The following is a 60,948-nucleotide window of genomic DNA, read 5'->3' as shown; positions in this document are numbered from 1 at the left end:
AGAGGAAAGAGAAAAGGAGTGGACCCCTCACACTAACTGCACCCTAAGAACTTCACTCTAAGAAACATGGACAAATGGCTACCGCCCGTTAGCCAGATAACTTACTCCATCTCAGGATGGGAACAAGGACTGGACAAAAGGCCAGTAATGTTTTGGAGAAAGTCCTTCACAGAAGCAGAGGAGTGGGGAGGAGGCATCCCCCTCTGACAATGTCACAGCCAGAAACCTTAGAGTCATTTTGTTGTCTCCCACTTTCGCATCCAATAGGGAGCAAGTCCAGTCCTCTTCACTCGCTCTTACTGTGTAATTGAGGCTTTACAATCTCTCAGCTGGGTGACCACAAGTTTCTGACTGTACTTCCATCTCCAGCCCTCCACACTGCAATCAAACGATCTTTTGAAAATGAAAAACTGATCATGTCACACACATGCTTAAAATTCTTCAGTGGTGCTCTATTCCCAATAGGTGCTTAAAATTTGTTGTTGTTGTTTTTAAAGATTATGAGGCCAAAGAGCAAGTAATGAATGGAAGGTTTTCTGACGGCCAAATGTGGAGTCTAGACTGTGGGGCATGAGGTTGGAGAGGAACAATGAGGTAGGGCTTGGAAAACTAAAAGTCCTTGAAGAGTCTCTCCTCCACAAGAGGAAAGCGAAGTCTGAGTAGTGTTGACGCTGGGGATATCTGGGCTCAGGGATGAGAAGAGCACTGGCCTAGATGGGGTGATCCATGCTACAAATGTGGAGTGCCATCTTGGAATGATGGCGTCCAAATGCCTCATCTGGATTTTAGCACCCAGTTGCTATTTAAGCAGAAGTGGGGTCAGTACCACTGCCGATGAGCTGAGGGGTCAGGACCAGCTTTGTCATGGGGTAAAAACTGATTTCCTTTACAGGACACTGGCGGTCTATATGAAGTGTCTCTCATCTACCTTACCATCCTCATGTCTCATGACACCTCCCAACCATCTGCCCCTTTGCCCCTCTACTCTTAGAACCTGAAGTTGGCCGAAGCTGCCTGGCTGTTTAACACCTCCAAGCCTTGGTTCATGCTGTTCCATCTACTGGAAAGCCTGTCCTTCCCCATCTGTGCCTGCCTGGCAATCTCCTATAGAGATACACTCTGTGACACTTCCAGTCACGCCCCAGGCAAATAGACCACCTCCTCTGCTGAGGCCTTGCTGCACCCCGTGGAGGCCTCTTACAGAACCTGCAATGTATTGTACTATTAATTGTGTGTCTCCCCACCCCCACCCCCCGGCCATTAGTCTGAAAGCAACCTTAGGGAAAAGACTTTGGCTTATTCTGTTCTATCCTCAGTGCCTAAACCTGGATTGGTACTTAATCTTATTTAAAAAAAAATTTTTTTTATACAGCAGGTTCTTTTTAGTTATTCATTTTATACACATCAGTGTATACATGTCAATCCCAATCTCCCAATTCATCACACCCCCACCCCCACCCCCTGCCGCTTTCCCCCTTTCGTGTCCATACGTTTGTTCCCTACATCTGTGTCTCAATTTGTGCCCTATAAACTGGTTCATCTGTAACATTTTTCTAGGTTCCATATATATGCATTAATATGCGATAATTATTTTTCTTTTCTGACTTACTTCACTCTGTATGACAGTCTCTAGATTCATCCACGTCTCTACAAATAACCCAGTTTCATTCCTTTTTATGGCTGAGTAATATTCCATTGTATATATGTACCACATCTTCTTTATCCATTTGTCTCTCGATGGGCCTTTAGGTTGCTTCCATGACCTGGCTAATGTAAATAGTGCTGCAATGAACATTGGGGTGCGTGTGTCTTTTTGAATTATGGTTTTCTCTGGGTATATGCCCAGTAGTGGGATTGCTGGGTCATATGGTAATTCTATTTTTAGTTCTTTAAGGAACCTCCATACTGTTCTCCATAGTGGCTGTATCAATTTACATTCCCACCAACAGTGCAAGAGGGTTCCCTTTTCTCCACACCCTCTCCAGCATTTGTTGTATGTAGATTTTCTGATGAAGCCCATTCTTTTTTTTTTTTTTTTTCGGTATGTGGGCCTCACACTGTTGTGGCCTCTCCCATTGCGGAGCACAGGCTCCGGAAGCACAGGCTCAGTGGCCATGGCTCATGGCCTTCAAAGTCTGATTCTCTAGGAATTCCTCCTCCCATTGCCAGACCCCCAGATTGGGAAGACTGATGTGGGGCTCAGAACCTTCACTCCAGTGGGTGGACTTCTGTGGTATAAGTGTTCTCCAGTTTGTGAGTCACCCACCCAGCAGTTATGGGATTTGAGTTTATTGTGATTGCGCCCCTCATACCATCTCATTGTGGCTTCTCCTTTTTCTTTGGATGTGGGGTATCATTTTGGTGAGTTCCAGTGTCTTCCTGTCAATGGTTGTTCAGCAGTTAGTTGTGATTCTGGTGTTCTTGCAAGAGAGAGTGAGAGCACGTCCTTCTACTCTGCCATCTTGAACCAATCTGAGTAATCTCGGTATTTAATCTTGTTTGACTAAATATTCTCTAAGCCCCAATGCAAAGCTAATTTAACAACTATTAGCACCATTAAGAATGTGCTCTTGATTCTCAAAGGTCTATCTTATCCCAAGAAGTTTTTGGCAACACGGTGTCATCTGTTCAGATTTGCTGAGGATAGCCAATTGCTGAAGAAATAGGAAGACTATCTCTTTGGCTCAGTAAGAAGGTTTCCAATGGGGGATGTTCTCTTTCCTCAGGTTAGCAAAGTCCCCCAGCAATATAGCCATCATAATGGGAAGCAAAGCAGCATGGGGATGATAGCAGAGGTCCCAGGCCCCATTCTCTGGGCATGGAATGACCACAGCCACCTAAGTGTCCATGCATTTATTTTAATGCACCTGCAGAGCTAAATGGTTACAAGGTGAATTAAGGACCTTTTTCAAATTAACCCGGTATTTCATCAGTCAGAACTCTTTGGAGCAGTGATGACCAGAATTCTTAATGATCACCCTAGTCACAGATGATTAGGTTATACCCAGTAGTTTTAGCATTGAGTGCACTGCCATGTTCTCATTCATTCATTCACTCATTCCAATATTCAGTCAATGGACGCATAAAGCTGCTTACCACATGTGGATCACAGAAGGCAAAACTGAGTGGGTAAGATGGGAGAGTTGAGCAAGGAAACATGTTTAAAGCCCCCGTGTCAGTTCTACAAATGCATCATCATTTCGTCTGAGACATTATGAATTCTCAGAACCGCAGAAACACGTTCAGATGTAAATATAGAGAACACATCCAGAAGGCAAATACAGTTTTGATTTTCCACGTCAGCATTAGCCTGCATAGCTAGAAGATGCTGCATGATACCAATAGGGAATTACCAAGTCTCTCTTTTGCAGAGATACTGCCCTTTCCCACACTACTACTGGTGGGTCTTGTCTCTGATACTGGGCAAGCAGGCAGTGGCTGTAGCTGATGCCATCCTGATATCCCTCACTCCACTTCCATAATCTCATAGTTTATCATCTGACATTCTCGAAACTCTTCCAAAATTCTATATCTGTATTATGGGTAATGAATGAAAAAGAGAAGTCTTTGGTTTATATTTGAATACACTTTTAATCTTTTTTTAAGTAGGTTTTGCTTGTGCAGGTGTAAATTGTGCCCATCTTGGCCCAGAGAAACAGAGTTTATCAATAATCTATACAATGAATATCATCAAATCAATTACTTTCTCTGATCTTTATCCATGCAACAGGTAAGAATCTGACTGTGTGGTACCAGCATTCAGTAAGGATAGCTGGGAGTAGCAGAAAACAAGCTCCAATATTTCTTTGTCAAATAATCAAGTTCCCTTTAAATAGACCTATCGAAAATAAGTCAATAATTTAAATTGAATTAGCAAGCCATTTGCAAAAACAATCCAACATTCATTCACCCTCCTCACAATTCCAGGGTCTGACATTTTCCTCCCTCCTTATTTGACTCAAATATCTTTTTTCACTTGCTGATTTCCTCAAAAGGCTTGTTTCACCTCCAAGTTTTAGAGCCTAAGAATTTAATTTTCCCATTCAATCTATCTTTACAATTATCTTGATTTTCAGAGAAACTTGACAGGTTATATTTAAGAGGGTATCAAAATTATTCAAGAGTGAAAATGTTCCTTAAAAAGTAGAAAACACTTGTGATTACCAAAGGGGAAGGGGGGAGGGATAAATTAGGAGTTTGGGATTAACATATATACACTACTATATATGAAATATATAGATAGCCAACAGGACCTACTGTATAGCACAGGGCACTATACTCAGTATTATGTAATAACCTATAAGGGAAAATAACCTGAAAAAAATATATATGTATAACTGAATCACTTTGCTGTATACCTGAAACTAACACAACATTGTACATCAACTATACCTCAATAAAAAAGTAAATAAAATAAAAAGTAAAACTTTTTAGATTGAAGTAATCACATGAAAAAAAAAAGTAACAAAATGTAATTTGGGATTTCAGTTTATTTTCCAAGTTTTACAGTATAAAAAATGTAACATGTAAAATGTTTTACAATTAATTGGAACGGGGGACCCAAAAGAGAACAAAATAACTTGGATTCCAGGTACACTATGCCCCTCATAGACTCTAACATTGTTACTGATGTTACAATGAAAAGAGGCTTCACTGCATACATCTTATGAATATATGTAAATGTACTTGGGAAGATGGTTGCTGGTAGTGTAATTCATTCACTCACGTTTGCAATGTCTCAGTAAAGCCCACCACCCAGTTTATGCAGGAAGTCACACCCAGACTTTGTCATACGTATCTAGTGATTGTGCATTTTGCTAACCAGCAAAACTTCCCCTTCTGGTTACAAAGTGCAGTATTAACTAATAAGGGAGAATGAAAAAGACCCCTGGCCACATCTCTGCACAAACAGTTATGGTCCCATCAGATAGACAGATGGTTTTGTCACTGAAGTTGCTGGGTTGATACTGGATTCAAAATCCAGAAAGGTAAAGTTCTTTCAACACAAAAGCGATGGTCAAATAAACTTCCCTTGAATAAGACCTGGCCCCAGCCTCTCTGGTCTTCTCCCAAGCATCTTTGTTGAGGAAGTGGTCATCACAACACGAGTTAATTCACCACCCCAGTGAGCCAGTATCCACCACTGCCCTCTTCCTGGCTGGTGTCCTGCACTCTATGCAATAGTTGTCATAAACAACTGCTTGGAAATCAAATTTTGTTAAATATGTCATAATTTAGGAGTCCCAGAGGACTTTGCTTTTTAGTTAAAGCCTACTGTGAATCCATTATAAAAATAAGGACTTATCAGCAAAGTTTGGATTCTTTTTTAAAAGGATGATCAACACTAAGTGAATATTCCATTATTTCTATAACTGAGGGGCGCTGGCAAATGGAAAGCGACCGCCACCTCTCTCCACCTGGCCCCTGGAATGGTGATGGTGTATAACTGTTTAAATTCCCTACAACATGAATTGAACTAGACTTGACACCCGCAGATCAGATGCCCGGGTCTTCCTACTAATTCCCTGAGCAAGAGTCTCTGGCCTCAGACATGAAGCTTTCCCAAGGTGAGGGCTTTTGGGGGTTTAAAAACTCCTAAAGGATGACCTCCTTCAGAATGAAAGCTCATGTGCACAAGGGAAAGCTCAGATAAATACAAGCAAATACAAAACCAGACACTGCACATTCAAATATTTTTATCCAAGTATTATTTCAGTGCCAAAAGAAGTGCCAAAGACACTCAAGATAAAAGCCTGGGAATTGGTCACAGTTGTCCCCAAGGCTTAAGAGTGTTTTTATCCCACTAAAACAAGGACAAAACACTGATGTTTTCAAGCTGAGAGACATATCCATTGTAGATTCCTGGCGCCATATTGGGAGTAATATTTCACTGTGCTGCTTCAGGTGTCAGAGATCTGTTGTTGTGTCGGGGAGACTCTAAAACAACCCATTGAAGAGATTTATGTTACAGGTGAAACAAAACAAATTGGTTTACCTAAGTAGAAATGGGACAGGCCTGGCAAAAGGGACACAGAGTGAGTACTAAAATCTAATTTTATTCAGCAGTTACACATTCCCTATTTACCCTCTGAAAATGTGTCCTACTCGTTCCTAATAAGCAGCCATGCTGAGAGGTGTGTCATCTTTCCTTTCCTATCCTCTACTGAAAGCAAACAGCAGGAGAGAAGGTAGTTTATGCACAACTAAACCAAAACCTCAAGACACTGGAAGAGAGAAAAACAGTGTGCTCTGAGTCCTGTTTTATGTCTAGTGATTAAAACCCTAGAGGGCAAATGTGGGGAAAATAGTGGGATGCAAAGTGCTTGCTGAGAACATGAAGTCAAGGATGGAGGCCAGGGGCTCTAGTCCCAAACCTCCCTAGGCTGGGCTGCAGGCAGTCCCTCTCTCACCCCAACCAGTGGAAGCTGTTGGAGCATAATGTTGACAAAGCACCAGGAAGAGGCCTCCTCAGGTCAGAAGGAGGCCAGGTGAGCCCCTGCACACCTCCCCAAGGTGCACACCTGCCCAAGCCAGCAGGGTGGGAGTGGAGGGGGAGAGGGGCAGAAGCAAAGGGTGGCTGCCAGGACAATAGCACCTGAGTCCTACAGCAGGTGCAGCGATAGCAGGGCTGGTTTTTCCTAAGGGAAGGACGATTCTCAAGTTCTTTCCATCAAAATTCCTGAGAAATCTGCCAGCACGGCAGAGCAGCTTTCCCTGGAGCCACAGCTCTGGTGCAGACCCGAGGTCAAAGAACAGATGTGATTCCACCTCCAACGAACCCCCAATCCCAGGTTTTGATTCAAGGTTAAGTATCCTCAGGTCTTCTCCTCCACATCCAGAAAATGCCAAATTATTTAGGTAATACTTCAATGTACAGTGACTGTGGGACTGGAATCAAACATTAGATTTGAAATTTCATTTATTAGCCATGAGATTTTAAGCAAGTCCTCCCTCTCTGATCAACCCTTTTCTTACCTGTAAAATTCAGATAACGCCTACTTTAAAGGAATTCACATTCTAAGACAACACCTAACATACGATACCTGATAGATACACCTTATTTATTACCCTTCTCTTCCTTCTTTGACCAAAATATATTTTGTCAAAAATGTGACCCCAAATCTAATTTTCTGGGCATCCACTTGGTTAAAGCTCAATATGGAGATTTCAATGTAATGTCTAAGGTACCTTATTCACTACTGCACTGAATACCATTCAAAAACTGTGCTATGGGCTTAAGAATAACTCATATTTTATTTATAATGGATTATGACCACAAGGTTACGTAGCAATAAATTCACAGTAGTGATTTATTTTTTGTAAAACAAGGCTCACAGAGCACAAACACTACCCAGAAATACTTACATCACTATAATTGCAGGGTCTCTGCTGGACTATTTGAATATTATGGCACCATTTCTGTGCTTTTAGTAATCAATCTTTTTTAAAAAATGAAGCTCAACTTTTAAGTTATATTGAGAAATCTGTGGTAAGGCTTCCGGGGTAGTGAAGTTGGAGCAGTCATTATCATGGAGCTTGACCTTTCTTTGTTTCTTGCTGTTTTCAGGTCATAAAGTTCTGAGGTAAGAAAGTCTAATGGACTTGCCTACAGGACAGCAGGCTCTCCAGAAGACACTGCTGTGCTAAAGCCATTTACTCCTGGGGAGAAGCCAGTGTAACCTAGGAGAAGGGGTAAAGGAGGGGAGGGAGAAGTATCTGGCTTTAGAGTAACCTCCCAGAAGATGGGTGCTGTTAGGATATCTCTCAAACACAGGGCACATGTAGAAACACATGGACTTTCACACACTCATCTATATAAACATATCCACAAGTTATTTGCTGAGATACACGCCCATCTGTTACAGATAACACAGATGTTCCGATGGCTAACATAAACATGCCGCCCATCTGGTAATTACACTCAGAGAAATGCTCACATATATAGAAACACACACCCACAAACAAATATGAGTCCCAGTGTAGGGAGTCTTCCATAGCAGGGTTCACATAGATGAGAGTAAACCAAGGACTTGATTTTGCTGATTTCACTGAGCGGCTGCTACACTCACTCTCCCGGGAGAAAGTAAGGAGGGGCAGGGTCATCAGTTTCCGTCAGCCTAACAGGCTCGTGGCTTCCCACAGGGCTACAGCCTTATCTATACACATACACACCAAAGTGACCAGGAGACACAAGAGAGTACTCGACTACCACCAACTATGGTGAAGACAGCGGAGCACCTCATGCCCACCCAACACACACATGAACAGCCACAGTCTCCTCACTGCAAAGAAGGGACACACACACACACACACACACACACACTACAGCCACTTTCCTCTATCCATTGGCTGTACAGAATTTGTCCTGTGCGTAGACAGAGGACAGAGAGGGAGGAAGGGAGATGACGACAGCTGGGCAAAAAATGGTCAAGCATTTTCTCTAGGGCTTACTTTAAAAACTTTCGCAAAACTATTACACGTTTTGACTTAACTGATAATGCAAAGGATGGATCAATCACAAAACCTTAAAATCCCTTCCAGCTCTAAGAATGCAGACTTCAATGTTTAGTTCATGGATGATTAAAAATTGCCATTATCTTCAAAAGTACACCCTTAAGAACAGAAACTATCTACTGGTTAAAACATCACCAGGGAAGAGAACGACCTCAGACATATACTCCTCATCAAGTTTTTCCACTCCTTACTGTTTAACGTTCACATTTTAATAACAGGTTGAAAGTTATAGAAAATCTATAAACATTTCAGGCAAACAAAATCTTGTATCCTCTAATGTGAACTTATCTTCTAATTCTACTAGCCCAGTGCACAGTTTACTCCTTTTCAAAAGAAGCGCTTATTGACTGCAAGAACTGAAAAGGACTGTGTTCAATTGTATGATACAGCTTTTCTGAAAACTTATATTTAAAAAAAATGCCATTTACATTGTTCCCACTGCACCAGTAACTCAAGCTATTAAGAGTTTGCAAGTGCAAAGGCTTGATACAAAGATCCTGCATTTTATTACGTTGTTCTTTCGAAAAGGACTCAATACAAAGTCAGTGTAAAAAAATCAATATTCAATTTAAAACAGAAACAATAATTTCACAAAGTCTGACATTCTCCTATGCAAAGAGTGGGAGAGAGAGAAAAGAAATTCTTTAATTTAAACCTTTCTTCACCCTGCTGGGAAGGCAGGCACCAAAGCCATGAATCCAACTTAACCCCTTCTGGACTGGTAATTGAAGACAGGGTTGTAAGCGCAGTTTTTTAGAATGTTGATGGATAGTGTCATTATTAGGCATATGAATATACATGTATGGCACTTCTATTGCTGGGTTTCTGATGCAGCAGCCTCTGATACATTTAGTCTGGGACAGTATAACCTTTATGCAGCCAAAGTCTCTTATACATTCACCATCCCTTGCCCAGTCTCTCAAAATATATTCCTGAGAAAGACATTATCAAAAGGAATGTCCGGCTTGAAGGGACCTAAAGGCAAAACTAAGAAGAACAAAAGCACCATGGTTACATGGTATGTGTTTTTCATAAACGGAAACCATGTAGTTAAATAGTATGTCTTGGCTCCACACCATACCGACTGGTTTCTCCTTCCTGCTTTTCCAACACATCTTCTTGTTGACCTGAAGGCTGTGGATTCAAGAACACTGTTTACTTTTTCAGGTACAGGTGTGTGACAAGTATCGAAAGCCAATTTTGGTTTAAGACAGTAATAACAAACACTGCACCACTTATGGAATGCATAAACCAGAAAGGGTACATGCGAACACATACACAAAGAGCATCTGACAGTGTCATCCTTGGCTATAGCAAGGTGACTGGTTACCCTAAACACTGGGGAAAAGCGAGAGTGAACACTTTGCAAAGGTTTGCTGTGGATACAGGAAGGCAGATGGAGGAACTGAAGGCCGCTGCAGGGCTCTGCCCGTTGGCGCCTCCACTCGCCCGGCCCGGCTGCTCCCCTGGGCCTGGGCCCAGGCAAGCCCACTGAAACCATCTAAGAAACAGACCAGGCCGGTATCATTCTGGATCACAAGCTCAGCTCCCTACTTTCCTTTCCCCAAATGCTGCAGCTTGCCCATTCCCTCTCCTCACTCTACTGCCAACTACAAGTGATTTAGCACCAGGGCCTAAAGGAGCCTGTGCCCGGGTAGTAAGGGGCGGAGGTGATGAGTGCACAGTGGTCAGAAGTCAGGGGCTGGACGTTGCAGCTGTCCCTTGGCAGGGCAGCTTGCTATGGAGCTTTGTGAGGACGTATCTCCCGGGAAATGGAGGCTCCGAGCTGAACTTGCCAGTCCCTGAGTCACAGCGTGGGTCTCCCCCTGGTGGGTGTAGAGCAGTGGGAGGAGGATGGGGGCGGAGGGGCTCCTGCCGCAGCCTGAAAGGGACATCCCAGCTGGCATGCCCTCCCTGGGACCTACCTGGGGCGGTACCTCACCCTTCCCTACGTAAACAAACAATCCGTGGGGCGGACCTGAGGCTGTGCATGGAGCCTGAGGGCACAGGTGAAGAGCCAGGTCCTGGGTGGCTCTGAAGGCTGGTCTCCCTGGCTGGGGGATGCCAGCCAGGTAGGGTGTGGTGTGTTTTTGGGGGGTGGGGGTGGGATGGAGCGGGGACAGGTAGGCCATCACTGGGTTAGGAAAGGGCTACCTGCTCAAGCTGGTAGTCAAGCAGGTCAAAACCGGGGCAGGCAGATTCTCTCTTTGGGGAAAAAAATAAAATCATGAAGATCTGTAAACTGACAGTGCACATTTGTCGTTGTGATCTTTCTCTGCAGAACCTAAGGCAACAGAGAACAAAGATGAAGGCAGGCGTTTCGTGAACAGCCCGTGGCTCCCGTGGTGCCGGATGTTTACATATACAAACACGTGTGGACATGTCCTGTCTGGTTCCCTGAAACAGGACAAAGACGTGTCCCCAGAGGCCCATGAGTGGGATGGCCAGAAGCCAGGGCAGGGCTGGGTGCTGGACAAAAGGCAGGGACGAGTGGTAAGGCGAGGTTCCCAAGAACCTCCAGCTCCGCTTTGGTTTGCAGCTGTCACAGAAACGCCAGGGAACGGCTTCTCGAGACGTCCCATCCCCAAGTCAGATGTCATCAGTCACTTTTTTCCAGGACGGACATCTTCTGCTTCCTTCCAAATAAAGTGCAGATGGTCAAAGGACCCTGGTCTCTCATCTGCCAGTTCAGTCAGCAATGAAGAATAATAAAAACAAAGATGCCCCTCTGGTATACATATATATCTCTATATATATTCTTTTTTTTTTTTTTAATAAAGCCACAAATATAGAACTTTTAAACCGACGTCTCGGACTGTAAGCGAAGGACAAATTTGTGAGACTTGGGGTCTATGAACTCTTCCGAGAGCATGATGAACGGAATTTTCTTCACATTGACTACGAGGCTGAAGTCCAAGCATTTGAGGACAAAAACGAGTCCATCCCGCAGCCCGCTGGTCACGGCCTCATCACTGACGAGCCGCCACTGCATGGCGAGCCAGCGCTCCCGGTCGTACTGGAGCGTGGGACCCGTGCTGAGGTACCGCTCGAGGAAGGCCTGCAAGGACAAGCGGAGATGCTATTAGGGAGGGAGCACCCGTTCCGGGCCGTGCTCCTGGGGGCCGCCTGCTCTCACTCCTGGGAAAACATGTCCTCCCAACAGACCAGGATGGCCCTGCAGATCACACCCAATTCCATCGGGCCTGCCCAACGGAGTCCTTGCTGGGGAGGGAAGGCTCCCCTACTTTCTCACTCTCCAACCAGCGGGTGCCAACGGTGGTAAGCACAGAGGCGAGGAAGGTAGGGTGGCTGGTACCCACGTCTGCCCAGAAGCCGTGGCCGAGGCACCAGCCGCCTCTAAGGGCCTCGGTCCCGCGGCCCGGGCCACGGCTTGTACCTGTTCATAGGTCGGCCTCCTCCCATCCTGAGAGCTCCTCGGGGCAAGCGCCAGGCACGGAGAAGCACTCTGGGAATGTGAGCTGTAGAAATACAGGGATATACCTGCACACACAACAACGCATGCTCTGCCCTTACTGCTGTGAGCCTTTGGATGAGCCGTTTAACCTCTCTGTGGGTGGAGGAGATGACAGCGCTGACGCACAGGGCTGCTGTGAGGACGAGGCCGTCGACCCCAACCACCGCACGGTGCACGGTTGTTTTATGGCGGATGGAGTGTGCGCGTGGCAAGTCCAGGGGGTGGCCGGGCCCCACGTCCACCTCCCCCTCTCTCGGCTCTAGCAGGGCTGAGCTCCGTGGGTTCCTCGACATTCCCCTCGATATGTGCTGTTCCTCCTGCTGAATGTCGTCCTTCAGCAAACTCCTCCTGGCCCTTTAAATCTTCTCACACCACTCCCTGAACCTCTCAGGCGAACATGTCCTCCTTTAAGTGCCTACAATCACGGGCATGACTCCCGTGTGACATTTTACTTTCTGAACAATTACTGACAACTTGCTTGTCTGAGGCCTACACTAAACTATACTCTCCTGGAAGGCAGGAACTATTTGTTAAATTTGGATTTTCCATGTGCCTGGCATATGCTGGGGGGCTCAACAGCGTGTGTGTTACATCAATAAATACATCGATTTAGCCTTGAGAAAGAAGAAGAAAGAATGAACCAGGGATCCAGACAGAAAATATTAGGATAAAACATTCTGGTCCTAAACACAGGACACAGATGGTTTCTAAGTGTATCCTCTTCCAACCACACCTCACTGCTGCTGCCAGGTACATTATTTCTGATCTATAAGCATATATTCTAAGGCAGAAGGGAGAGTTGTGCCTCTATCACAACACACACTCATATAAAAATAACTCCTATGTGGGAATTTCCTGGCTGCCCAATGGTTAGGACTCAGTGCTTTCACTGCTGGGGCCCAGGTTCAATCCCTGGTCAGGGAATTAAGACCCTGCAAGCCACGAGGCACGGCCAAAAAAGAAAAAAAATCAACTCTCATGAATCATAAGGAAAAGAAACAGCTCAACAGTTAGATAAATGAAATTAATAAGACAATTTATAAAAGAATAGAAAATTAAGATATGAAAAGATGTTCTATCATATTAATAGTTAAAGAAATATGACTTCAAATAATAAAAATATATTTCCCTCCTCTTAGATGGGCAATGATCAAAAAGAATGATAACACGCAATGCTGGAAAGGGTAAGGGGGAAATAAACGGTCTCATATCCTAAAGGCAAAAGTGTAAAACAGTAACACCCCTTAGAAGAACAATTTGGCAGGATCTGTACCTTTGATCCAGCTGTTCCTCTACTAGAAATTTATCCTTCAGAAATACTTGCATAAATGCACAAACACATATGTAAAAAAGAGATATTCACTGCAACACTGTTTAGACCAGGGATTAGCAAACTTTTCTTTAAATGTAAATATTTTTGGTGTTGCAAAGGCACACACTGTCACAACTACTCAACTCTGCTGTAGTAGAGAGAAAGCAGCCGTAGACAATCTGTAAACAAAAGGGTGTAGCTGTGTCCCAATAAAACTCGATTAACAAAAATCACCAACCCCTGGTTTACACTAACGAAAGATCTTAATCCAAATGTGCATCAGTAGGCAATCCATTAAACAAACCATGGTTTTCAGTGGAATAAGACGCAGCTATTACAGGGACTGAGTCAGATCTGTATGACGGAGATTGGGAAGTACTGACATGGAAATATAGCCAAGAGACAGCTTTAAGTGAAAAAAGCTAGTTTCCAAACTTTACTTATATGGTATGAGATCCCATTTCTGTTCTTTTTTTTTTTAAATCCATTTCTGCTTTAAAAACACACAACCCCCTGAAAGAATATACCCCTACTCTTTATATCAGTAAGAACTGTCTGGGTTAGGGGAATGATAACTTTTGCTTTGTACATTATACTTTTCTTTAACGTTTGGATTTTTATACAAAGAGTATTAGTTTTAATTCAGAAAAGTATACTTCTTTTAAATGAAAAAGAAAGCAACCAGGAAACTTAAAAAAAATGAAAAAAACCTTGAAAAAAGGAAAACCACCACTTCCATTCTATGTGGTACAAGCTATCACTTTGCACATGCAGACATATTGTCCTCACTTGTAACCACAGTGTTCAAAGCTTTTTGCATTCTGTTTTTTGTAATTTAATATTCTAACAAAGATTCTTCCATGTTTCAACAGGTGAAATACTGTAATATGTAAGCCACTGTTCTATTTTTAAGTTATTTCCAGTTTGGAGTTAATACAGATTATTTTGCAAAAATCACATGCATATATATTCATGAGTATAGCTGACTGTGCTGAGTACTTTTTCTAGGAGAGGGATTAGTGAGTCAAAGAATATGGAGATGTTATGGCTTCTTACTGAGTATTTCCATATTGCTTTTCTAAGGATGGTTACAGGTTAGTGAGAATGCAACCAGCAGTTGTATATTACAAGGCAATGTATGAACACAGGTCCTTATACTAATAACATCACTACCAAGTGTTATATGTGTACTATATGCAAGCTCATTTACTTTCTACCACATGATTTACATGACATGCTGCCATATTATAATTCCCATACAACAATCCTATCAGGTAGATACTATTATTATCCCCATTTTATAAAAGAGGAAACAAGTGAAGAGTAACTTAGGCAAAGTCACAAACCAATTATGTGGTGGAGTCAGGATTTGAACCCACTTCTGTTTGAAGAGAGGTCCTTTGCTGAACCCTTCCTCTATTTTGCCTCCTTGGCCACAGCCCTCTATTAGATGCATGGTTGTTTCTTGTAACAGCCCCAAAAGTGCGCTCATGTCATAATCCAAAAGAGCATTCAGTAAAACTAACCCCCTAAGAGCCAAAACACCAAAGTGATGGCACGTTTTCTATTGTTGATAATAATGGCTATTTATTTGGTCCTTATATTATGACAGATGCTGTTTTAAGCACTTCACAGGAATGGACTCTCTTAGTTCTCATGACAACCCAATGAGGTAGATATTAGCATTATCCCCAATTTACAGACTAGCAAACTGAGGCACAGAGCCATTAGGCTCTTGGCCCAAGGTTTCCCACTAGTTGGTGGAGGTGCCAGGTTACAGTGAGTCAACTTGGCCCCAGAATCCGCAGAGTAACCTGAACTACTACCTGGACTGTCTCTAAGTGAAAGTCTTTCCTCTGCTTGAATTTAGAGGCCTTCAAAGGCACATTTTAAAAACGACTGTACCAAAACAACATAAAATAAGTGAGAATCATTCATTCTTATTAGCTGGTGCTTTAGAGAAGCCTTTGATTTTATCATTCCTGGTAATACCCTAAAATGGGACTTTCCAAGCTCAGTGACAAGTCACACCTTTGGGGTCATGCTGTTGGTGATGCAGAAGGCCAGGTGCTGCAGGATGCTCTCCATGCTGTGGTAGTGCTGCTGCCGGGTGGTGCGCAAGTACTTCTGCAGAGCCCGGGCCATGGAGGGGAAGATGGCCTGGGCGGCCTCCCTGGGGTCCATCACCTCCCCTGGGGCTTTCTGATACTCCTCAGCCTGGAGACGCTGGATGTGGATGAAGGCCTCCTCCACTGCAACCACCAGCCTGCAGGCGATGAAACACAGCAATCAGGACCCTGGTGCAGGGCTTGAGAACAGAGCCATACTGCACGTGGGATGACTCCTCCCAGTCTGCCACCAGCTCACCCAAGGCTCCAGTCCTTAGCTGTCACTCCAGATGGTTGGGAGAGGAGGGAAGGGGAAAGGAAGGCAAAGGCAAAAATAATACATAGAATGGGGGCTCCAGGGTGAGGAGGAAGGAGGCTGGGGGTCGGAGATGACTTCCGTTCTCAATTCTGCCACTAATTTACTTGGGAGACTCACTCCGGTCCCTTTCATCTTTACAGTGAAGGGTTAGATGAAAAGAGTTTTAAGGCCCCCTCAAACTCTGGCTACAAAAGGCTCTGCCTGCACTGAGAGCTGGCTGGTGGTGCAGAAGCAGCCTTACAGAGAGCCAGAGCTGTATCCCCAGATCCAGCCGCCCATACCAGCAGCCCCTGGGAGAAAAGAAGGAAGGGGCCCAGCACACATGATGAAAACCATCTTTGTCCACTTCGGCTAATGTGATCAGATCTTGAAAATCAGCAAGAGCCTAGGGATATAGGGCGGGCTACTCAAAGTGCTGGGCTGAGGGCCAGCAGCTTCATCATCAGTCGGGAATTTTAAAGAAATGCAAATTCTTGGGTGGGCCCCACTCTAGACCTACTGAAAAGTTATAGTATCTGTTGCCGGGTAGGGCCCGGAACCTGAGATCTGTGTTTTAACAAGTCCTCCTGGTGATGCTTTTGAATGCTACAGTTTGAGAAACACTGGAGCAAGATTCCCTCCATAGGCCCAAGCAGGTCATGTTTATAAACTGAAATTTCATTCTGGTTAAAAAAAAACAGTCTTACAGAGAACAGACTGTGGGTTGCCAAGGGGGACGGGGTTGGGGGAGGGAAGGACTGGGAGTTTGGGATTAGCAGATGCAAGCTGTTATACATAGGATGGATAAACAACAAGGTCTTACTGTATAGCACAGGGAACTGTACTCAATATCTGGTGATAAACCATAACGGAAAAGAAAACGAAAAAGAATGTATGTGTGTGTATAACTGAGTCACTTTGCTGTACAGCAGAAATGAACAGAACATTGTAAATCAACTACACTTCAATAAAATAAATTTTTGAAACAGAGAGGTAGTATGCCGTTCAGAAGAAAAGTGTTACAGGCATGCTAGTTTTGGGGGGTGGGCATTGTACCTTGCTCTCCGCTTCTTCACCCGCCGTTCATGTTCCGCCTCCTCATAATACAACTCATTGTGGCTCGAGTCCCTGCGCCGAGCAGCTGCGGCGATCATTGCCCGGGACTGACCAGTGGCGTTATTACTGGGGCCTTTGGGGGAAAGGACGATGGAGGAAGGACAGTTTTAATGCCTTGGGGCTGCGAAACAGAGCAGAAAACTAGTCCACAGTCTGTCAGTACCGTCCGCCCATCCCCTGTGAAGCACATACACAAATCCCAAAAGTAACTTCCCAGAAGGGTGAACAGGACCCCTGCTCTGCGTTCAAGATGCTCACAAGAAGAAGGAAATCTCCCAAAACCCCAACTTGATGAGTGGAAATGGAACAAGAGCTCCGAAGGAGACGAAGAATGCTTGACAATTAAAATGCTGGTCCAAAATAGCACAGACTGTGCTGAAGATGTTACTTACCATCTGTTACATAAAGTTCCATTTTGGCCATAAGGGCAGCTGGAACATTCATTTCAGCGACAAGATAATGGGAGAGAATGAGAGGGATGGGGGGAACAGGACAGAGGAAAAAGAGAGTCAATGGCCACAGAGACATTGACCACACACATGCTGGAGTGTCACGGTAGCCACAACTTTTACAGAAAATACCCATGCTTTGGGGTCTTGCAAAACGTCATGTTTATTAATACACACCTAGAACTCCTGGTCTCGTTCCCCTGACCACAGACTGCCTTAACTTTTCAGAAGGACAAGGCAGATCGTATGCTTTCTTAGGCAGCATCTACTCTATGGCCTGGCTTGCTAGTGGGATTCTGCACTAGGTTTGTGAAATTTACCAATCCTTTAGGATTCACAAGCAAGTGCACATCTCATAGAGCCAAAAACAAAAAAAAGGGGGAGGATATTGTCACTAAAACTGACACCGCCTATAAATCAGTCGACTTGTTAACAATATGATCCTCTTCTAGGCTTTGCAAAGCTCTTGCCCTGACCCAAGGTACCTGGCAAGAAATGACACCGTGTCCTGTTTCTTGCATTTAGCCATCTGATAGCCCGAAACACAGCTCTGATGTCCCCAGCCTGGCCTCCGGCCTCCAGCCACCCACTCAACTCTGGTTCTCAGCCAGGACTGACAAATGCCGGTAAGAATCTCACCAGAGGCCTGAATTATAGTCTTAATGGATTGGGGTAGCTGAATCTTAGGTAATTTATCCAAATTTTGAAAAGCAGCCTTTTCCTATGAGCTTTCAATGTAAAATGTTCACAGCAGAAGGCAGGAAACCCACATCACTACTGTTTCATGTAGTTTTCATAAAATCCTCAAATGAATGAATCTCCCACATATGCAGACTATCAATCAACATTTCTCTAAAAATATCTTTGTCAGGAAAAAAAAAAAAAAGGAAAGGAAAGAAAGGAAGAAAAGGTAAAAGAAAAAGAAAAAAGGAAAATTTGCTCTGAAATGAGAATGTACCATAAAGGCAGACCCTGAGAGGGGTAGAACCAAATGGAACATACAGTTTAACCTAAGTACTGGGTTGGCCAACTGCTGCCTGCACCCACCAGAGACACCACTTCAAGGCACGTACCATCTACGTTGTAGACTTTCAGCCCGGCCATGTGCTTGGCTGCTCGGAATTTGGAGGCTGTTAGGAGGTTGGGGTTATAGATGGTGAAATCTTTATAGTAATTTTCCAGAACCACCAATGCTGCTCGCTGGATACTGAGAAAAGAAGGCAAAATTAATGCAGTTTTTCCAAGCACGTCCTATGTGGAAAAAAAACCCTCTTTTGGAGTCAGGTAAAATAACAGATCACCAAGGATAACCACACATAGAAGGCTCCTGGGTTTCACTACATCTTTTGTCTCCAGGACAAGAATTTAAAGATGAAACTTAAGTCCCATCGTTCAGTGGCTTCTGTGCGTTCTCCCAGGCTACATTATTAGCCGCACCCCATCTAGCCAATAGGCGAGAAAGGAATGTTATACCTTCTAATTTAGATTTGCTTAGGCTACACAGAACGTTCCCCGTTTTCTCAGTTTACAGAAGAGCAAACTGAGGACCCCCAAAAGGTCAAGGACTTACAGATGGCTAGAGAGCTACTGAGTGAAACAACAAAGTGTAGATTCAAGTTTGTCAGGTCCTAGAGCCGTGTTTCTACCTACACCTCATTGCCCCTGATGGAAGGAATGTAGGGTTTTCAGTTTTCTGTAGGTCAAAACAACACCCACACCCACCTTTTCCAGGGCAAAGTGCACTGGAAAAATACTGGCTGCAAACACTAGTTAATCCTGATTCCTACTCTTCATCCCATCCATCCCAGGCCAGCGAGAGCTCCCTCTTTCAGAAGAAACAAGATCCTTTTCCCTGAGCCCCCTGAGGCCTCAGCTGAGACCTCACTTTTTCTTGGTCTACAAGGCCTCCTGCTCCATGGGTTGCTGTTTCCAGTCCTCCGCAGGGGTGTGTGAAGAGGACTCCACTTGCCAGTGTCCTGCGATCTCTAACCTGTCACCAGCTTGGCTCCTCTGAGAGAAGCAGAGAAGAGGGAGCAGGGTGGGTGAAGGGGGCACCCATACTCAGTACCGGTCGCAAAAGAACATGCTCTTGGACACAGATACAGGACACTCACCACTTCAAAGAGTGACCTGTAATAACACAGCCAGAGATTTTACATACCTCATCTCATTTGACCCTCACAATCATTCAAGGGAAGAAAACCAAGGCCCAAGAATCTATGACCTGCAAACAGGACACATCTACCAAACAGCAGAGCTGGAACTCCAATCTGCTCCTTCTCCCAGACGTGTGGCCACTGTAGGACAGTGTACGTATGCACTGACCTCTCCAGGTCTCTTAGATGTTCACCAACAACCAGTGTACTAAACTCCACATAGTTATTTGTATCTTGCCCTTTATATTTTTCTTCCTGTTTCCCTACTAAGTAGGTGAGCTTATAAGGATTATTTACAATAGCCTGGGCACCAGGATAGGGCTGCCTTCAATTCCTGGATGACCACACTGCCTTCTACAGCTCTCCGAGTGGCTCAGGGTTCTTCACACCAAGACAAGACAGCCCCTCACCTATCAGCTTGACACTCTGCCAACCCAGTCCTCAGCTCCCCTTGGGGCTGTGCCCCCAGCGTTTAACATGGAGTCAAAAAACAATCTAGAAGTCAATCAGCTAATCTCCTTGAAAGCAGACTCACGGCAATGCTTTCTTACTTATATCCCCACAGCGCTTCGATCCGTGATCTGCATTCAGTTGGGGCTTGGTATCAATCTAGATATGCACACTCATGCGGGGCTGGGGAAATCTGGGAAGACCAACTTCCAATAACAGAAGTATAAGATTCCTAAGAGCAAATCCACATTCAAAAGCCCTAGTCATTTAGTTTTCCAGTCACCCACTCACCACTCTCACATTTAAGAACCTATGTCAGCCAAGCTCTGGGAATGCCAAGATAGGGTGGGAGGAGCTTCTCCTTGCTGGCGTATGTGGAACAGAAGCTCTGTGACCACCAACTGGAATACACAGGGGCTGAGGAAGCACAGAGGAGGGCTTCTAACCACCTAGGACTTGGGTAGGCATAGGAACGACTTCCTGAGGAAGTGAAGTGGTCCTTGAGTTGAGGTTCGTGTGTCATAGATCTTTGTGCAGAAGTCCTCTTGGCTTCCACAGACACCCCTGCCCAGTGAGTGGATCCCCGGCTCAGCATGGCCAGCCGCCTCTCTGTCCCTGTGTCCGTGACACTCTCCCACGGGCGGGGCACGTGCTGCTTCTCTACCTCCTGCTCCATCCTGAGGCTGACGGCGGCCTCTGCCTGCTCACTGGTCACACACGAACACTCCCTCCTATGCACCTCCACCCGGCTGCCCAGGCACTGCTTTTCCGAAGTCTCTGGGCTTTTTGGAGATGAGGACCCCTCTACACAGAAGTAGGTCTGTTCACGTGCACAGACTTGCCGCATGCAGGCTACTTCATCCCAGGCTCCTGTGCTGACATGGACACATCTCAAGGGGCCTGGATTCCAGCAGAGAAGTATTTCCCTGATCAAGATTGAAAACTTAAAAAGGCAACTCAGAGGTTATTCTCAGGCCCGTCTTCAAAGCAAACCCTCTTGTGGTTGTGGGGTTTGGCTTTTCTGTTCAGCCAGCCCGCAAGGAGAGGCCCAGGGCATCACACTACCTCAGCCGGGGCCTGCAAGGCAGAGAGGGAACAGCTGGACCGGAGCCTGGCGGCCCTGTTTCCCAACCTCTCTACCCCCAAAACCACCATGCTGCCCAGAGAAGGGGTGTCTGTCCACACCCAGCTCTGGCAGGGGCCTTGCTCTCCAAACTGGGCAAGTCCATAATCAGCATTATGCCGGAGGCCTGGGTGGCCTGGGGAGGGCTCAGGGACTGGACAGGAGCCTCCCCGGGCTCAGGAGCCTTTGCTCAGAAAAACAAACAAGGGGCAGAGCTCAGGTGATGTTTTCTTCCTTCAGCCCCGTCTCAACAGAGAGGCACCACAAAGCCCCAGAATCAGCTGTGGACCTGCCCGTCTCCACAGGCTGACAAGCTAACACGGGAGCTAAAAAAAAAAAAAAAAAAAAAGTTGAGATTTGGATTAAAATCCAACCTACCTTTCTTCACCTTTTTTTTTTTTTTTTTTTTTTTTTTTATGGTACGCGGGCCTCTCACTGTTGTGGCCTCTCCCGTTGCGGAGCACAGGCTCCGGACGCGCAGGCCCAGCGGCCATGGCTCACGGGCGCAGCCGCTCTGCGGCATGTGGGATCTTCCCGGACCGGGGCACGAACCCGTGTCCCCTGCATCGGCAGGAGGATTCTCAACCACTGCACCACCAGGGAAGCCCTCTTCACCTTTTTGAAGAGAGCAGACTATGTAATATACGATGTAACTCTGGTTGGTGAGTCAGGGTGATCACCAGCCCGAATTAACGACTGGGCTGTGCCTCGTATGTATCAGAGGGGAGGTGTCAGAGCCCTTAGGAGGCAGGGGCTCCTCCTGGTGCCCATGCTGCAGTCACCTTGAGTACTCACAGCTGTTTTTTCTCATTCTTCACCATGTTCTCCCTCACTACTGGCTACCAAAGTCATTCCTAGCTGCTGTCAACCTAGCTGCCTCAGGTAATGACCCTCTGTTCTTGTACATCTTCCACCTTGGTATAAATAGAGAAAATGGGCTTTGCCGCACCAGAGTGAGGAGTTCTGCTCGGGCTAAGTGATATCTGCTCCAGTACGGCAGTCCGATGTCGATTTCAATCCCAAGTCTAAGGACTTTCTCATTTCTGTTCTGGCTCCTGATTCATGCTCTGCACTGGTTGAGTTTGTTAGATAACTTCAGGATAAAAGAAATATACGACTACTATATCATTTGGCATCTACTGAGGGGACACCCTGCAGGGCACCCTAGTACCAGCCTAAGTTATGGCTCCACAATGCCAGGATGCAGAAGCACCCCTGTCCTCAGCCAGTGTCGGGGTTCAGAAGCCCCCTGCCTCTGCTCCTTGGCATCTTCCAAATATGGCATCCCACAGGGCCAAAGTAGGGCTGATTTCTTTCAGGAAGCCTTTTCCAACCCTCCGGTCCCAACTGCCCGTCAGGGGAGTCCCACGGGCGAGGTTTGCTCTCCAACAAGCCCCGGGAAAGTCCCCGCCACACAGGGACACCTGCGGTGGCTTCCCCATGGTGCACGGTACTCGTTGGCTCAACCTGCACATTTAGGAAACCCTAGTAATTGCCACAGGTATAGGATCAGTTCTGAGCATGTATTTCATAAAACCAGGGAGTTTCAGAGGCAGAAGGGCCTCAGAGATGAACAAAAGCAAACCCTTCAACTAGCCCCAGTCTCCGGACCAGATTGCCTCTGGGGAAGGAGGGAGGCAAGAAAAACTGAGCTGGTGATTTTGCTGCCTCTCTTATGACTACCACAGTCACAGACAAAAGATAGTAACCTGACTAAACGATCCTCATGCAGAAACCCCGTATATAGGCAGGCGGAGCCTGATGTCCAGACTGACTGTGGACATGGCCACACCAAAAACCCATGGCAAGGAGCATTTTCCCAAGATACGGAACTCTGAGCTCAATAATTACTGCGTTCCAATACACCCTCCCAGGGAAATACCCCTTTTCACAGATCACATATATTTGTGGAAAACAGCGCATGGATATGCATAGCTCATAACAGAAATTCACTTGAGACCTGCACATAAAAACACAATATAGGGCTTCCCTGGTGGCGCAGTGGTTGAGAGTCCGCCTGCCGATGCAGGGGACACGGGTTCGTGCCCCGGTCCGGGAAGATCCCACATGCCACGGAGCGGCTGGGCCCGTGAGCCATGACCGCTGAGCCTGTGCGACCGGAGCCTGTGCTCCGCGACGGGAGAGGCCACAACAGTGAGAGGCCCGCGTACTGCAAAACAAACAAACAAAAAAACACACACAAGTATAGGAAGATAGGAATCCCAGATACACCTAGAAAAGGACAACAAGGATGATGGACTAGCCATGATCAGGACCAGAAGAAGTTGATGCTGTTCCCAGTGGGAAAGTAACCCCCTCAACTCTACTTGGTCCAAACTTGAGCTCGTGGATGAGACAGGGCAGCAATGGATCAGCACAAATGTCTGAGGGAATTCAACAGCCACGGCTGAATCTGAAACTCACCCTTGACCATGTTGCCTGACTGGTCTATTTTCTTTTCAGGACAAAGAGGGTGCAATGTGAAATGCTATGTCTAATCAGCTACAAAACATCTTCCAGTGTCAGTGACAACTGTCATACAAAACTGCCATGGCAATGGAGGCGAGGGCTCACCCTCATGCTACATTTCTAAAACACATTTGGAGAGAAGCATCTCCGAACACAGTTCAAATTTTAGTTCATACAACTCTGAAAGACATGTTTTTGAAAAATAAATTCCTAAAAACAAAACCAAACTGATGCCCTACGTATCTGTACCTCCGCAGCCTCTCCACTCTCTCTGAATGTGGGTTTAGGATGCACACTGTAAATGGTGCAGGCTCAGGGCCCAGAGAGCATGACCCTTGACTCTTCCATTTATTCTTTGACCTTGAACGAGTTAACTCATTTCTCCAAAGCTCAGATTCTTCATCTGTAAGATGAGAACATAAAACAACACAGAAAACCCTGCTATAACATGGTAAGTGGGCTCCCAAACAGTCAACTGTATAAACGTATTACTAACAGGTTAATGAAGTGACTTGGGCCAGCCCGGTGCAGGTAGCTGGTCAGAAAATCTAGTGACAGTCTGCAAGACCCAAATATACAGGTTTGGGCTGAGGTCTGGAGTCACCCGTGGTAGTTGTCTCATGAGCTTAAATGTCAATGGGGACAATTCCAAATTCAATGACTTTCTGAGACTTCAACAGTTGGCACTGAGGCCATGAAAATTACTGGAGACTCAGGAGTCCACCCTCCACTTTCCTATTTCCCAAGGAGAAGCTGCCTGCCTGGTTTAGGTTTTTGTTAAAGATTAAATGAGATAATATATTTTAAAGTGCCTGACCCAAAGCAAATGGCTTATGAATGGTAGCACTGTGAGCTTACGCATCTGTGTTTGTTGGGGAGGCCAGTCTGTCCCCTATGTGTACCTGTACTGCCCTCCCCACCAAGGGCTACCATGAGGGCTCTACTACAGAAAATGAGCCAGGACCATTGCTCTCCTTAGGGACTTAGACCATAAAGTCATGCTACTCTCTGTTTTTATGCAGTATTTGCTGCCAACTCTCAGCCTCCTGAAAAATCAAACCTATAGCTACCGAGAGGCATCTGTGGTACAAAAAGTAGAAAAAGCACTGCCTTGGAGTCAAAAGGCCTAGATTCCAGATCCGATCCTGCTACTCTGTAAATCATATAAGTTACTTCCCCTTTCTGGGCCTGTCTCTTGGCTGATGATAGAGAGGGAATACCAACTATTGCATGTGGTTGTTGAGAAGAGCAAATGAAATACTGCCAGTGAAAACATTTATAAACTTACAGGATTATACAAATATAAAATAGTATCATATTACTAACGAGTCTGAGCATTTTGTAGCAAGGGATGGGGTTGGTTGTTGGCTAAAATGTTCACACAGTTCCTGGACATAAAAGCATGACCCAATCTCCACTTTTATATATATATATATATATATATATATATATATATATATATATATATATATATATATATATAGTTTGTTTTTTAACTTATTTATTTTATTTTTGGCTGTGTTGGGTCCTCGTTGCTGCGCATGGGCTCTTCTCTGGTTGCAGCAAGCAGGGGCTACTATTTGTTGCGATGTGCAGGCTTCTCACTGGGTTGCTTCCCTTGTTGCAAAGAATGGGCTCTAGGCACGCAAGCTTCAGTAGTTGTGTCACACAGGCTCAGTAGTTGTGGCACATGGGCTTAGTTGCTTCACGGCATGGGGGGGGGGATCCTCCCGGACCAGGGCTCGAACCCGAGTCCCCTGCATTGGCAGGCGGACTCTTAACCACTGTGCCACCAGGGAAGTCCCTCCACTTATATTAAATTGGGAAATTTTTGAAATGAAGAGAGTTTTAGCGTTCACCCAAGCATAGACTCAAGAATTGAAGAAATCAGAGTCCATCTAGTCCCAACTCGCTATCCAAGCACCAACTCTTTAAAACACCCCAGAAATCATTTAGCCTCTGCTTGAAAAGAAAATATGCTCTCACTCTGTACTGAAATGACCTTATTTTAAGTTTTACCCATTGGTCTACCCACAGCTTCCTTCCGCACCCAAGCCCCTCTTTCTTGTGAAAGCCCATCGTATACTTGAAGAAAATAACTGTGGACATAAACCTCCTCCCTTTTAACCTTCCTATTTTGCAGATAAGGGCCCTGAGGCCTAAAAAAGTATGTGCACACCACCCCGCCCCCCCCCACCCCATACAGAGATGTCTATTTCCTATTCATTCACTTTTCTCGGATTTGATTGTGGCTTCTGCAATTAAACTAGCGCATGCTATTAAAATCAGAAATATTAAGGCTGTAAGAGCTCACCCAGTCAGAGGCCTCACACTCTGCAGCTTTAAGTTCTCCCAGAGCAGGGAGAAAAGGTGAGATAGGGCCAGGTGGGGAAGCCTTGTTCAGGTTTTAGCCACTTCTTTTCAAATGTTAATTTTCCCTTGAGCTCTGTCAACAAAAACAGCTTTCCCACTGTGTGAAAAATGAGCAAGCATTTCCTACATACCAAAGCCCCACATAAACATTAGCTAGCTGCCTTTATTCTGACTGCCTGGGTATGTGCTGACAGGAAAGCTCTGGAGATAGTGTGCTGGTCATAGAGTGAAATCTGCAAAGGCCCCTGTTCAGGGCTAGTGTTCATTATCCTGCCAGTCAACTAAGGATGCTGACATTCAGAAAGATTCTAATGATCAGCCTTGACCACTCCATCCAAAGGCAAGTAGGAATTATGAGCACCTGCTAAGTCCTGCCAAGTCCCAAGTGCTGGGATGGATGTGAACAACACCTCAAGGGGCTCACACTTCCGTCAGAGACAAGCACCCAAACAGGTAAGTACAGCTGAGTGACTTGGGGGCCAAGACAAAGCATGTGAGTTGGGGTGGGGAGTTTCAGGTGAAGATCCACAGAGGAGGCAAAACTGAGTCTCAGAAGATGAATGATGGTCACACCATGTGGACGACAGCCTATAAAGCCAATTCCAGGCAGAGGAAGCAACGTAGGCAGAAACAGGCTGGTGTTCAACAGTTCACCTAAATGGCTACAACAAGAGCAATGGGGTCACAGCGCTGAGTCCGAGGACAGCTCTGAGAAACCTGATGGGGTGGGTTGAAGAGCATCTCCCCCAAATCCACAGCTACCCAGAAACTCAGAATGTGACCTTATTGGTCTTTGCAGATGTAATTACAATTAGTTAATAAGATGAGGTCATACTGGTATCTATAGAAGAAGAAAATAGGACACCCAGAGAAGGCCGTGTGATGACGGAGCTGAGATTGGAGGGATGCAGCTACAAGCCAAGGAGTACCAACGATTGCAGGCAGTGGCCAGAAGCGAGGAGGAGCAAGGGAGGGCTCTTTCCTGGTGCAGAGGGAACGCAGCCCTACCAACACCTAGATTTCGGACTTCTAACCTTCAAAACTCAGAGAGAAAATTGGCTCAAGTCACTGAGTTTGTGGTCCTTTGCCAGCAGCTGTAGGAAGAGAATACACTTGTACTTAGGGAAAGCAGGATGGAGGCAGGTAGAGGGCAGGGCTGAGCTAAGGTTAGGTGGCCGAGGCGCTGCATGAATGGCAAAGGGGAGAGGGTGAGGAGAGAAGATGAGGGAGGGAAAGGTCGGTGGGGGCATGGGGGGGTAGCAGAGAGGGTGAGCCAGCTGAGAAGACCCAGAGGACAACGGCCGTATAGGAGCCTGGGTACCACGGGCACCGCATCTCCTGCTCTTTAAGGCATGCCTACCCGGTAGGTGAATTTTAGGCTGGAACCCAGGTCTTTGAGACAACTCTAAAATGCAGGATCCAAAATGAAAGTTGATTCAGCTTCTTGGGAAAATTCCCACCCTGGGAGACAGCCTGATGCCCTCAGTTTCATCTGACTGCTACTTCTCCCCAGGACAGTCAACAAGGGTTACATCTTCCTGAATGTGTGGGCTTCACTGCTCCCTGGACTTGGAGATAAACTGACTCTGACCAAGAGTCAGGAGCATTTGCAGTAACATTCGTGTGAGTCCCAGAGACACACATATAATTAGCCCCTGAACGTTGCTGCCACCTCCTCTGCTGAGAACCGGACACATGAGTGTTCATACCTCCTGGCCCTCCTGTCCTTCAATTAAAATGTCTGTCTTACAGCTGCACTGGGGGCAGTAGCTTACACAAGTCCCACACAGATAACAGGCAGTGATCAGCTGGGAGCTTGAGGACAGGAAGCAGCAAAAACTGGAATCGGCTCCTGTTCACTGACAGGTCTGGGTTAGGATGCAGGAAGATCTGGGAGACAGGCAGGGTGTTCTGGGACCTTCTCATGATAGAGCAGGGGGGACACACGTGGCTGCCTGAGATCTTGAAATGCAAGCCCCATCCCGAGAGGGGACAGTGTCCAGCATCCCTGTCCTGCTGGGGAGGCCCATGGAGGCCCTTCTCCAGGCCACATGGATTCTCCAGTGATCCAGGCATGCCAGCTCCTCAGCTTCAGCGACCAAGTTCTCTGAATCGAGATTCGAAAACTGGCAGGTGTCCCTGGACGAGGCTTTGAACATCAGCTGCAGACAAGCGCTGCAGGGGATCCCCATTGAAAGATAGCAAACTGAGACCGGAAGCCGCATAGACCTATGGGGGAAGGAGGTGAAATGTGCTGTCTGGAGGGGCACACAGGGCACTTCTCCAAGCCCTTTACTGTCCTGCTTTAAGTTCCTGCTAAGAAAGTGTAACCTGGGAAACATCCTCTCTAATAAAACAAGCAAAGTCACACTGGGAGGAGACCACGTTGCCAGCACCAGGAGGAGTCTGTGAGCACAGAAGTGGCCAACAGCTACACGTAACACCCTGGTCCTCCTGGTCGCAGCAACTAAATAACGAGACGCGTGTCATTCCTCTAGGCTGCAACACAGAGAGACCACCGGGTGGTTCTGAGCGTGCTGACAACACGGATGAGAAAGCCCCCACCTAGGGGATGATCCAGTCATAGCTGGCTGTCCCGTAACAGAAAGACGCTGGCAGACCCCTTGCACTGGGGGGACCTACGAGATGTGCTTCCCCTCAAGTGGCAGGTTTGGCTACGGCCACATCTGCCCAGAGAGCTTGCTGCCCACTTCCGGGCCAGGGCACAGGCCCCTCCCACAGGATCCAACCTGGGCTGCACCTGCCATGCCTGCAATGGGAAATCAACCTTCCAAGCTTTAAATCACTGAGCTAAATCACACCGGATAAACATCAAAGATGACCACCTGTTCTGGGTGCCTTGAAAAGCAGATTTAGATCCAGACCAAGAGCAGCTCCAGATCCACCCAAGATGCTCGGCTGGCCTGCTCTTATCCGGCCTCACATCCTCTTGACACGGGTACCTCTGGACCTGGGAAGAACCGCAGGCACCCAAATAGAAAGATCTGGAGGCCAAGGGCAACCAGTCTAGCCAACGGATCTCTGCTCACACAAACCAAGCGAGGCCAATACAGAGCAGCACAGGGAAAGGGGACCCTGTTCACTCGCCCTCTTGAGTGTTAGCGTACCACACACAGTGAACCAAATCACACCCATCAATCCGTGTGGGAGCGTGCAGAAAGCCAGGCAGGCCGAGGGGTGAGTCCTTGGGAAAACGGACCACACACCACTCCAGTGCGGACCCACCACCCGCCGCCAGGGGCGGGGGGGGGGGTGGGACCATGGAAACCAGGTTCACGTCCCGTACTCTCCGCCTCGGAGCGAGGATCTGTGGGCAGACGCCGTGAGAGGGCGGCCTTCCCAGCTGTGGCTGCTGCCAGCAGGCAGCTGAGCAAACACAGGCCCGCAGTGTCCGGCACCTTCCACTCTCGTTAAAGCCACTTTTAACAGGCACCACGGGGCCAAACCACAAACGGCAGCTCTGAGCCCGCCTTCGAAATTCTCCCACAGCAGAGTAGAGCCTGAGCAAAAATCTGCACACGCTACTCTTTAGCTCTTACTCATTTTCATCCTTTGTTTCCTTAGGGAGTGGGGGTGGGGACCGCTAATATCTTTACTGAAAAGCAGCTACGCAAGAAGGCACATTTCCAAAACTGAGACTGCATGGGAAACCGTGATCATAAAAAACATGAACCAAGACCTTTGGCGGTCATTTTAAAACACGCCCTCACTTCACAGGCGATGGAGCCAGGCCCTCCAGCGACAGTTGGTGCCGGTCTTGAACGTGGGAGGGAGGGGCCCACAGCCCAGCGTGACAGCCAAGCCTGATCAGTGGGGTAATCACCAGCTTTGATATCATTTGACCCAGAATCACAGACGCAAGATTTCTAGTGGAGCTGGATATATCCTGGCGTTACTGGAGTAATCTTAACCTCCCCAGGAGACTCCTTTTCTCACTTCTAACTAGAAAACCAAAGTGCCATCGAGAGAAACAAGGCCCCCCACTCAAGCTGGGAAGATGCAGGCGAGAGCTGCAGAGAGGACAATAGGAGCTCTGTTTCATGGGGTTAAGCTCTGCTCATTGATCCGTGGTTTCCTGGGGCTTTAGGGTCAAAGGTCACAAGGGTGCCTAATGTTCCTGTCTTAGCTCAGGCTGCCATAACAAAATACCAGAGACTGAGTGGTTTAAACAACAGAAGTGTCTTTTCCTACAGTCTGGAGTCTAGAAGTCCAAGCTCAAGGTCTGGCCAACTCAGTTTCTGCTGAGGACTCTCTCCCTGGCTTGCAGACGGCTGCCTTCTCACTGTGCCCTCACATGGTATTTCCCCAGTGCGTGTGCACCAGAGGAGAGAGCGTGCAGGCAAGCTCTCTGGTGTCTCTCCTTCTAAGGCCACTAATTTTAGAAGATCTATGAACTCCCTTAACCTTAATTACTGCTTTAGAGGTCCTATATCCAAACATAGCCACACTGGGGTTTAGAGCTTCAACCAATGAATTTGGGGGTAACAGTCCACCTCTGGTTCCCCCCAAATTCACGTCCTTCATGCAAAACACATTCATTCCATCTCCACAGCCCCCAGTCTCTTAACTCATTCCAGCATCAACTCTCGGCCTAAAGTCCAAAGTCTCATCTAAATATCATCTAAATCAGATATGGGTGAGACTTGAGGCAAAATTCCTCTCCAGCTGTGAACCTGTGAAACCACACATGTTATGTGCTTACAAAATTTCATGGTGGATCAGGCATAGGATAGACTTTCCCATTCCCAAAGGGGGAGACTGGAAAGAAGGAGGGAGTAATAATGGGTCTGAAGTAAGTCCAAAACCTAGCAAGGCAAATTCCATCAGATTTTTTTTTTTTTTTTTTTTTTTTGGCTGCGTTGGGTCTTCGTTGCTGCGTGAGGGCTTTTCTCTAGTTGCAGCGAGCGGGGGCTACTCTTCAGTGCAGCGCACGGGCTTCTCATTGTGGTGGCTTCTCTTGTTGCAGAGCACGGGCTCTAGGCACGTGGGCTTCAGTAGTTGTGGTGCACAGGCTCAGTAGTTGTGACACACGGGCTTAGTCACTCCACAGCATGTGGGATCCTCCTGGCCCAGGGATCAAACCCATGTCCCCTGCGTCGGCAAGTGGATTCTTAACCACTGCGCCACCAGGGAAGTCCCTACATAGATCTTAATGCTTGAGAATAATCCTCTTTGATTCAACACTTTGCCCTTGGGGCTCACTGGGGTGGCAACGTCACCCTCCTAAGGCTCTGTAGGGTGGCTCTGCCAATGGAGCTGTCTGCACTGGGCACCTGGCCCACTGAAATCCAGGCAGGGAACCAACCTCTGAAACCAATGGGGAAGCAGCCTTGCCCCTGGCCCCGTGGTAGGAGTGATGAATCTGAATCACCTTTGGAGTTATTCTTCTCTTTTCTTGAGGGATAATGCATGTTCATAGCATTCCCTCATTCCACCCCACTTTCTCTGTTTCCTTTAGTCCCAGCTGACAGTGTTTCTACTGGTAGAATCCCAGTAGTATAATCTTCTGCTGAGATGGCTGATTCCATCCCTGATTCACACCCACACTAATCTGCTTATCAAATGGCTGTCAGCCACCCACTTGGTGTTCTCTTCAGTATATGCTTCATCATTTTTTTGCAATACGGATAGGCTGAGAATTTTCCAAATCTTCAAGTTCTGCTTACCGTTTGCTTAACAATTCCTTCTTCAGTTCATCTCTTTCCTCCCATTTTACTATAAGAAATAAGGAGGATCCAAGCTGTACCTTCAATGCTTTGCTTAGAAATCTCCTCAGCTAAATATCCAATCTCATTGCTTCTAAGTTCTACCTCCCACAAAAACACTAGAACATGAACATAATCCCGCCAAGTTCTTTGCCATTTTATTACAAAGATCACCTTTTCTCCATCATCCAATAACATGTTCCTTGTTTCCTCATTTCTAGCTATGAATTTTTCAAGGAACACATTCAGTCTGTATTAGTTCCTTTTCAACACAATGCGACAATCATACATGATCATAAATTTCCACTGTTTGAAAAGCAATCCGAGAATCATTTCTTCTAAAGCATGGGTGGTTCTGTGATCAGTAACCAGAACGCTGATTAAATGGTCCACAGTCAATGCCAATTTGTAAGATACTTTTAGTCTCAATGAATGAAGCATTGAGTTAAAAAAACCTGCTGGCTGAATTAGGTACAATGGAGCTTCGGCAATATGAATATCTTACAGAATGGGTCACTGTGAATAGACAAGTTTCCCAGAGGACTGAGACGAGAGTTAAATCTCCTTTTGTGGTTTCTGCCCTTGCTGATGACTACCAGCTATCACCCTCCATTGACGTTCATGTACCTCCTTATAGCAGCTCTTTCCCTGACTTAAAATATGTTACTTCTGGACTCTTGGAGATCTCAAAGTCAGTAATTAAATTTTTTAGAACTATAAGAATATGCAGGCTCTGAGAATGAGGGCCTGAGGTTGTTGTGGGAGCCTGCCACACAGTGAACCCCAATGAACCAACGCTTCCAATATCCCCCACCTGGTGCAGTCTTTGCCCCTTAAATCTGGGCTGGGGCTCTGACTTGCTCTAAGAAGAGGATGCAGTGCAAGTAGTACTGGGTGAGTTCTAGGCCTAAGCCTTAAAAGAGAGCTTAGAGAGCTCTGCTTGTGTGTTCTTAGGAGCCCTGAGAAGTTGTCTAGCTACACTAATAAAGACACTACTCCCCCAGAGGGAAGACCCTCTGGGGAAGGAGAGAACCACAGAACACGTTGGACAAGAAAGCAGCAAAATCCCAGTGGATTCACCACATGACTGCACAGGGACCACTGGCCAGACCAGCCAAAGAACCTCCCAGCTGAGCCCAGCCCACAGAACTATGAGAAATGATAATAATGTTGCCCTAACTACTAAGTTTTGGGGTGGTTTTAACAGCCATAGATAAAAGAGGTCTTCTTTGGCAGGGGTCCCCAACCCCCAGGCCATGGACCGGTAGCGGTCCTCGGCCTGTTAGGAACCGGGCCGCACAGCAGGAGGTGAGCAGCAGACGAGCAAGCAAAGCTTCATCTGCCGCTCCCCATGGCTCCCCATCACTCCCATTACCGCCTGTCCCCCACCACCCCGACCCCGCTCACATCCATGGAAAAACTGTCTTCCATGAAACCGGTCCCTGGTGCCAAAAAGGTTGGGGACCGCTATTCTTCAGGACATGTGACAAACAGAAAGTTAAAAATGTTTGACCAGGGGACTTCCCTGGTGGCACAGTGGTTAAGAATCCGCCTGCCAATGCAGGAGACATGGGTTCAAGCCCTGGTCCGGGAAGATCCCACATGCCACAGAGCAACTCAGCCCGTGCGCCACAACTACTGAGCCTGTGCTCTAGAGCCCGCGAGCCACAACTACTGAGCTCACGCACCACAACTACTGAAGCCTGTGTGCCTAGAGCCCATGCTCCACAAGAGAAGCCATTGCAACAGGAAGCCCCTGCACCGCAACAAAGAGTAGCCCCCGCTTGCTGCAACTAGAGAAAGCCCGCATGCAGCAATGAAGACCCAACGCAGCCAAAAATAAATTAAAAAAAAAAAAAAAAGAAAGAAAAAAGAAGTTTGACCAGACAGAGGCTCAAACCTACTTACTACTGTGGATATAAGGCAGAGGCTTTGTTTGCTGAGCGACTGAATAAAAGAACCAATGGAGCTAAGGAACAACTGTAGAGTGGGAGCCAGCCATCTCTGACAATCCTCTTCACACCCTCCTTTCCAGCCCTGAAGCTATGATTTAAATGAGATAGAATAAGGTGTACAAAAATATCTAGCACCCAGCCTGGTTCGTGGTAAGCACTCAAAAAATGCTTACAAGTCCACTCATGCGATCTTAAAGCAGTGATGTGAACATGAACACATCTGTTCAGCGGCACCATGGTGAAACGGTTAAGATCATTCTGGAACCAGCCTGGGCTCAGATCCTGGCTCCCACAATTACAAACTGTGTGGCCATACACAACCTACATAACTCCTCCAAGCCTCAGTTTCCTCACCTGAAAATGAGGGAACAGTGCCTACCTCACAGGATTGCTGTAACGATTCAATGAGTTACATGTTAAGAGCTTAGAAGGTGCCTGGCACCTGTTAAGGTCTTTGTCAGTGTTAACTGGTAAGGTTTCCATTGTTGTTGCTTTGTTCTGCATCTTGGATTCAGTCAGTCAATTACACTGGCTGCTATGCTCCAATATTTACAGGATTTACCTTTAAAGATTTCAAAACTGAGAAATCATTAATGAGGATCATTAAATGTCATTTTAAGTCTCTTTTTTCTTCTGGGTTTCTCCCCAGATACAGTCAGATCAAAACCTAGTGTTTAGTGAAATCCTGGAAAAGTTAGCAACTCATTGCGAGAACTCAGCCAAGAAAAGTGACACATGAGGTATGTGTGGAGAATTACGAACCCAATGTGCCAAGACCCCAGGATGCTGCGGAGAACACAGGGACAGAGTGTGATGCACAGGAAGGTGCTGGTTCCTTGTGGTCTCAAGAAGGTCCCAGAACCTATGGCTCGGGGCCCTCAATTGTAAAGGGGCAACACCACTACAGCACCTGCCCCCAGCCCTGACAGCAGCGAGGAGGGGAAAGGGAGACATCCCGAAGAGCCCTGGGAATCCCTACAGCACTGGGCAAAGGTTAGGATGTATCTTTTTTTTTTTTTTTGTGGTACCTGGGCCTCTCACTGTTGTGGCCTCTCCCGTTGTGGAGCACAGGCTCCGGACGCGCAGGCTCAGCGGCCATGGCTCACGGGCCCAGCCGTCCCGCGGCATGTGGGATCCTCCCGGACCGGGGCACGAACCCGCGTCCCCTGCATCGGCAGGCAGACTCTCAACCACTGCGCCACCAGGGAAGCCCAAGATGTATCTTAATCGACTTTGGGGTCTCACTTTGTACAACTGGAATCTTTTACATTTCTGAAAGTTTTCAAATAAGCCCAAACCCCTGTTCCTGCCAACGAGCAAGGCCCCTGCAAGTACCTTTTATGAGAACTAAGGAGAAGCATATTTTACGACACTAAAGAATAGACATTTTTCTGACTATTCTCAAAAATAGCTCAGTTGACTTTATAAAATCACCTTTGAAAACAAAACAACAAAAGAACTCACCATCGCTCTGCATCTCAGCCCAGTAGGCCGCTGCTCCGGGGAGGGCCTTACATAACGGGAGAGTAGACTGGCCTGATTCCGGGCGGGCCTGGGGATGACCTGCTATTCTGATCCCCGGGACCTGCTTTGTGTCTATTGCGATTTCCCCCCCTTCCCTCCTGTTTCGACACTTTACAAAAGGGCTTAGAAGTTCTATTTCTGGCCCAGAGACTCTTCCAGCCATCAATGAGTTTAGACCAGATCTAGCCCAAGGCTCGGCAGGTGACAGGCCCACGGGGGCCAGCAGGGAGAGACGGATCCCAAGCCCGCCCCAGATCTCACAGCCTGGCTGTTGCACGGTTGGCCGGCCCTGCCCGAGGGCTCTGGGAGTAAAGACACCTCTCCTTCCCTGGCCATCTTTCCACCCCACAACCAGGGTCTCCGTGTGAGGGGCAAGAGGGGCCTTAGGAAGGCCGGAGAGGAGGAAAACAAATGGTCCTGCAGAGGGGCCAGAAGGAAGGCACGGGGCCACCTCCGGGCTGCCTTCCGTCTCCCTGGGGAGCTAGGGTGAGTGGCTTCAGGGAGAGCAAGTAAGGACTAGGCAGCTGTTTGGTCATGGTGGGGACAACCCCGGGGGGTCCACGGCAAGCCCTGGGCCACACGACACTGTGGGCCCTGCGTCTCCTGCCCAGGTCTACCCCTGGCTGGTGCAGCCACGTGGTGAGGAACCCGGACGACCCACAGTTTTCTGAACATACCGTGGCACGCTGCCCTGGGGCTGTTTTGTGTGTCCGCTCCCCACCTCCACCCGGATCCAGCATGCAGAGCAATCATTCCTAGAGGGAGGAGGGACATGGGAGCCCACAGAGGGAGTCAGCCCCACTGCCTGCACTACCTAAAGCGGGAAGACTCCCTTCCCTTTTCCACCTCCGCAGGTGGGATTCACACAACTAGGGCTGAGCCAAAGCACAAAACCACGGCAGGCCTCACTACGGGCCAGTGTATTAACTACTTACATTTACAGAGTCCCAAATGTCACTCATGTCTCTGTGACCAGAGCTGGACTTCTCTCCACCCTCGTGACCTTTAGCAAAACCTGTCCAGTCCTGAGACAGATGTGTGGCCGGGCTTTATCTCTGTCACTGCCTGAAGTCCACCCCATCCCCCTGTGTTCCCGTTGCCCATTCCAAGCCCTGTGTCTGCAAATGTGCACTGCACAGTGTGGCACTGGTCCCCCTCCAAGGAGTTCCGGGATAGAGCTTTGGAGGCAGCCACACTGTGTCTCTGGAGCCCCCAGGTCCGGGCTCTGTACCCAGTAGACGTTTACTACAAGTCTGCTGGTCATTCTCCAATGTAAAATATGGGGAAAGAAAGCTGCCTGAGATGAATAAGCAGCAGAGACTTACTTGCCTTCAGAGCCCCTCTGGCATCTGCAAAGGACTCAATGCACCTGATTTCACTGTGTAGAGCCTGTGAATCAGACACCGATTCCCTCCAAGGATCGGCCAAAGTGGCACAGGCCTTGGATGCTAAACCACCCCGTCCTCAGGAGGTACATCTGAGCCAGAGGAACGAAAGAAGACTCGTGCCAACACCGAGATGGTTTGGCAGTATCACTGACTCCAAACGGGGGGTGGGCCACCTCCCCAGGCCCCAGCCAAAAGTATGACAAAGCCCACTGTTCTGATCTCCACTAAGGTGTCCTTGCCACCTTGGCTGCTTTGCAGTATCACAGCAGTAATAGCTATAACCAACAAAGTGCTTACCATACGCCAAGCAGGTTACACACGTCGACATACATGTTGATGCAGAGGAGGGAGGAGAGCCCTAGGAGAGGACAATGTCACACATCCCAGGTCATTCTCTCATCTGGTAACCATCAGAGTGCCAACCATGTGCTATGCTCTAGGTCAGGCACTGAGGATGCAAAGAAGAGTAAGACACAGCACCTGTCCTCAGGGAGCCCAGAGTTTGTGGAAGAAAACTTAGAAAAATAGGCCAATGACACCAAGTAAGAGTTGCCATAATGGGGGCATTAACTTAGGTCTGGCTTCATGGCATCTAGTGGATCCTAAACAAAGCTAGTCATGTTCTTTTGTATAAATTACTTAAACTCCCTAAACCCCCATCTCCTCATCTGTAATATAGGGATTAATAGTACCCGCACCAAAGAGTTCTGTGAAGGCCATCGATACAAAGTGCTTACCTCAGGGTAAATAAAAACAAAATAAAATAAATAATGATGATCACTCTTTTAGTTAACCACAAAATAATTGATTTTATGCACAGATTTAAAATACGACATCTTAATGTATTTCTAACTTCTTCTCACACGCATACATTTTTAAAACACTCAACTCTTCCAAATTTGCACTTGAGTCTTTACTGGAGGATCACAAAGGTGACCATGTAAGTTATTGCCCAAACCAGGACACTTCTGAGAGTGAGGAGAAAAGGAATGATTAATAATTCCACTGGGACAATGGAGTAAACCAGATGTACCATTATGAACAAAATGCAACCGCTGATGACTCTATCGTTCACAGGCCAATTTCTGGAGCAAGGTCAGCAGCCATCACTAAGGCTTCCTTTCTCCATCATTTTTAAGAGCTGCCAACAACTTTGGAAATAGGCCCAACAAAACTCCAAGCTGGAAGAGAGCCAGTACCTGTGCCACCCCATCTAGAAATCAGGAAAGTCAATGCACATGAACAACCTCACTTCCACCCTGCCAGACACACAGACACACACACACACACACACACACACACAGACACACACACACAGACACACACACACACACACACACACACACACACACACACACACACAGACACACACACACACACACACACACACACAGACACCTTCTCCCGAAACCTGAAAAAAAGAGTCAGAGCCCGGTCCTGGCTCTTGGTACCTGCCATCACCCCTCACTCGTTGAAGACTAGCTGTCTTCTAGCAAGACATCAGCGGTCCTTTCGCCCCTAGACGATCCCCCTCACCTCAGGTGTCCAAAGCTGTAGAAGCGGGACTCGCCATCAGTGGAGCGGACCACCTGCAGCGTGAACATGGGTTGCAGCTGTCTGAGCTCCAGCAGGACAACAGCCAGGTAGTGGATGAAGAGGAGGGCATCCACGAGGGAGACAGCGTATTGCACGATGCCCTGGTAATTTCGGTCCCGAGAGTCCAAAACGCGGACCCCGTAAAAGAGCCAATAGGAAACCACGAAGAGAAAGATGAGGACCAACAAGAGGGCTCTGAACACGAAGATCCGCGGCACGTCGGCCCTCTGCTTGCGGAAAAACAGCGCCCAGGTCCCAAGGAGCAGAACGAGGAGCTTGAACGCCATGGAGATGAAGAGTCCCTCGCAGATGGCGCCGCAAGGCTCCAGCTCCTCCCGCCACAGGATGGGCGGTAGCAGGATGAAGGCGATGGGGGTGAGGAAGACCAGGAGTCCGAGCACCGTGGCGACCGTGAGGCCCAGGTAGCGCCTGCAGTCCAGCCCCACGCTGTCCTCCATGTCCTTGCTGATGCGGGCGATGTCCTCCTGCGAGATGCTGTGCTCCGACGTGCCTGTGATGGCTGTGGTGGTCTCCCCCCAGTTGTCATCCTGACGGGGAGAGAACAGTGAGGGTGAAGACCCACGTGGCAGGTCACGTGCAAAAGCCACAGAGCCCATGGAGGCACGGGGGACAGGGAGGGCCCTCCTCCTTCAACCAACCCACAGGAGTGGGCTTCCTGGGAAATGGAGGCTTAGCTCTTTAAATAGAGGAATTTTTTAACTTTAAAAATTTTCATTGAAATTTTTCAAAATGTACGATATATTTACCGTTTCAAATGGAGAAAACATAATCTGACCTGTTTGGTGTGTTTGGGTGATTCGTGACTACAACAGTGATTATCATCCACTGTGTTGGCATCCCTGAGAGGCTCAGGGATAGACAATCCTGCTGTTAGGATTGTGTGTGAGCTCACCTACTGCCTAAGGAGAGAACCCTCTGCATTTCCTTCTTTTTTTTTTTTTTTTTTTTTGCGGTACGCGGGCCTCTCACTGTTGTGGCCTCTCCCGTTGCGGAGCACAGGCTCCGGACGCGCAGGCTCAGCGGCCATGGCTCACGCGCCCAGCCGCTCCACGGCATGTGGGATCTTCTGGGACAGGGGCACGAACCCGTGTCCCCTGCATCGGCAGGCAGACTATCAACCACTGCGCCACCAGGGAAGCCCTGCAGTTCCTTCTTGATTCATGGCTGGGCGATAAAGGCTTACTTTAAAGCCCAACCCCTGAGTGGGGAGTATTACTATGCCCTCCAGGAGCTCTGAGGAGGGAAGATCTTGCACAGGAGGGAAACTTACATGGCTACATACAAATCAAAAGCCACCTGTAGTTGGTACACACATTTTTTAAAACTCCATGATGTTTTCAATAAGTATCAAGCGATGTGACATTTCTCATTGAACAAGCTAAGCAGATGCAAGTTATCTCTGGCCAGGACAGCTCAAAAATTCCTGCCTAAACACATGTTCCCATGGCAAACTAAACATCAAGAGCATAAAAATACTGAGATTACTAAAATGTGTGCCTTTTACTTTCTTGCTTTCACTGTCTCATTTTCTCTTGTTTTTTAAAGTCTGAGGTAGTTTGGAGTCATTATCTCTTCATTTAACATGATCCAGTTGCCAGGGTTTTAAACAATTTCTCTACTTCTCTAGCAACTACGATGTCGTTCCAAAGCAACAACAGAGCAAGAAGACAATGAAAAGCCACATTGGGTCCAAAGAGGTTTTTGCCTCAGAAATTTGTGTATATGATTTAACTTGGAAAAAACAGTCAGCCATGGTGGTAAGTTGGGTGCAATTAATGCGTAAGATACCAATTTAGAAAAATCTAAGTTAATAGCTGAATCAGCAAAATAGAGATCTCACAGCCAAACGATAACCTCAAATCTAGTAACAATCAAAAAATTATGATTCATGAAATGTATAAGCTATGGCAAGAAATAGTGGTGGTGGCAGGGAAGGTCTGGACCTGCGAACAATAGTTCTTCAACTCGGAAAGTTACAAGAATCAAGTACTATGAGAGAAGTTACTAGTTAAGATAACAACCGGAAGCAACCGCTACTCTCTCACTGCTGGTAGAAGTTTAAAATGGTACAATCACTCTTGAAAACTGGTCTGGTAGTTTGACATAAATGTAGATTTACACTTAACCGTATGGCCCAGCAATTCTACTCCCAGATTTTTACCCCAAATAAATGAAAACATATGTCCACAAAAAGATTTGAACCAGAATGTTCTTAACATCTTTATTTTCATGCCAAAAACGATGCAACCCAAATGTCTATCCACCAGGAGAATGGATAACAAATGGTGGTATATTCATACACTAGAACACTACTCAGCAAAAATAAAAAAGAATGAATTGCTGAAACACAGCAAAACATGGATGAATCTCAAAGTTATTATGCCGAGTGAAAAAACGTCCAAAACAAAAGAATATGATTCCAATTATATTAAATTCTAAAACAGGCAAAACTAATCTACAGTGATAGAAATCAAAGCAGAGCTTGCCTTAGAGGGGTTTGGGGGCAGGGATTGACTGGGAAAGCATGAGAGAACTTTCTAGAGTGAAAGAAATATCTCTTGATAGAAGTGTGGGTTATATGGGTTTATTCAGCTATTACAACTTTTCAAACTGTACACTTAAGATCTGTTCATTTCTCTGTGTGAATTTACTTCAATTTTGAAAAAGAAAAAAACACAAGCACGAGAAGAAACAGCCACACATTCAAAGATGGACAACTTGCTTTAACATAAGGTGAGTTTACAGATCAGTAAAGTTACTTTGTAACACTCTGAGTGAAGGCAAAATATTGGATTCCATGTTTTGTATTGGGCCTAATGTTCAGTTGATGATCAGTGTTGAAATAATGATCACTAGTATTGTGGTCATTTTGTTATGTAGCTGATTTAGCTACTCACCCTTTTTCCTGCCAAAGAGTTGCTAACTAAATCCCCTGTCCATTTTAAGAATATGTGCACATCTGTGCCTAAAAAATGAAGATGTCCAACAATCTTCCCAAGACTGAGGCTCTTAGAAGAGAAAGGATCTTAGATCCTATATCTCAATCCCCTGGATTTTCAATGAAGAAACTGAGGCCCACAAAGGTTGTGAATGCCCAAAGTCAAGTCACATAGCTGCTGAGAAGTACAGCCTCCAAATGCCCACTTCAATGCTTTTTCCTGGTGTAAACACCAACAGCTTCCTAATGTAGCTTCCTAGTGAGCTACAAGAAGTAGAGAAGATGACAGATGAAATGCCTTCACAGTGGGCCACCAGCACCTCTGAATTCACATCCAGGAGGAAACTGACCCCTGCAGCACTTAAGGGTGGTCCAGTCTTAGGATTGGCCCCATCCATCCAACCACTCCTCTGGCCCTCTGGCTCTCCATCCCTATGACTGCCCCAGAGCCAAGGCAGGCTGTGCAATAGTAACGACTAAAGGCATTTACTTACCACTGAACAAACCCCACATTCAACCACAACTGCAGCTTTGGCTTCTAAGAGCATCTTGCATGCTCTGAAGAATTCCAATTTCAGTCCCTATATCTGCTTATAAATGCACATCTGTCTGTACTCATAGGTACACACAGATACATGCTTATCTATATATGTACAGCTGTGTGGGCACACATCAGTTTATTTGGGGCTAAGGCTAGACATGCATATACTTCAAGGGGCTGTGCAAACATGTTTCTGAGTATAGCTCAGATGTTTATTCAAATCAAGTAGACTGTGAGACGGTTGGGACCCAGAGAGAAGAACACATACAATGTTTTAAAAAAAATTAATAAATAGTCCATATTTTAAAATTGGATGATTTCACATAAAATCCTAACTTCCGGCTTTTCTTAAATATCACAAGACCCAGGAACACTTAATTCCTGCATTCCTGCTATTTCCTTGACAGAGGAAATGCATTCTCCAGGTGCCAGATTCCACCACTCCACGCCACAGCCCTAACGCTGACATGCCACACAGATTGCTATTTACTCCCAAGCCAGCCTGATATATTTTTGCCTCTTCTGTGTAACCCAGGGTCTATTTCACTCACCTATGTTTCCCTAGCAGGCATCTAAGTGTACAGCTCCAGGTTTAGTGAGGCTTCATCTGGGCTGTCCTAACCTCTCAGCTCTTCTTCCCAACATGACTTAGGGTCTCTGGAGAGCGAGTTTCCTTCTCTCTTACACTGTTCTACTTTGGAATGAGTCTCCAGAGACTGCAGCCTGCAACTTTCCCTTCTCTGCTCTGTCGTCAGCCTTGCTGGCTTCTTTTCAACACCATTCAAAGCAGGCCAACCAATCACACTTCAGAAGAATCCTCAAGCTAGCCAATGGTAGGTCAGGCTGTCCTTAGACCAACAAGAAACCACAGGATATAGATAAACTAATTAACATGCTAGAAAAATAAAGATAAAAACCCAAGAGAACCTATTACACCAAGACTTAGGAAAACATTTACAGAAAAGAGGCTTGATCAAGTGTCAGTGTACTTATAGACTGCCTTTGATCCTTACCTGAGCTTCCTCTGTCCGAGTAGAATCATTTGCCAACAGGGGCTCTCCAGTGGGAGCTTGAATGGTGACAGATTTTTCTGACCCTCTGCCATCTTTATTCCGGGGTGATTTGTGCCTCTCTCTATTTCTCTCCCTGAAAAAAAAAAAAAAAAAAAAAAAAGATAATCAGCTAGCACATTTATGCCATGTTAATTAACCCTCATCAAAACATGTTATAGGACCTCCTTGGTGGTGCAGTGGTTAAGAATCCACCCACCAACACAGGGGACACGGGTTCAAGCCCTGGTCTGGGAAGATCCCACATACCGCTGAGCAACTAAGCCCGTGCACCACAACTGAGACTGCGTGCCACAACTACTGAAGCCTGTGCACCTAGAGCCTGTGCTCTGCAACAAGAGGAGCCACCTCAATGAAAAGCCTGCACACCGCAACAAAGTGTAGCCCTGCTCGCCCCAAGTAGAGAAAGCCCGTGCGCAGCAACGAAGATCCAATGCAGCCCAAAATAAATTAATTAAATTTTAAAAATATATTGTTAAAAAAAACATGTTATAAATTTCATTTTGAATTTAAGAAACTTCTACACACACACACACACCCATCCCACCCCCCGGCAAAGAGTAAGCTGATCTTTACTCCCTACTTACTATTTTCTTTCTGCCACTCCAAGACCCCAAAAAAGACTGTCACTTCTTCTCTATCAACAGTGATCATATTTTTTCAAAGCCTAATACTGTGAACTTTAGAATTTCTGTAGGTAAGGCACATTTCATTGTAAAATTACTGACTTGATTTGATTATAATTCCCCTAAACTTATTTTCTAGGACTTTTTTTTTATTGGGACAACACAGCAAAATACTTAAGCTTTGGTCCATCCAAAAAAATCTGGGACACACTGTCACCCTACACCTTTGGACAAGAAGAGAAGAAAGGAAACCCTAAACCAATACAGAGAATCAGTTACTTCTCATTCCTACAAATTAAAAACGAAAAGTCATTCCCATAGATTCTAGATGAACTTAAAGCACCCACAGAAACATGCAAAAGCTAGAGCAGATGACCCCAAGAGGTACACACACGGTTGTGTGTGTGTGTGTGTGTGTGTGTGTGTGTGTGTGCGTGTGTTTTCAGGTCCCCTAAGGAAAGCAGACTGTTGCATCATTTTACCCCAGATGAACCTCCTGGGTGGTCTCTCAGGGTGATTATGAGCGCACCCTGCTGTGGGTCAATGCTGAAATTAGGAAAGGAATCAACCACTGTGCAAAGCCCAGGGGTCATGACCTGGACATTAACCACCTATAGAGACTGGCACCCCTACCCCCAACTGTGAAGAGTCAACCCAGGAGCCCCACCAAAGGAGCCCCTCAGTGGCCAAGAAAAAGTTCCCTCAAACTCCGTCCCACAGGCCGCCCTGATATCATTCCTCCTTCCTTCACCCATGCGCCCTCCTCCCCAAGGTCTCCCAGGCAGGACAGAAGCATTGCACACACACACACTACAGAGACAGATGGTCAGATTTTGGTTCTGCTCCTACCTGATGTGTGAGCTTGCACAAGTTACTGAACCTGCCAATTAAAGAATGTTGCTCACTAGTGGCTCTAAAAGGATGAAGTCACCAGCCCCTGCAGTTGCTGACCTTCGACACACCCTGAAAGGAGTTCAGGGCAGAGATCAGGAATGAGGCACTCTGTGCTCTGGGAAAGCTGGAAGAACAGCCCTTCAGACAGTTAGACATTTTCAGGAGAAAATTTTGTGAACCCAATTTCTCGCATCTTCTCATACCTAGAAAAGCACTAAAATCATTAATGGAGACATCTGCTCCTTGTGACTAGCAGCCACCTTCTACCAAGATGTGTGCCTGCTTGCATGTACCCCTTTCGTCAAGTCATATAGATGCTGACCTCCCCCACTACCTCTTCAGAGCAGTTCCTCCAAGCCATCTGAGAGGCTGTCTCCCAGGCTTTAGTCCTCAGGAAGCCCCAAATAAAAGTGACCTCACAGCTCTCATGTTGTATTTTATTTCAGTTGACAAGCCTCTGAAAAACATCATCTATGCAGTGGGGATAATGACCTCACCACACAGACACAGGGATGTGAAATAATACACTGTAGCTATTATTATTGCTATTACTATCCACACATGGCAAAGAATGGTGACTTGACTCGGTGAAGCAGAAGAGTATGCGTTCCTTGGAGACAGATGAGAAAGAAGCTTTTAACACACAATCAAACCCCCTCCCCCTGCACAGCGTCCCTCTTATTAACCTACTCCTTAGCTAACAAAACCACAGGCACACTTTCTGTGGTCAAACTTCTGCTTTATCAATATCTCCCTAGGATAAGCCCTGGTTAATTCCTTTCAAGGGCAGGGAGGCTTCAGTTGTCCCAGAGACGCTTTCAGTGATACCATCTCTAATCCCTGTAGCATAATTTATCACTACAATCTATTGCTAAATTAGAGTGCAGAAATAGATTCGTTCTGGTCAACTCTGGTGTTTTATTTTAGCTGGGAAACTAAGGACACAGCTAAGAGACTTTGCTTATCCAGGGGTGTGTCTCACTGCCAATCTCTCCACTCCCCATCCCAATTTAAAGAGCACTTTACCAAGTGCTTTCTTATATTAATCTTGTTCAACCCTAACGATAACCCTATGAGGTATTACTGTCTGCATGTTATAAATGAGGAAACGGAGGCTCACAGAGGTTAAGTGACTCCCTAAAGTCAGAGTAAGTGGCAGAGCAGGACGTGAACCCACCGCCTGGATTCAGACCCGCTCTGCTGCACCGATGTGAAGAGCGGCTGAAAGACTCTGTCGCGTAAGTATTCCTTACGTTCATTCTCACACCCTGAACTTGATGAACTCACCAGAGCTATGGAATCTGCCTTTGAAGCTACTGCTAGAAGTCACGACTGGACCATGACCTTGGAGAACACAAAGCAGTGCACCCAACACTCTGGGCTGCCAAAGACAACCACTTCAAAAGGACTCACTGTGAGAAACGATAAGCAATTTGGGAACGTTTTCCCATAGGTCTCATCAGTCTTAGAATGAGCTGTTTAGACTAAGTGTGGAATCACTGTTCCCCAGGACCCCACCTTGGCCAGGCCAGACCGAGGCACTCCTCCTCTGACTCTGTTTCCACTTTCCCCAACTGCTCTCACATCTATCACTGTCCTGCCATGTGCCAAGTCCCATGCGACTCCCATCAATCTCTTCACTGGTACCATGGGTCAAATCCTGTGACGGCACAAATTCCACTGGAAATCAAAATTCTTTCACTGAGTGCCAATTCCTGCAGGCTGAACACTGCCAGGGCCAGAAGCGGGTAGGGAACCACCCAGGGCTGGAAACAGCCTCTCAGGGGCCAGCCATTCCTCGACCCGACCCCAGCTGGACCAGCCTGGCCCTTAAAGGGCCCAACAGTCCCCAAAGGAGAAGCGATCTCTACAGTTTCCCTGGTAACATCGGAGGTAAACCAGATAAGAGCCTATTATTACCTGACAACCCCAGGAAGGTTTCTCATCCTCCAAGCCCAAAACCCTAAACCAGTGCTTCTCAAACTTGAATGTGCAGACAAGCCACCTGGGGTGCAGATTCACTGGTCCCATCCTCAGAGAAATAGTCCAGAAGGGAGAGACAACAGGAATCCGCCCTTTTCATTAGCACCCCAGGTGATTAGGAGACAGGTGGTCCAGGAAACTTTGCCCAAGGCTCTCCCACCCAAATCCTCCCTCCTCCGGGGAAGGAGGTGGTCGGAGCCACTACTCAGAAATTTCCCTGTTTGTAAAATGCCCTGTATTCGGCGGGGGGCTCAATAACGGGAGCTGTGCGTGCAGCGCTCAGCTATACAATGTTGCAACGTACAGTGTGGCTTCTATACTAAAACAGCATTAAGTGGGTGAGGCTGGGAGCCGGACTCAGGACGGCGGGCATCAGGCCCAGAGCCAAGAGCCTTCCATACACTGTCAAGTGAGGGGCCGATGGAAAGCTCACCCTATCAACTCAATGCGGGCTGCATGTTGTGCTGGTCCTTGTCAAGGGAGAAAGACCTGTTGTACAGCTTTTATAAAAATCACTGGTCCTGAATTACTGCTCTGAATTACTGTCTGAGCCTGGACTACATAGAGAAGTCCAACAAAACGGCTGCCTTCCAAGTGCTTTCCAGCATGCAGAGCTATGAGCCCAGTATGGCTGCTGCTTCACTGCACGGGTACCCAAACGTTTATCCCCAGAGCTCCAACTGCCGTGATGTCAAGGACGTGCCAAGCACCCTCCAGGAGAGGGCCCGCCAGCGGTGAAGACCATCAGTCCATGGTGTCTAAGAGAAACAGGAGACAGGGGGCAGGCTACCAAACCACTGAAAGGATTTTTCAAACACATGTGCACTTGGTGTTTTTCCAACTCCACCCGAGTTGTCTGGATCACCTAGGCATCTTTGCTGGGCAGGTGCGTCAGCCACAGGAATACTTGTATCTTTATCTCTGAGCCTGTCTCCATGCATCATCTGCCCGTATGAGTAAAGATAAGTCAGGGGTTGGGGGGCAAGCAATAACGTGCTGGAGGGCTAGGCATGTGTCTGTACCTGCACGTGTGTGAGTGTGTAAATGCTCGTATTCAGGCGATTCTAGAGTTGAGCCCTGGGGGTGCTGCTGTAAAGCCCGTCTCACTCTGACCAGAATCCCCGTCTATTCCTAGAGCGTTCCCACTCAGAGTCAGCATTTCCTGGGAAGATGATTTTGCCCTCTTTCTGTTGTTTGTCTCTTTCTATTTGGGGAAAGCCAGCCGGTTACTCTTCCCTTTCCTTCTCTACCACCACCCACTACCTGTCCTTTCTCCAGCAACTGCGACTGAGGGGGCCTGGCTGCTTCCTCTCGGCACTGCCTCGGGTGCGAGGGCTGGGCACAGCACAACCTGACTTGGAAGCGGCCTCTTTTGGACAATGCATTTTAGTACATTAGTCACATGGCTTCCCCTCCACTCCCTTTTTTCCCTATCAGTTACTCCTGCCGCTCTCCACCCAGCACAGCCCAGGGAGGAAAGCATGGCTTCCAAAGGAGGAATAAATGGGGCCCTTAAACCTGAGGGTCCCCACCAACCTCATAACTTCTGGCAAATAGTGTTGTCTCTCTGCGTCTCAATTGTATCCCCTGTTGAACGGGGGGCCCCACCTCCCACCGTTCTGGGACTGCTGTGAGGCTGGGGGATAATGACCAAGGGTCCTAACAGGCACTCTCAAACTGGTCATGAACAGTACTGGCAGCCGCTGTATTGAACTCAGGCGAACTGGTGCTCCAAAATCCAAAGGTTAGGCGAGGTCGGCTGGAGTCTGTGCCGTTTTCCCAGCAAGTTAACTGGATACCCTCTGGAGATGGCAGGTATCACAAAACCAGACCACTAACCTCTTTGTTAGAAAAGAGTCACTTGTCATCAGCTTAGGACCCAGCCAGTCCTCCAAAGATGATCTCCGTGTCATCAGGCATATCAAGTTTGCTGCCCTTTATTATTCCCCTCTGACAGTTCTACTAAGATTCCCAAAGAGCAAGCTCCCTCTCCTTTCCTACTCTGCCGTTCAAATTCCCAACAAATCCCCGAGCAAAGCAGCCCTCACAGGGACACTCCCGGGTGATAGAGACCCTCTGCTGGGTCCAGGGCACGCCTGTGGGAGGCTACTACTACTCCCCGATACCACCCTGACAAAGGACTCCCAGCACCCACTCTCTATGGATTACAACCTCTGCCCAACAGTCACTATGCCCTACGGGGCTGCCTGTCAGGGAAGCCAACTCAGAGGTTGTTGCTTTTCTAAAGATGCCAGGAAGTTCACCTATAAACCTCGAATCTCTCACCCTGAGCTCTTCTGAGTAGGCATTCAGCAACACCCTCGATTAAATTATTAAAGGTCTCAGCTTGTATTATCATTTGCCAAGTACTTTCCGCAGGGGTCCAAGAAGGCCCTCAGAGTTCTGCATGCTGTTTTCATTGAAAGTTAGAGTCTCCTAAAGTTACCACCAGAGCACTGCAGTATCAATTTCTGGGGGCCCCAAGGGGCCTGAGGAAACAGCAGTGCAGAGCAATGACACTAGGGACACAAGTCTAGATAAAGGAGGCCAGAGATGGTTCCTCCTCTGAACACTGCCAGGCGCCCCTCTCTACTCATCCCCAAGCACCAAGAGAACCCCAAATTCCCACTCCACTCATTACAGTATAGGATGGGGAAGCTTGGCACACTGACATGGGAATTGCTTTTTCCAGTGAAGTTCAAAGATTGGATATTTTTACACAGCTGTTTCTAGTATTTTAGAACAAATCTGATATGTTTACCCACTGATTGAAATTTGTGATTAAATGTTTCTCACCAGAGGGTTCCTGACTTTCTCAGGATCTGGGCTCTGGCATGTTACTTTACGCCTCACTCAGCAGCCCTCCTCGCTGTTTCCCATGCTGACTAGAAAGCTTTGCCTGGGCTCCAGCACAAGCTCATTTACCTCTTTTCCCCAGATTGTTATGATTACAAGAGCAATACATGAAATTTAGAAAATAAAGAAAGTTAAAACACACACACACACACAACTATAATCCCAATAGTTGCACACCTAGAGACAGGCATGGTTAATCTGTTACCATTCATTGTATCATAAGAATATATAACCATTATATGTACAAAGTTTTGAATCTTGTTTTTTAGTAACATGGCATCATATGTATTTTCTCATGTCATTAAATAATCTTTGAAAGTCCTTCTTTTACACTCATTCCATTTCTATTTTTAATCACAAAATATACACTTGTAAAAGACTGAACAAGTACAGAAAGATAAAGCATAAATGAAAGTTCCTATCAGTCACCATACTGTGTGGACCCCTTCCCTGTGGATGACTGCTCCAGGCAGCTCGGATACTATCCTTCCATCCTGCTCTGCATTCAGCTGCTTATATGGGGAACTGCTCAGTCAGGGAAACACCACTATAATCACCATTCCCAGCCATGGCAGGGCTGTGACCACAGGTGGGCCTTTGAATGTGGTACTGAAACGCCAAGGCCATTGATAGCATTAATACAGCCACTGGTTAGGGACCTACTATGTGCTGTGTTAAATGCTTCACAAGCATAATCTCGTTTAATCCTCTCAACAGCCCTGCTATACCCATTTTACAGACGAGGGCTCTAAGTGAGAGGCAGCACTGCAATTTTATCGACTGCACTCTTCACCAGTACAGTACCACCTCTTCATTCATTCATTTCCCCGTTTCTCTCCTCACCATACTGCAGGTCTGTAATACTGCAGGCCTTACGAATACCAGTGCAGACCTGTTCATTCCTCACAGAGGAGAGGAAATTTGGCCCCATCACCGAGGTCGGAGTTTCCAAAACCCAGGCCTGCTCACTGGGAAGACTAGTCAGAGAGAAATAAATAAGGCACCAGGCCAATCCTGCCACTTCAGTGGATAAGCCTCAGGCAAATGCATAATGAACAATGAGTCAGCAGCTTTGGGTGAGGAGCAACAAATTAACACTTTTTTTTTTTTTTGAACTTTCACTTACATTCTTGGTAAAGCTTTGAGAGAACTGTCATCTATGAAAAGTACTTAGAAATGAAAAACATTTCCACTGAAGGGAGAAACTTTAATTTAATTTAAACTTTAATTTAAAATCAATTGTGAGAAATTAAAGTCATCAACTGTAATGGTGGCTATAAAATGTAAAGTGGTGGTGTAGTTCCTCCCAATACCTGTTAAATGCTCTTAAAGCTCAGCTTCTCAGGCACCAGTGGACTGAACCTCCAGCGTCAACTGCCCTGCAGTGGTACTGTTTGAAAGTGAGCGCAGGCAGCCTGAGCAACCTGCAAGTTTCCCCCAAAGGAAAAGTGGAACAAGCAGTAGCTTACATACCCTTGTCTGTGAGATTTTTTCGAGTGACTAGAATAGTAAGAATATCCAGAATACGTGGATTCGGTATCCATAGCAATGGAGAGCTTGCTCTTGCTGAAGGAGCAGGTACTGTTTCTCCTTAGAGGTAGAGAATCTCACCTACTGGACTCCTCCTCAGACCTCAAAGGGCCTGGGAATCAAGGACTTCCTCTTCGGCGGGAACAAATTCTGGGAAAACAGGAAAAAAAAAAAAAAGATATCAACCTTCAAAGCCAAACCCAAGGGGTCAGAAGATAAGTGACAGTAGGAACCTCCTCTCTGGGGTCTCTATGATGGAACGAGTGAGCAAGGGTGAGGCTCCTGAGCGCTAAATGCTCCACTCTGGCAGCAGCCAGCTTGCCCAGGTGTCTGGGAGGGGGACAGGTGGGTGCCGGGCAAGCCCAACCCCCTCCCCCACACCCCGCGGCAGCGGGAAACCTGAGGTGGGAGAGACCTGGCCCTTGGCCATCTCCCAGACACAGCCCGGCCTTCCTGGCATCCCAGCCCTGGACACCGTGCCCAGCTCCCACTGCCAGTGTGCTGGTTACAAAACAATACCCAGGGAAGCAGCTTTTAAGGGATTTGCTCAGAGTTTCCGAAAGCCACTGGGAGAAAAAAAAAAAAAAAAAAAGGTTCTCAATCTCTTTAATCCAGGAATCCAAACTCCTGAGAATTTATCTCAGGGAACTAATCTCTTTTTTTTAAAAGAAAAACTATTATTAGCACATTGTCTAAAATAGTGAAAAGCGAGAAACACTCTCAATGCCCCGCAAACAGAGGATTAGGTCAGGGAAACATGATTCATTCACCCAAAGAAACATCATAGAGCTGTTTAAAAAATGCTAATTATGAAGAACAGAAATTTGTATGATATAGTGATAAGTTTAAAAAGCAGGCTACATACAGCATTGCAGATAGACACTGAAATCTACATTCCAGTTACAAGCACATAAAATCACTTATGTAAGGACAAGGATGACAGAACATCAGAAAATGAAAGCAGGTGATTTATTAGCTGCAGGTTCCTGGGTCTTTTCCCACATTTTCATTAGATATTGCTATGAAATTAAAATAAATTGGAAACATTTCCATGTACAGGCTAAACCTTTACTTCGAGAGAAAGGAGTTCTGCACCCCTCACCCCAGAGCTGCTCTCCACCTCACAGGGCTCCTCCTTACAGCGCCCCTGGAAGCTGACACTGTAAACAGAGCCAGTGAGATCAGTGTGAAGAAAAAACAAAGAAGCTGCAAAGGCCATACCTCTACCCCCACTGGGAGGAGGCCAAGGCTCCTGAGCAATGACCTGCCAGCCTGGAGGGAATCACCCACAAACCACCACTGGCCAACACAGTCCAAGCCTCAGTACCACCTAGGTTGTGTTTGCCCTTGTCATTCATTCCCTAGGGTCTGTCACCTAGGGCTAGCTAGCCTCCCTTGTCCTGACGTCCTGACTTACTATTTCATGTCTGCTCTCCTGCATGAGCCCAAGGTGAGCAGTGGGGAGACCCGGGGTCTGGCCAGGGCTCCTCACTGTCAAGTACAACCGGGGATAAGTCACCTGCCTTCTTGAGCCTCAGTTCCCTCATCTGTCAAATGGGGATAAATCCACCAGCCATGGACTTCACAGGGTTGATCTGGAGATATAAGCTGATACAGTATTGGGAGCTGGTTCCAATCCCAGGCTTTACTCACCTGTTAGCTATACGACCTCAGTCAAATCATTAAATCTCTCTGAACCCACATCTGTAAAAGGTGAATAAAAGGGCTCATGCGAGAAACAAACAAGCTACCACTGTGACCACTCCCAGCACCAGCTCCAATACGCTGGATAAGGGGCATTTGGGGTTATCAAGCCTCCCGTGACCAGTCCCCAACCTAGAGGCTCTCCTTGTCTCTCTCAGTAAGAGAAAGGCATGGAAAGGAGCAAGGCAGAGTGGGCGCCCATGCTCACCTTCCCACCTGAGGCTCACCTGCGGCCAGACAGCACTGGCTTGCATCCCAGTGCAGTCCAGGCCTTGCTAACTAGCTGTGTCCCCCTCGGAGCCTCAGGTCTCCTCATCCGTAAAATGGAAATAAGGCAGCCTATTTCGTGGGGTGACTGTAAAGAATCAAATGTGGAAAAAAACCCCACTGTGGGCATTTTAAAAACATGTTAGTTTTGCTCTTGGACCTTCCCCCACTTTTCCAGAAGACTTTAAGGGCCTGCTCATCTTTTTTTTCCTCCCTACTCTTCTTCCCAGCAGGTTCCCTAGCAATTTCAATGAGCTTTCAGCACCTTAGACTCTCACTTCCTTTCTGCTCTGGGCTATGCTGCTTGTTCTTCTCCATACCTGGCAGACGCCAGCCTCAGGAGGTGAGCCAAGATCTCCAGACCTGCCCTGAATGAGCCACTTTCCCCAAAGGGCCCTTCACCCAGCTCTCTGCTGACCTGCAGGTTCCAACACCCAGCTGCCTGGCCCAGAAACCTGACTGCTGACTTCTACACCCAGAATTGACCATCCACAACGTCTATACTATTTTCTTCCCTTCAACCCATTAACTCTCGATTCTCTCTTCCATCCCAGCTTCTAGCTATTTCTGGCTAAAGGCTGCTGGGGTGTCTTCAGGGGCAGGTGGCCCAGGCCCTGAAGACCTGGGCTGATCCTCTTCACGCTCCCCGGCCATGACACCGTGGGGCAGACACTTACTTCTCTGAGCTTATCTCCCCACCCCCCACCCCCACCCCACACCCCTGTAAAATGAGGCCATTTAATATGATCTCTTCCTAGGGTTGCTGTTAAGCATTAAAGGAAGCTCCCAAAATAAAGCCTCTGGCACATGCTAATGCAAATTTCATTCCCCTACTGCAAGAGGACGCCATCCTTCATCCTCATTAAAACCTCCGGCTGGGCTTCCCTGGTGGCGCAGTGGTTGAGAGTCCGCCTGCCGATGCAGGGGTCGCGGGTTCGTGCCCCAGTCCGGGAGGATCCCACATGACGCGGAGCAGCTGGGCCCGTGAGCCATGGCCGCTGAGCCTGCGCGTCCGGAGCCTGTGCTCCACGACGGAGAGGCCACAACAGTGAGAGGCCTGCGTACTGCAAAAAAAAAAAAAAAAAACCTCCGGCCATCCGTTACGGCAACGCCAGGCATGTCCCTCAAAGGAAATCAGGGGCTCCCAAGTGCTCTCTGGGGGAAAGCTTTACCTCCACTCTACCAGCTGCCCTTGTCTGGTTTCTCTCTCACAATTCCTAACTATACTTATCAAAGGGGTGGTTTGCACATGCTGCCATTCCCTCCCTCCCGTCACCCCAATCCTCCATCTTTGACACTCCATTGAAACAGCTCTAAGTTGGCCAGAGACTGCCAGGAGCCAAATCCAAAGGTGCCATCCTTGTCCTCCTTCCCCCAGACCTTCTTAACCCATGTATTCATTCATCCGCCTCCACGCTTAGTGGGGCTATGAGAGACCTGCTAGGCGATGCTAGGTTACAGCAATGACAATGGCACACAGCACACGGCTGCCCTCGCGGAGCTCTCTGCTGCCTGTCCTCCTCCGATTTGATGGTGTTTATGCTACTACCCCTCCAATAGTCCTTTCCCTCTCCCCCATCAAGTTATCTTTTAAAATTTATTTATTTATATATATATTTTTTGCGGTACGCGGGCCTCTCACTGTTGTGGCCTCTCCCGTTGCGGAGCACAGGCTCCGGACGCGCAGGCTCAGCGGCCATGGCTCACGGGCCGAGCCGCTCCGCGGCATGTGGGATCTTCCCAGACCGGGGCACGAACCCGCGTCCCCTGCATCGGCAGGCGGACTCTCAACCACTGCGCCACCAGGGAAGCCCCCAAGTTATCATTTAAGACTCAAAACTCACCCATTATTCTCCTCCATCCATGCATTTACTCTAGGATAAGCTCCATGGAGACAGGAGCTACTGTTTACCTACCCCAGGATTCACTGAACATAAGAGGTACCCAACAAATACTTACTGAAAGGATAAATCCCCAAATGCACATTTCCTACTCAGATAACTCTTGCTCCGCTGGGGATTATCATCCCCACCCCCCACGACGCTCGCCGGTGCCCCAGACTGTTCTTTTCAATTTCCTCCACTGGTGCCATACAAATATCCTACTGACCCTATACAGCCAACCCAGCACCATTTTCACAACTCCCTCCCCGCTTCAGCCCACACATTCTACTGTCACTAAGTGCCCTCTGTCCCCTAGGATCCACCCCTCACTCCCCAGGTTCTCAGGCCACCCACTTCCTCAAGGCTCCACGGACACAGGCCTAAACTATTACAAAGCCTGCAGGTTTCCTCACAGAATCCAGTCTCTGGAGAGTTCGGGCCCCTTCTGTGTCACACTGTCTCTATCAGAGCTATCAATTCTTGTCCAAGATCTCAGTGAGGATTAAGAAGCAGCAACCAGAGGCAGACGGACAAAATCCAGAGCGAACTCATCTCAAAAGCCAAGGGAAGAGTTTCTACATAGTTAACAGAAAAACACATCCTGAAGCTTATCATTGCAGCAGTACATTCACAAGATAGTTCTCTTGTATGCATGAGAAATTAGCAGAACTCAGATAACGTCAGAGGGAGGCCTTATCAGGAAGATAATAAAGTAATGAAAAGGAATCAGGTTCTCTGGGTAATAAACTAATAGGCTGCTGCCCTGGCTTGACTAGGATAGGGTCATATAAAGGTGTAAATGTGGATCCTGGAATCTGGAACTATCTTCTATCACACTGACCCCTGACATGACCCAGACTGTGCCTGGCTCTGGCTGGGCAGCTGCCAGAGTGATCTTTCAAATCACGACGTGGACGTCACTTCCCTGCTTAAAACCCCTCCATGATGCTCCGCTGCACTTCATATAAAACTCAAAATCCTTCACTTGGTCTGCCAGGCCCTGCCCACCTCTCCAGCTGGGCTTTCCTTCTCTACCTGAGGTTCTCTGAGGCACCTGGCTGTCTGCAGGCTCAGTATATCTGCTCTACTCAGTCTACACCCACCTCATTTTGCCCAATTCCTACTCATCCCTCTCAGCTGAAATACAGCTTCTTTCAAGGGCCTTTCCGGTCCTCCGGCCTCGACTGGCCCTCTTTCCCAGCTTCCTGTACTTCTTGATATCCCGATTTCCAGTTACACAGGGACTGGCTCCTGTAGAGACAGTAAGCTCCACAAGGGCAGTGGCCTCTTTCATTACTCTCTCTTCAGCTCCTGGAGCACAACAGGCTCTCTGTAAATGTGTGCTGAATGAAGGCAGGGTTTAGGCGGCAGATCTCGGGACGCGGAGCCCATAGGTTCACTGTGGAAGAAACCTTAGAGGTCGTCTATTTTAAATCCTCAGTTTTACAACCGAAGAAAAAGATGCAGAGATTACATTCCACAGTGATATCCGAACCACCAAGAGTGGAGCTGCTCTGCTGCTTGCACAAGTCTTACTCAGCGGCAAAGGTTATATGCCAGACACAGTAAGAACTGGCATCAGTCTCTGCCTCCCCCTGTCCTCCTGTCATTTATCCCTTCCAGGCTGCAAGCAAACACCAGGATAGGGCTAGAGCTTGTCAAATCACATCTCATGAAGGTCAGAGGGCAGTGTTGAGACAGGTGCAAGAGCACTTTTGACTAAGCGGCAGCATCTTAAATCTGGAATTCCCCAGCAAAAATGTCAGAGAACCTCCTTCACCCCCCCTTTATTAAATGCAAAGTGGGGATCAGTGGCCTCGAAGAGAATCTGCCCCTAAAGTCACATTCACTCACATAAAATAGACCTGACTCCTACTTAAAAGGAAAACACAGTGTTCAGAAAATCATATGAGGGAAATAATATGTTATGGCAATGACAGTGGTAAACATAAGCTAACCTTCTCAGAAAAGGAAATTATAAAAATGTCAACAGTTCTGCCTAGAGCTATTAAGTGAACTTGGGTTGGAGGGTAGAAAGTTACCTTGCAAGGGATACAGAGACACACGCTGACTTTAAACAGCCATTCTGCTCCTTCTGCAGTGGATATATTTCCAAGGGAAGCAACTGTGTTTACATATACTGTGCACATCACTTTGAATATTTGATTTTTATCATATATATAATTCTATAGGGTTTACACCATTTATCATTTTTGTTGTTTTCAAGCTAACATTTTTCTCAAGGTACCCATTTTAAATTATGTGGCACTCAAGGCGAAAAGGATAATTTAGATAATTTTGTTTAGTCAACTTTTCCTCTACAGGGGACAAGCAATGAGCACAGGTTTTGAAGTTAGATTGTCACTGTTCAAATCCTGGCTCTGCTACTTATCAGCTGTGTGACCTCAGATTAATTACTTAACCTTTCTGTGCCTGTATCCCTAATTATAACAACAGAATTATATTTTACTTACCTTATAGGCTCAAGGGGGGTTAAATGAGATCATTCATAATCATTCAGACTAATGCCTAGCACACGGTAAGCACTCACAACTGGTAAGCATTATTACTACTTAGTAAAGTTAAATTCCTTCCATTGGAAAGAATACCTTTGTAAGGCACATGACTTATGTATCATTTTCATTAAACTTATGTACTTTTTTTGGTCTATGTGAGTCTACCTTTAATGAATCCCATTAGTATGGTTAACTAATTTATTGATTTCCATTCTCTTCCTTGCAGGCCTTCTTTTACCGTCCCCAGGTTAGAAGTGAGTATCAGAGAAAACTGTGTGTTTTATTAGGTTTATCTGGAGGACCTCAGGGTTGTAAGGGAGGATGGGAAGAAGTATTTTGCTGAACTTGTGGTCTATTAACCATAACACATCATCCAGGCCACTGATGTGGGGATCAGAAGGACTGTGGCATTTGCAACAAACCCAGTGATTCTTTCATTACAACACTGCTCTTATAAATGAGTGATTCCGGGCCACTATTCACAAGGAAAGAAAATGTCAACCTCATTTTACCTGTCTTGCCAATGATTTCACTCACCTTCCCAGAATATCTCCTCTTGGCTCCAGTCATCAATTACCTCTGAAACACCCTTAACAGCTGGGTACAGATTTCCAAAAGCTGTGAATGGTTAATGAGTCTGGAGTTCTTATGATGTATATTTGTTTTCAAGCACCCCCCGCCTTGTCCCCTGCCAGATTTTTAAGCTTTGGAAAAGTAAATTTTGTAAGTAGTATCTCCCCTGTAAATTCCATGATGCCGGGTCCAATGATGGCTGTCCAATAAGTGGTATTCAGAAGGACACCAATGGAGACAGACCTCAGCTGAACATACACGCACCTTTTCATCAGGCTTCAGGTGAGACCAGAGCCACTACTAGAAACATGGTCCAACCCCACGTCCACCTAATCCTGTCTTGTCCACCTTCTGGAAAATGGCACAGCACGATGCCCATACACAGCTAGTCACCTAGCCACAGCTAGTCCACTTTATAGAGAGAGAAGGGCCATAATAATCTAATGGCTCAGAGTTAATCGAGTGCTTCCTATGTATTAGGAACTGTTTTAAGTCATTTGCATATAATATCTCACTTAATCCTCAGAACAAGCCTTATATGGGAGAAAAAATATGAATTTCATGTTATAGTTAAGAAAACCAAGGTGGCATACCTGGTAAGTGCTGGAGCCAGGCCTTGAACTCTGACAGTCTAATTCCAGAACCTGTGCTCTTGACTATGGAAACTATATAGCAATGTAGCAATTACCAGACTTGTTTATTTACAGAGAGGAGGGGAGGCACCAGTCACAAATTGTCCCAAACCACACATAATCCACAAAGAATTCTGCAATTTCAACTCCTACTCACAGGTTCAGTGTCCCAAGCATTGTGGGAGTCCAAAAGAAAAGAAATGAATCTGAAATAGTTCTAACTCCAATGAGCTCACAGCCTAAAGGTAGAACCTGCCTATTAACATACAATGTGCTAAGTGCCCACTCAACCCAAATGCTGCTGAGCTCTGGGATAACAAACAGGGTGTGTGTTTGTGTGTGTTGGGGGATGGAGGGGAGAATACCTTCCTCACTCAACATTTGTTTATTCTCCAGTGGAACAGGGTGACCTGGCATTGCTTCTTGGTCAGGAAACCTTCCTTTACGGTTTTATCCTTTTGCTCAAGTACACAAGGCAATGAAAATGTGTGCCTGGCAAGCAGTCCTTACAAATATGCCATTCTCAAAATTCTCCCATTTTACTTACAAATTAAGTTGCAACCAAATCATACTGCCAACACTGTAACAGTGAAAATTTCACACTAGCTGTTTCACTAATTACACTGAGAGACACCAAAGTCTGGGAATGCTAAATGCTTATGATAGGTGGAGTGTTATTTCTTTGAACTGTAGAATAAACAGTTTCCTCCCACAAATCAAAGCCCCAACTATATCACATTGATTTAATTCAACTCTAAAAACTCTAATTAGTGGTTACATAAAATGACTAATTACATCTCTCTGGATTCAGACAGTTTCTGCCATCTCACTTAAAGAGCCTAGGAGCTGTGTAATCAAACAACCCACCCACTGGAAGGAGAATGCTAATTAGCATTGTTGATTGGTGACATAAGTTATAATATTTTTCCAGCAACCCTGTAAAATTTATAAATACATCAGTGAAAATGCCAGATTCTTTACAGCTTGCTAGCTTTTGGAATAGATGTCTAAAAATACATGCATTTCCAATGACAGCCCCCCGAAAGCGGGTTAACAAAATGCACGTGCCAGCCACAAAATCATCATAATAAAGAGCTCTAACATCTCTTAACAAGCGGCTAAAAGAGCTCACAACACCTTCGCGGGGTGGGCTTTATACCTGCTTTGAAGCTGTGAAAACTGAGCCACAGGTTTCTCGGCTCCAAGTCTCACTAGTTCATCTCCGGGCCGCCAGGCCGCGGCTCCGCCCCACTCCTGCCTCCGCCACCGACGCGTTTAAATTTTTATAAAGCTTCACACTTCTCTGGACATGTTTGCTTGGGGCAGTTTAAAGCCTGCAGGAGGAAATAAGGTCCTGCCCGTAGCGAAGGCTGCCCCGAGGCGGCGAGATTGCCTCCAACCGGGACGCCTCGGGCAGAGACTAGCCGGACGCCTCCTGCTCCACCCCGGCGTTTTTGAAAGTAAACTCCTACCTGCCTGTTGCGCTCTCCGATGCGCAACCGGGCTCGCCCCCCGCCCGCCTCCTGGGCCAGCTCCCTTCTGTAAGCGAGGTGGGAACACAGGCCAGCTCTGTGCCGGTTTCTGGCCCAGGGTCGGGCGGGCCCCAGGGCGCGGGCTGTTCCCGGGTCGAGCCCCGCGGCGGGGTGGGAACCACGGAGCGCGCCCGGCTCCAGGGGTGCGCAGGGCGGTCCGGCCCCAGCCCCGCAGGGCCGGTGCCTCAGCGCGGGTGCCTGTAGAAACGCTCGGCCACTCCCTGCCGGCCGGGGCGCGCACCCCAAAGTGCAGCCAGGGGAGAAGCGAGCGTCCGAGGCGTGGGGAGGAAATGCCCGGACCGAGGAAGTGGGGTGCGCGGGGAGCGCGGCCCCGGGGCGGGAGGGGCGCACCTCGCGGGGATGGGAGAAGAGTGGGGTCCCGGGAAGCACGGCTCGGGCTATGGACCGCGGGAGGGAAGGAGGCTCCCGGCCAGAGGCGGGAGGAGGGCATTGAACCGGGGTCTGAGTCCGGGGTGGGGCTGCGGGAGGAGGACTCAGGGGCTCGCGGGCTCGCGGGTCCGGGTGGGGGCGTCTCCCCGCGAGAGGTCTGCACCCCGCGCCCGCCGCGCCCGGCCTGCGGCGGGACTCACCTCCGCGCCGGCCGTGCGGGCTCCGCGGCCCGCGGTCTCGGCTCGCAGCGGCACCGACTCTGCGGCCTGCACTGGGCTCCTGTAGAGGCAGAGCCCCGCCGCCGCCGCCGCTGCACTGCTGCTTTCCGCTTCCTGTCCCGGCGCCGCCCCGCAGCCCGAGCCCAGCCCTGAGAGCCCGGCGCGGCCGCGAGCCAAGAGCAGCGAGCGCGGCCGGCTCAGCCGAGGGCCCGGCCCACCTGCAGCGCAGGGCGGGGCCCGCCGGCGTCTCCCCCCAACCCCCAGGCTCTCAGTGCCCCGACACACACACACACTCAAACACACCGACTCACACACACACCCGCGCAGGCACACTCATACCCACACAGACCCTAGGGGCTGACAACACACACACACACTCATCGACACATCACAAACACATGGTCAGGGATTAAACCCCCCAGCACCCCAACATACTTGCACGCTCAAGCTTACACACTCATGCACACACAGACTCACAACCATGCACAAAATTCAAGCCTGTCTGCCCCCACTGGAGCCCCATAACACATTTGCCCAGCAGCCCAGGGACTAACCCCCTACACACATACACACACACACACACACACACACACACACACATACATACACACACACTCACACACTCAAATACACATATTCCAAGAACCAGCCCACAAATGTCCATATATACCCACATCTCAACCCACATACACTCACGTTTAAACTCACATGCAGCTCTGGAAATGACCCCACGATATAACCA

General features: G+C 47.3%; 1 protein-coding gene across 3 annotated transcripts; it reads right to left on the bottom strand.

Annotated features, from left to right (window-relative positions):
- Positions 1 to 8,999: 8,999 nt before the first annotated feature.
- Positions 9,000 to 60,329, bottom strand: VANGL1 (VANGL planar cell polarity protein 1). 3 transcript variants are annotated; one of them, XM_067033826.1, is made up of 9 exons: positions 60,189 to 60,329; positions 59,226 to 59,400; positions 50,435 to 50,641; positions 42,546 to 42,678; positions 37,973 to 38,580; positions 18,346 to 18,479; positions 16,764 to 16,896; positions 15,333 to 15,567; positions 9,000 to 11,572 (listed from the first exon to the last, which is right to left on the bottom strand). In XM_067033826.1, the coding sequence occupies exons 3-9, from the start codon at positions 50,503 to 50,505 to the stop codon at positions 11,312 to 11,314; spliced, it is 1,575 nt and encodes a 524-aa protein (XP_066889927.1). In that variant the 5' UTR covers positions 50,506 to 50,641; positions 59,226 to 59,400; positions 60,189 to 60,329; the 3' UTR covers positions 9,000 to 11,311. The 3 variants fall into 3 exon arrangements, with proteins under 3 accessions (XP_066889927.1, XP_058902077.1, XP_066889937.1); XM_059046094.2 differs by lacking the exon at positions 59,226 to 59,400 and having other exon boundaries at positions 60,189 to 60,320; XM_067033836.1 differs by lacking the exons at positions 59,226 to 59,400; positions 60,189 to 60,329 and adding an exon at positions 57,399 to 57,479.
- Positions 60,330 to 60,948: the final 619 nt, after the last annotated feature.

The sequence above is a fragment of the Kogia breviceps genome, chromosome 1, assembly GCF_026419965.1.
Source record: "Kogia breviceps isolate mKogBre1 chromosome 1, mKogBre1 haplotype 1, whole genome shotgun sequence".
Lineage (NCBI taxonomy): Eukaryota > Metazoa > Chordata > Mammalia > Artiodactyla > Physeteridae > Kogia > Kogia breviceps.
Note: the sequence above shows the minus strand (reverse complement) of the source record. Positions and strands in the feature narration are given on the sequence as shown.

What these genes read in the sequence shown, in the direction of transcription:
- VANGL1 (XM_067033826.1), bottom strand. Translation starts at nt 50,505, where the DNA reads ATGGATACCGAATCCACGTATTCTGGATATTCTTACTATTCTAGTCAC. An exon ending in CTCGGACAGAGGAAGCTCAG is followed by an intron (nt 38,581 to 42,545) that starts GTAAGGATCAAA and finishes TCTCCCCGTCAG; the next exon opens with GATGACAACTGGGGGGAGAC. An exon ending in CCAACAGCATGACCCCAAAG is followed by an intron (nt 11,573 to 15,332) that starts GTGTGACTTGTC and finishes TTGTCCTTGCAG; the next exon opens with GCCTTCCTCGAGCGGTACCT.